General features: G+C 51.8%; 5 protein-coding genes across 9 annotated transcripts; 2 read left to right on the top strand and 3 right to left on the bottom strand.

The window, feature by feature from the left end:
- Nucleotides 1-6,613: 6,613 nt before the first annotated feature.
- RNF225 (ring finger protein 225) lies at nt 6,614-11,070 on the bottom strand. 3 transcript variants are annotated; one of them, XM_049703319.1, is made up of 3 exons: nt 10,341-11,070; nt 8,902-9,814; nt 6,614-7,656 (listed from the first exon to the last, which is right to left on the bottom strand). In XM_049703319.1, exons 2-3 carry the CDS (start codon nt 9,801-9,803, stop codon nt 7,554-7,556), a joined length of 1,005 nt encoding a protein of 334 aa, XP_049559276.1. In that variant the 5' UTR covers nt 9,804-9,814; nt 10,341-11,070; the 3' UTR covers nt 6,614-7,553. The 3 variants fall into 3 exon arrangements, with proteins under 3 accessions (XP_049559276.1, XP_033267700.1, XP_033267698.1); XM_033411809.2 differs by having other exon boundaries at nt 6,614-7,832; nt 8,902-11,070; XM_033411807.2 differs by having other exon boundaries at nt 6,614-11,070.
- Nucleotides 11,071-11,211: 141 nt separating this feature from the next.
- RPS5 (ribosomal protein S5) lies at nt 11,212-17,115 on the bottom strand. The gene is made up of 6 exons (XM_004283249.4): nt 16,960-17,115; nt 16,108-16,216; nt 12,576-12,785; nt 12,290-12,418; nt 11,419-11,517; nt 11,212-11,332 (listed from the first exon to the last, which is right to left on the bottom strand). The coding sequence occupies exons 2-6, from the start codon at nt 16,213-16,215 to the stop codon at nt 11,264-11,266; spliced, it is 615 nt and encodes a 204-aa protein (XP_004283297.1). The 5' UTR covers nt 16,216; nt 16,960-17,115; the 3' UTR covers nt 11,212-11,263.
- Nucleotides 17,116-38,612: 21,497 nt separating this feature from the next.
- On the top strand, nt 38,613-42,337 carry ZNF837 (zinc finger protein 837). Its single transcript, XM_049702779.1, is given in 5 exon segments — nt 38,613-38,731; nt 40,739-40,920; nt 41,107-41,638; nt 41,640-41,685; nt 41,687-42,337. Coding segments are annotated over 5 exon segments (1,530 nt in total).
- Nucleotides 42,338-42,633: 296 nt separating this feature from the next.
- A1BG (alpha-1-B glycoprotein) lies at nt 42,634-54,957 on the top strand. Of its 3 annotated transcripts, XM_049703276.1 has the most exons (9): nt 42,634-42,852; nt 48,267-48,347; nt 48,568-48,603; nt 48,689-48,967; nt 49,441-49,713; nt 49,991-50,287; nt 50,903-51,199; nt 51,998-52,285; nt 52,637-52,820. In XM_049703276.1, exons 1-9 carry the CDS (start codon nt 42,642-42,644, stop codon nt 52,642-52,644), a joined length of 1,770 nt encoding a protein of 589 aa, XP_049559233.1. In that variant the 5' UTR covers nt 42,634-42,641; the 3' UTR covers nt 52,645-52,820. The 3 variants fall into 3 exon arrangements, with proteins under 3 accessions (XP_049559233.1, XP_033267691.1, XP_012393424.2); XM_033411800.2 differs by lacking the exons at nt 42,634-42,852; nt 48,267-48,347 and adding an exon at nt 48,401-48,480 and having other exon boundaries at nt 51,998-52,278; nt 52,637-54,957; XM_012537970.3 differs by lacking the exons at nt 42,634-42,852; nt 48,267-48,347 and adding an exon at nt 48,401-48,480 and having other exon boundaries at nt 52,637-54,956.
- Nucleotides 54,958-56,678: 1,721 nt separating this feature from the next.
- On the bottom strand, nt 56,679-66,304 carry ZSCAN22 (zinc finger and SCAN domain containing 22). The gene is given in 6 exon segments (XM_033411820.2): nt 56,679-58,415; nt 58,418-58,476; nt 61,236-61,239; nt 62,548-62,767; nt 62,769-63,001; nt 66,132-66,304. Coding segments are annotated over 6 exon segments (1,626 nt in total). The 5' UTR covers nt 66,235-66,304; the 3' UTR covers nt 56,679-57,408.
- Nucleotides 66,305-69,012: the final 2,708 nt, after the last annotated feature.

Genomic DNA, 69,012 nt, shown 5'->3' with positions numbered 1-69,012 from the left:
ATTAATTTATATACTGATTCCTTATATATAGTTAAATTATTTCCAGCAATAGAAACAGCGGCCTTTCCTGAAAATAAGAGTACAATAATTAAATTGCTTAAGAGATTACAAAAAAGTATATGGGAAAGAACACAGCCTTATTATATAGGCCACATTAGAGCTCATTCTGGATTGCCAGGGCCTTTAGCAGAAGGCAATGCCTCTGCTGATGCCCTGACTAAAATTTTTATAGTAGATGAAAATAAAGTACAAGAAGCAATAAAATCTCATCAGCTGCATCATCAAAATGCTAATGCCTTAAGATATCAGTTTGGCCTAACCAGAAAAGCGGCAAGGGAAATAGTAAAAAATTGCTCTGTGTGTCCTACACAAACTAATGTACCTCAGCAAGGAGTAAATCCTCGAGGTTTACGAGCTAATGATCTATGGCAAATGGATGTGACTCATATACCTAGTTTTGGAAAGCTGTCCTATGTACATGTTTGTGTGGATACCTTTTCACATGTAATTGTAGCCTCAGCTAGGACCGGAGAGGCCTTTAAGGATGTGTGCCAACACTTGATGTTTTGTTTTAGTTATTTGGGAATTCCCCGAAAGTTAAAAACTGACAATGGCCCTGCTTATGTTTCTAAGTCTTTTCAGCAATTATGCCAACAGTTTGGCATAGCCCATAGTACAGGAATTCCTTATAATCCACAAGGACAAGCTATAATTGAAAGGACCAATCAGGTATTAAAAAATATGATTTATAAATTGCAAAGTGGAGATTTAAAATATTTTTCTCCTCATCATTTACTTAATCATTCCATGTTTGTATTAAATTATTTAAATATGAATGATAAAGAGAAAACTCCTATGATGAGACATTGGGAGATAAATGAAGAAAATATAAAACCAAAGGTATTATGGAAGGATGTTTTAACAGGAAAATGGAATGGGCCAGATACATTATTAACTAGTGGTAGAGGATACGCTTGTATTTTTCCCCAGAATTTTGATTCACCAATTTGGATTCCTGATCGATTAATCAGACACCCTGAGGTGGGGAACTTATCAAAGCGTCTTTCAGAAAAGAACTTTCACTGCCGAGATGGCGGAACTGCATGCACAGAAAGTGAAACCAGATAATCTTGTGGCTGCGAGGTTAGTTCCCCACATAAAACAGCTGTCACTTAAATCATCTTGTGATAAAGAGGTACAAGCCTCTCCAGAATTATCGGAGAGAAAGCCTTCATTGCCTTCTCGTTCACGAAAAAGAAGGTATGCTGTCTCCACCACTGAAGCGGCTCCGATTACCTGGGGAACAATTAAAAAGCTTTGCCTGAATGCTGAAAATGCTGTAAATGCTCAAGGATTGCCTTTGACGACTGCTAATTTTTTTGTGGCTATGCTTAGCTTGCTTTCAGTTCAGGTAAGTGCCAACGGTACGTATTGGGCTTATTTTCCAGATCCCCCTATTTTACATACCTGTACTTGGAAAGATTCTAATATTCCAGTAACCTCCTCATTCCCTGAATTGACCGATGGCATTCGAGGAATACAGGGCTATAAACAATTTGTAATCAATTTTAATTACTCATTTACAGGTCAGACTGACTTTCCTCCAATATGTTTTTTTTTGTTGGCTCAGGGTCAATAGGAAATAATCAAACAAAGAATGGATGTTTGTCAATAGTTGATGCAGGATTCTTGACAGACTCTCCTAAGAAGCCAATAGGAAGAGATAAAACCACAAGATATTTATGGTCATTGTTAGGGAAAGTTGTAAGACAAAATCAAGTTTATGTTAATAAATCTTTGCCTAAAGTTGTTCATCCTCCTAAATATGATGATTGTGATGAGGCTGCAGGGGAAGCTACAAATGAATGGATTTGGATAAATATTAAAACTGGATATCCTTCATGGATATATTGTATGTATAATAAAGAGAATAAAATAATCATTCCTGGAACCAGATATTATATTTCAGATTGGAGTATTAATCTTCCTGAGGGAGATTATAGAATATATTTAAAAAGCGGCTTGATATACCCATGGAATGATTCCTATATTCCCCGTCCATTGAAGGTAAACAGATGGAATAGTCATGGATGGGTGGCTCCTATTTATACCTTTGTTCATGAAAATAAAACCTATTATCAATCTCAGCTATGGAGATTACCCTTAACCACTCGTAAAATAACGCTAATTAGAGCTACTACCCATGTGGAAGAGTATTATGTTCAAACCTGTGTGTCATCTCCATATTCCTTATTGCTTTCTAATGATAGTGAAAAGTTGCAGATTATGCAGTATAATATGAGGTTTTATATTACTTGTCAGCAATGTATATTAACCACTTGCATTGTTCCTGAGATGAATGTGTCAACCATAATGGTGTTAAAAAGACCAGCTTATATTATGCTGCCAGTAGCGCTTAATGAATCTTGGTATACAGATATAGGGGCAGAAATTATAAGACAGGTTGGAGAGCTCATACGGCCAAAAAGATTTGTAGCTACTTTGATTTTGGGAATTTCCACCTTAATAGGAATATTAAGCTCTTTTACTGTCGCAACATATGCTTTAGTGAAGGAAGTACAAACAGCACAATATGCTAATGATTTATCAAAAAATATATCCTTGGCTTTAGCAACCCAGGAAGCAATAGATAGAAAGTTAGAAACTAAAGTTGATGCCCTTGAAGAAGCAGTTTTACATATTGGTCAAGAACTTACCGCTTTAAAAATTCGCTTATCTTTAACATGCCATAAAAAATATTCTTGGATATGTGTTACTCCCTTAAAAGTAAATCATTCTGAATATTCCTGGGAAAAAATTCAGATGCATATTTTAAATATATGGAATTCTAGTGATCTAGGAATTGATTTGGAACATTTACATAAACAAATTCATGATATTGCAGCCTCTCAATATGATATGAACCCCTCTAAGGCTGCTGCAGAATTTTTACAAAATTTACAAAGTTATTTTAAAAATGATTCCTTTATGCATATTTTAATAAATTATGGGGCTGCCGGAGTGGTTATAATTTTGCTTCTTATTTCTTTTCCAGTCATTATCCGATTAATTCAAACTGCCCTTCAAAGTGTATACAGAACCAAAGTGGAATTACATACTGCCTTTTTAAAAAATAAAAAAGGGGGAGATGTCGGGAGCCACATAGGAAGTGCCTTTGAGTTACAGCACAGACGAGACCCGTAGTGTCAAGCAAAGTTGATGCTATCGGGTACAAATATGGAGAGGCAAAGTTCTCCTCTGCAAAGCTGATGCTGTCAGACATAAATATGGAAAAGCAAAGCTTCCTGAACATAGGGTTTTTTACACTCCCCCTACCCTGTTGAGGCCTCCTGGTGGCTGGTGCCTTGCAATCGGTCTCTCTTGCCCAGTGTTGTAAGCTGGGCCCTCCCTGGAGGAGAAACCTGGGTTCCCGAAGTCATGTGACCAGAGCCGGGGCCCCGCCAGTTGGCGAGGGAATCCCAGGGCAGGTGCTGGGCGTGGAGGCCACGGGGGCATAGGCTACCAAGGTGACAGAGAACTGACCTTCTCTGGGGGCACTGCACCTCGCACACCTCACATCTCCCTGCTTGGCCCCGGATGGCTGGTTAGCCAGAGACGGGTAAGATTCCTCAGGGAAGGAACAACCTAAGACAGGCACAGTCGCAGAGGGGCCATCAGGAGAGAACTTGGGGGCCAACAGAGGTGGGGCATAGACCCTCACCCCCCAACTTTGCAGGAGCCTGAACCCTGTCCCCATGGCTGCTTCGCTTCCCACGCCCAGCTCAGATGGGAACCCAGGTAGCAGACAAGAGACCTGGCCAATGGCAACTGCTCTCCCGCCGCAGCAGGGCTTTGTTTCCCATTTCCTCCGTGGACCACAGCTTTCCTCTGTGTGGTAGCAAGGCTTTGCTCTGTGTGGTTCCCCTTGTCTTCCCCTGCCTTTGCCTAAAGTGATTTTGTAGGATTGCTATTGGGGTTGGGAAATATTCCCAGTTCCGATGGAGGGTTTGAGGAAAGATCCCAACTAGGGAAAAGCCAAGAAGGATTGTAATCACTCCGGCTCCCTTGATGACTACACCTGAGATCCCCACTCCCGGGCCAGGGCATTGGGCTCGGGGAAGTACGACAGGAATGTTTTTGTGGCAAGAACCTACTTTACAAAGTAAATTGGATGAGTTATGGCCTCCCTGGGGAGTTAAAGATATACTAGGAAATTCTTGGGTTTGGTGGCGGGGAAGGTTTTTATTACAATGGGTATATGCGAAATTAGATAGGGTAAGCTTTAAGGCAAATATATATAAGCTTTACTGCTCTTTTTATAAGAATAGATATAAGGGACAAATTATATTTTGTAAATATTTTGCAAAGGACCTTGGTGACAGATTTAAGGTACAATGCCCTCCACAAAGACCCCCTAGGGTTAGTACGTTTATAACACCTTGTTTTGATGTTAAAGGTAAAATGTTACGGCCTGAAGGCATTTATAGATTGTAAAAGAGTAATGTGTTTGAGTTTGTGTTTTGTGTAACCAGCTAACTAAACAGAACATACAGGTATAAGAACATTTACTTCTGGGAAGAATAATGGAACCGCAGATAAAGTTCCTGACCTAGATGTGACCAAGATGTACCTAACCACAGGGGATGAAAGAGACTATAGAGATCAGAAGACTACTTGACCATAAAAACCTGTTTAACCTGTTGATGTAATCTGCTGACGAAAATGACCTTTGTTTTATGGCTTTGTACCTTTGTTTTTGATCTTTGTTTTATGGCTTGTAAGGGGTTTTTGGCTAGGGAACTAGATTGTTAAGATTGAAAGTGAGATTGCCTCACAGTATAAAAGCTTCGGAATTATGAAAATAAATTTGGCAGATCCTTGCATCCTCTGAGGTGTCTTGTGTTCTGTCCACGCCGACTCCGTCTCCCCTTTCGGTGAAACCTGTTCAGCTGGGGCTGGTCCCCGGCAAATAGGCAAATCCATAGAGACAAAAAGTAGACTAACGGTTGCCAGGGGTTGAGGAAAAGGAGAAATGGGACATGACTCAAAAGGGTATGGGGCTTCTTTTGTAAATGTTCTGGAATTCGATAGTGGTGATGGCTGCATAAACTGTGTGATCATACTAACAACCCGATGAATTGTACACTCTAAATGGGCAAATTGTATGGTGTGTGAATTACATTTCAAGAAAGCTATTATTAAAAATAAAAACGAGTAGATTTCTGGAAGATTCCTGGGAGAAGTCCCATACCCAATGTGGCGTTTTCCACGGCCATTAGAGTGGAAACATACATGCCCCAGAAGGAGGGACGCAGGTCATAGGTCTCTCCTGGCCCCTCTGGCCCAAGCCTCTGCAGAGACTGACAGGGCAGAGGAAGTCGCAGCTCAGGAGGACAGGCCCAGCTCTGCCCCGCCAAGGTGTGTGCCCCTAGGGGAGACGCTCCCCATTCCAGCCTGTTTCCCCCTTGGGACGGAGGATCCCAGCACTTCCCAGGTCGGCCTTCGCTTCAGCTTCGGGCTCCTGTTTGGTCGGACACACACACACACACACACACACACACACACACACACACACACACACACACACACACACACGCCTCCCCCAGTTCCACACACACACACACGCCTCCCCAATTACACACACACGCCTCCCCCAATGCCACACACACACACGCCTCCCCCAATTCCACACACACACACGCACACGCACACGCACACGCACACGCACACACACACACACACAGACGATGCGCTCGACAGGCCGAAGGCGGGCAAAATCGCCATAGCAACGACAGTCTCAAGCTTTCGATTGGCTATAAGCACTGGCGCGCCTTCTCTGCTCCTCCCACCAGGCTCCGGGAGGGGCAAGATGCGCGCGCAGCCCAACAGAGTGGCGGGGCGAAGGCGGGCCAGGTTGCTATGGCAATTAACGTCACGCCCCCATCCCAGAATGCGGCCTCCGATTGGTCCGCGTTGCTGACAACCTCCTAGCTTTCCCCGCCTCGAACACCGCTTAGGTTTGTGAGCGGGAAAGACTCAGAGGATGGCAAACTCGGAGGACGGAGGAGAGCTGCGGTTTCGGGGCCCGGGGAGGAAGGAAAAGCGAGGCTGCCCTGTCAGGGTGTGGAGTTGAGGGGAGGTGTTTTGCAGAAAGCTCTCTGGTCCCTGTTCGAATCCACGCCCTGCCCCGCCCCCAGCCTCAGTTTCCCCATCTGTAAGCTGGACACTTCCGCTCTCAGGGTCCAGCGAGGGCCCCCCGTGGGCCTTATTCCCTCGGCCTGAACAGAAGAGGCCCCAATGACAGGAGACGAGTGTGGTGTGGGCAGAGGCCTCCCCGACCCTCGTGAGGAGAAAGGCTGGCTGGATCCCGGTAGAGTGGAGCACTCGGCGCCCCTCGGGGGCAAACGCAGGAGACCTGGCGGAGGGCCTGGAAAAGGTTTGGGGAGTTGAGGGCCCCACGAGCGTGGAGGGGGAGGCAGTGTCGCCAAGATGATGGCTCCTCTCCTCAGCCCTCTGGACACCATCTGCCATGCAAAGTCCCTCGTTCACAAGGTCCCCCGAGTCCCCCCTTGGTACACAACAGGCGCTCAATAAATACTTGTGGATGAACGAATTCTTCCTGCAAGTAGTTTATTGTCTCCCGTTTTACAGAAGCGAGAACCAAAGTCTGGCCGGTAAAGGCGTCCCTGGGCACCCATGCCAGGCACTGAGGCTAACCCCCACTCTCTGGGTGTTCACAGGCATTGGGACCAGTGGAAGGAGGAGTAAGCCTGGGGCAGATACGTTGGGGGGAGGGGTGCGTCCGGCAGGGATGGAATGGGCATTGGGAGGGCCGGGAGAGCACAGCTCCAGGTGGCCACAGTGGCTGGCAGGCAAGTGTCGGGAGGAGTCCCCTCTGATCCTAGCCCCGGGGTGGTTTCAGGCAGCCCCTTTGTTCGTGGGCAGTGGGCGGGCAGACATCGAAGTCAGCTTCATTTTACGGGAAGAGAGACTGAGGTCTCAGGCTCCCAGCTGGGAGGGTGGAGAAGCAACCCTTCCCCACAGTCCCGAGGAGGAAGCACGTTAGGACAGGGAGGAGCCAGCTCTGCCCACTGCCCTCAGCCACCAGCTCCCCGCTTAGGCCCCCCCCCCCCCCCCCCCCCCCGCCTCAATGCCAGCTGGCGTTACCCCTTAGCATCCTTAAAGATACAGCCCCGGGCTTCCCTGGTGGCGCAGTGGTTGAGAGTCCGCCTGCCGATGCGGGGGACACGGGTTCTTGCACCGGTCCGGGAAGATATCACGCGCCGCGGAGCGGCTGGGCCCATCAGCCATGGCCGCTGAGCCTGCGCGTCCAGAGCCTGTGCTCCGCAATGGGAGAGGCCACAACAGTGAGAGGCCCGCGTACCGCAAAAAAAAAAAAAAAAAAAAAAGATACAGCCCCGAGGCCTCTTCCTCCAGGCAGCCTTCCTTGAACACCCTCAGGCAGAAAGCATCATCTTTCTCTTCCGTGCACCACCAGCCAAGGGCCCCTTCTGACCCCCCTGGCTGGGCCCATCCCTGCCAGTTCTACTCCCTCACCGTAACTCTCCCAGCCTGGGGGTTAGGAGGGAAGGCATGAGGAGGGGCATATTGGATCCCAACCTGGGGTGAAGTGAGGCAGACTCGGGGCTCCAGGGCCTGGGGGGGAGACAGAAAGTCCATGTTTAGTTTGTGCAGAAGGTGGCTGCTATCTACACCACTGTGACTAACCCAGGAAGGCTTCTGAGAGGAGGACCACTCTCCCTGCTGAAGGAGGGCTGAGGCTTCATTCACCCTGGTGTACAGCAGGCTTGCCACAAAATGCTGATGGAGCCCTGGAGGAGGTGAAGTAACCGACACTGAGTATTTAATGAGTGGAGATGGGGGTGATGAGGGCTCTAGTGGCTAAGGAGAGGGGCCAGGGATGTCCAGGAGCGATCCCTCACCCCAAATCACATGACACTGTCTGACCCAGAGGGCAACCTTGGCCTCTTTGAGGCTCAGTGACCGCAGCTGCCCCTCAGCATATTAGGAGAATCTCAGAAGCCACTAGCCATAGGGGAAGTCGAGGTCCCATTGCAAGTTGATATTCAGGACCCAAGTGGAAGCCAGTTTTTGAGGCTCAGGCCCTGTCTGTCTCTCCCCAGTCCTGGCCAGGCCACACCTCCCCCTTCAAGCCCAAGCCCCAGCCAGATCTGTAAGGCAGCAAATGCAGGACCAACATGGAGATGGCTGGATCCCACCCAGGCTCAGCCTGCAGGCAGCAACTCCACAGCCTGGGGAGGAGTGGGGTGGTTGGTCCTGCAGTGGGCCACTCACAGGTGTGGCCAGGGAATAGTCTGCCATCCAAAGATGGGGGCCCCCAGCACCTGCAGAAAGCCCAAAGGATGAGTAAATCAGAGACTTAAGCTCTGGTGCCAGCCAAGGATGAGCGTTCTCCTGGAGTTCTGATGATTGGGGTGTATTCAGTAGGACACTTACGAGGATCAGGGATGGGGTACCCCTAGCAGGGCCACTGCACGATGTTGGTCAGAGGGACCCTGCAGCTGGACTCCCACAAGAGCTGAGGATCGAGTGTACCCCCAGCTGGTTTATGAGTGCCTCCCAGCAGGACCTTTACAGACATGGGGGTCCCACAGCTGGATGCCCACAGAGATTGGTGTCAGGGGTGCTCCTTGAGAGGGTCCCTGCTCCGTGCTAATGATGCCAGGCCTCTCTAGAGAAATGGGTGCTTGCCATGCGCCCTCTAAGGCCTCCACGGGGATCATGGCGAACATCAGGATGACACTGGGGTCCCCAGGCCTGAGGCAGAGCCTGCGGCGCGGATGCTTTTACTGCGCCCCCCACCGCCTCCACCCGCCGCGTGCCCGCGGGGCCCAGTCAGGCCAAGCCTCCGCCCCCCACCTGCGGTCCAAGGACCCGTCCGGCGTCTCTGTCTCTTCGGGAACCCCCTCGGGCTCCAGCGCGTCCTCTGCCGCCCCCGGTGGGGCGGCGTTCAGGTCATGGCCCACGGGGCGCGGCATCCAGCCGGGGATCCAGGGCGCCGCCGGCGTGGGCCGAGGCAGGAACCAGGAGAAGCCGGGCGCCGGGGCGAGCGCCACGAGCTGGGGCCGAGCGGGGCTGGAGGTGGTGGCGCGCGGGATGAGGAAGAAGATGTAGAGGCCCGTGACCACGAGGCCCGCGGCCACAAGCACTGCCAGGGCGACGGCCGCGTGGAAGACCCGGGCCGAGCTGGCCAGCGTCAGGCGGCGCGACAGCGGGCGGCCGAGGCGCAGCGGCGGCGGCGGCGGCGGCGGGGGGCGGGCCTTGCGCGGTTCGGGCGCGGGCGGCGGCTGCCGCACGTAGAGCAGGCCGCGCCGGCGGTCGAAGCGCACGGAGCCCTGGAGCGGCGGCGGGGCGCGTGCGGAGCCGGGCAGCAGGCCGAACTGCGTGGGCAGCGCGGGGAGCTCGCGGCGTGGGGCCAGGCGCGTGGGCGCGCGGCACACGGGACAGGCCACCGCGTCGCCGCCGCCCGCCGTGGCCAAAGACAGACGAGCCAGGCACTCGAGGCAGAAGACATGGCTGCAGTCCAGGCACTTGGGCAGCTTGAATACGCTGTCGAAGGGCGACACGCAGATGAGGCATTCCACGGGGGACGCGGGCGGCAGGATGGGTCCCTGGCTGCCGTCCCCTTCCTCCTCATCACCCTCGTCTTCGTCCTCTCCCCTGCTGGGGGGCCGGAGTGTGGACGGCGAGCCCGGGATGCTAGGCTCCGAGCCCAGGGGGACCCGGGGGCGGCGGATCCAGGGCGGCCGAGGGCAGGGCATCTGGACCCGGCCTGCAGGGACAGGCGGTCAGGCAGCGAAGGGGCCGGGGGGAGACGCCAGAGGGGATCTGGGGAGGGTCAGGGGCTGGGCTCTGGAAGGATCACCCCACACAGGGCAGGGGCGTCCAGAGAAGGGGAAGCAGAGCCCAGTAGGCAAGGAGACTGGGAGTTGGGACAGAGGAGTGTGCAGGTAGAGATCTGGACTGGAGGCACACAGGCAGGTGAGACCCAGAGGGGTTCCGAAGAGGATTAGGGACAGGGACAGACAAACGGAGCACCGCAGATTCTGAGCTACACTTGGGGGATGCCCCAGCCAAGAGCCAGGTGGACCTGGGTGACTCCAGGAAGGATCCCAGACAGGCGTGGAGAGGAGACAGGGACTCCCAGGAAAGCTGGGCAGAGACAGACCCTGGGAGACCACAGAAGACAAACGGGAAAAGCAGATGAAGGAGGATGGAAGCTTCAGGATAGGTGGCCAGCAGCCCAGGAGTCAGACTCCCCAGTGACAGACCCCAGCGGGCCAGCAGGCTCTTCCCACCTGCTGGTGCCTCCTCCCTCTGGCTGGCGCCTCCTTGCCTGTTCTGCCTGCAACCCTCGGCCTACCTGCCGCTGGATACTAATGCTCCTCCCCATGGGAGGGTGCCTGTGGTGGGGCCACTCCCTCCAGATGCCAGGTTCCCACCACACCTGTCACACTGCCCTCCCCGCCCCTAGGGAGGTGGCCACCAGGACAGGGAACACCAAGCCCGACATCGGCCAGATGTCGGGGGTGCAAGGAAGGAGGCACAGGCTGACAGGACGTTGACAGTCCAGGCTCATCAGGAGGGGGGGTCCCCACCACCACTCCCAGTCTTCAACACCTCATGAATCCTCCACCTAGAGCCACTGGTGGGGTGAGTGCAACCTGGGGTATCAGTGGCTCTGGGCAGGGGCAGCGTGTCCAGGAAGAGTGGGACTTCTAGAGTCCCGGGCAGGCTGACCCCACAGTAGACTGGACCGGACCAGCCCTCTCCAGCCAATGACAAGGGGCTAGAAACTGTCTTGGTCCAGAGCCCAGGCCTTGGCTTCCTCACCCTGGGGCTGCTTCCTGGCAACACACCTCTCAGGGCAGTGGGCTGCAGCCACCAAGCCCCTCCCCAGACCAGTGACATCTCTGCCAGGACAACCCCACCCCTCATTTTCCAACACCTGCTGGAACAGTCCAGGCAGCCAGGCCTGCAGCCCAGGGTGCCATGGTTCTGAGTCAGTGGTGCTTCCTGAGCCGAGCACTTCCCTGGTGGGTCCAGGTCCCAACAGACCAGAAGACATGCCAGGAACATGGGCAGCTCCTCAGAAACACCAGTCATCCTGCCCCTCACCCCCTGCTCCCAGATACCCTTCCCCATTGAGCACAGACAGTGGCACAGGTGGGTGGGGCCACCCCAAAGGGCAAACAGGTTTATTGCAGCTGTGGCCAGGCAATCAGCGGTTGGACTTGGCCACACGTTCCAGCTCATCCTTCTTCTTGATAGCGTAGGAGTTGGAGGAGCCCTGCAAGAAGGGATGGTTAGTTCCAATGTCGGAGGACCCTCCCCTTGAGACTCGCGCCCCCCCCCCCCCCCGGTGTCCTCACCCACCTTGGCAGCGTTGATGAGCTCGTCTGCCAGGCACTCGGCAATGGTCTTGATGTTCCGGAAGGCGGCCTCACGAGCACCTGTGCACAGCAGCCAGATGGCCTAGGGAGCACAGGGGTTCCTGTGCTAAGTAGGGGTTGCCCCTACACCACGCAGGGACACGGCTCTCCAGTACCCTGGGACCCAACAAATGCTGCCTACCACGTTGCCATCCGCAGGCCAACTGAGGCAAGACACAGTGGGAGCCCACAGCGCTGCCCAGGTGCCATGCTGCTAGATCTGGGATCAGACTGAGGGGCACAAAAAAGTGTGCGGACACAAAGGCTGAAGCTGGGTCCCTGATGACAGGTGACTTAAAACTAGCCATGACAGGGAAATGCAATGTGTTCCTGGCCTGGAACCCTTGACTGAAAACGAACAGCTAGAAAGGGTATGCTTGGGGACAGCTCCATAAACTGGAACAGTGATGTAATGTCAAATGTTAGATTGCTGTTACATTTCTTGGGGGTGATGGTGGGGACAGAACATCTTTATTCTAGGGGGACACCCACTGAAATGTTAACAGGGAAATGGTCAAAACACCTGCAACTGATTCTCAAATGGTCCAAGAAAATAAAAAAAAAAACAGTGTAAAAACATATACCCAAATGAAACAGGCCCTTCAATCTAATGCTGCCCAGGAGAGGGCCCAGAGCTAGGACGTGCTCTGCGTGGGGTGGGAATCCAGGAAGCCTTTATTACCTGACACTCAGGTAAACATGCAGACAGAGATGAACATTCCCACTTGCCAGCCTCTGCTGCCCCAGGCAGGATTCTGCCAGAGCCTGGTGGCTGTTCCTGGCCACCCACGTGTGCCCCAAAGCCCCAAGCCCACCTGATTCACACGGCGCAGCGGGGACACGTCCACGGCCTGCCGCCTCACTGTTCCAGCACGCCCAATGCGGGTCGAGTCCTCCCGGGGGCCGCTGTTGATGATGGCATTCACCAGGACCTGCAGGGGGTTCTAAAAGAAGGGGGCCATGAGCCAGATACCGGGCAAGCATCCCTCCCCGACCCTTCACCCCTAAAACCTGGAGCACGCTGGCATGCATATCGTGGGGCGGCCATTGGCTTTAGGGTGTACTAAGGGCACTCTGCCCCACCTGGCCTCAGGGCCCTACCTCGCCTGTGAGCAGATGGATGATCTCAAAGGCATGCTTGACGATGCGCACAGTCATGAGCTTCTTGCCATTGTTGCGGCCATGCATCATCATGGAGTTGGTGAGGCGCTCCACGATGGGGCACTGCGCCTTGCGGAAGCGCTTGGCCGCGTAGCGCCCTGCACTGTGGGGCAGGTATTTGGCATACTTCTCCTTCACTGCGATGTAATCCTGGGGCAGCAGGAAGAGGGGGTGAAGGGACCACGGTCAGGAGCAGGACGGATCTTGGCAGGGGACCAGAGAGACTGAACACCCACTCAGGGTAGCCCCCACCCACCTGCCTGCCACAGAAAAGTAAAACCGAAGCAAGTGACTTTACCAGGACACTAAAAAGAGTACTTCCTTTCTAATGGGAGGAAGGGTATGGAAAACTAAGTAGACAACCACCCACGATACCAGTCTTGTTTTAAAAGTGTTCTTCACTCTGCACTGACGTTTTATGTCAAATAACTCTTTGTTCTGGAGGGGCTGTCCCGTGCACTGTAGTATGCCAGTAGCACTCCTCATTACTGACCCCCAAAAATGTACCCCTAAAGGGGTAGGGGTGGGGGGAACTAACCCAGAGAACCAGTGTTTCAAAACAATCATTCAACAATCTTGCCTATATATACATACATATTCCAAGGTAGTGTCTAGAAACACTAAACCATTCGAGGGGGTTGAGTCAGAGAACTGTCTATGTGAGGACCACTTTTGATATTTCCAGTACGAAACCTACACAAAGTCATTCTACCACACACACATGAGAACATGTACAAACAATGAGTTTCTACAAATACAAGGATTAACAGGAAAAGAACACAGAGGATTCTGATGTAGGCACAACAGTCTGGTGTCTAGCCTGGAGAGGACCACTTGCACAAACAGGCAAGTAGACAGACAGGTGTCCATGCAGGGACTCACACTGTGCCAAAAAAAAAACTGCGAATACCAAATGCCCCAGCAAGTGTTTGGTCAAGCTGTTGGGCCCCATGGTAGAGCCCAGCACAGCTTTCAAGAGAGTGAGAACTCTGATACCAGCTGACTTCTGCTTTCCCAGCCCCTAGGAGAGGACCAGGGGAAAGTGAAAAATCGTTTCTACATTATTAAAGGGTTGTACAAAAAAAAGCAAGAAAAAGAAAACAAAGAAGTAAACACGCATGTGACAGACCACATGTGACCTACAAAGACTTTATAAAACATTTACTAACTGGCCCTTTTAAGTTTGCAGACCTCTCCCCCAACAAACCCATGAAGGAAAACAGTTCTACAAGACATTGAGTGAAAAACAGGTTTGAATTCTGTTAGGCTCAGTACCTAGGTACCATGATATATTTAGAGGCAACAAAAAGTTTTAATTTCTTTTAAAAGAAGAAAGGGAAAAATATGATCAAACCTGAATTTTATTCGTCATTATACCAATGCAGTCACAAAACAAATTTCTTTTTATGAAGGCCCCACAAAAGTCCTAATGAGGCCAAGTGTAAAACAGTATGGGGGCAACATACAGTGGGAGAACTCCCATTTCCCAATTTCAAAACCTATTACAGGGCTTCCCTGGTGGCGCAGTGGTTGAGAGTCCGCCTGCCGATGCAGGGGACGCGGGTTCGTGCCCTGGTCCGGGAGGATCCCGCGTGCCGCGGAGTGGCTGGGCCCGTGAGCCGTGGCCACTGGGCCTGCGCGTCCGGACCCTGTGCTCTGCAATGGGAGAGGCCACAACAGTGAGAGGCCCGCGTACCGCCAAGAAAAACCAAAAAAAACCCCTATTACAAGACAGTGTGGTACTGGCAAAAGGATAGGCATAGAGACCAATGAAACAAACCCTTACATCCTTGCTCAACTGATTTTCAACAAGGGTGCCAAGACCATTCAATGGGATAAATACTCTCTTCAACAAATGGTGCTGCGCATGGGGGATCTTAGTTCCCCAACCAGGGATCGAACCTATGCCCCCTGCATTGAGAACACAAAGTCTTAACCACTGTACCGCCAGGGAAGTCCCTTTACCTTTCTGTTCTTAATTTCACTGATTTCTGTTCTGATCTTTATGATATCCTATCTTCTACTTTGCTTTAGTTGTATTTTGCTCTTTTTATTTTTTGAGGGGTGCTGAGATTATTGATTTGAAACTTTTTTTTCTTTTCTAACAAATCATTATTATAGAAAGTTCCTTCAGTACTGTTCCAGCTTTATCCCACAAGTTTTCATTACAATTTATTCAGTTCTAACTACCCCTTGAGTCCCTTAGAGACTTCCTCTATCACCCCTGTATTATTTAGAAGTATATTGTTTCATTTCCTACTGTTTGGAGCATTTTCTGGTATCTTTTTGTTACTGATTTCTTATTTGTTTCACGTTTGGTTTGATTGTTTAAATTTGTTCAAGTTTGTTTTATGACCCACGGTGTGGTATATCTTGCTGAATGTTCTGTAAGGCTTCTTGAGATGAATGTGTATTTTGCTGTCACTGGGTGAAGTTTCTATAAATGTCTTCACAATCCTCTTGGTTGGGGTTATTACTCAGACTTTTTACATCCTTGCTGACTTTCTGTCTAGTATTTCTGTCAGTTGCAGGGAGAGGGATGATGAAGTCCTGAAGTATAATTGAGAAACTGTCTATTCCTCTTACAAGTTCTGTAAGTTTCTGCTTCATGTATTTCAAAGTTCTGTTGTTTGGTGCATACACATATAGGATTGCTATGTCATCTTGGTGTACTGACCCTTTAATCATAATAAAAGGGTTCATTTTCTTGCAAAAACAAACAAACAAAAAATGGTGCTAGGACATATACATATAATGTATAAATGAGATTGAAGTTACATTTTATTGCCTAAATTTAAGTACGATACAGAAAACTCCAAGAGACAAAAACAAAAGCTGCTGGGACAACTGGATTTCCCCACACAAAATGATAACGTTGGGCCCTTACACTTTATGGGACTTGAGCATCTGCAGATTTTGGTAAACTTGGGGGCTCTTGGAAAGAACACTCCTCAGATACTGAGGGATGACGGTAAGGCATTTAGATTTTTAGGCATTTGAATCTTTATAATTTGACTCTTCCCTCCAAGGCACAACTTCTGAACTTGAAAAATATTGTCCATTTTTATTTAATTCTAAAACATATAATTTAAATAAAATTTTATAGCCTGAACGAAGTATTGTCCTTGTCATCTTCAATACTTGAGGAAAATAAGAACACTCAAAACTTATAGATGACCTTTAAAAAATAAAATATATGAAACTAAAAAGATAAATAAATTGTGTATTTCACTACAAAACAATTAACTAAACAACTTGTGGGATGTGATACTCCCTCTGAGGAAGGAACCATCTCCTGACAAAAACTGTAGCAACCTCTAACAGGATACAAGGAAAAACAGACACGATGGGTGTGGTGATCCAGGGATCCCTTCTTTACCTGTCCCATCTTCAACTCTACTTAGTGGGACAGCTACAAGTTTCAAGCGACCCCACCCCCAGCTGGGAAGCACAATCATTACACCCTCCTCACCTGCAGGGAAATGTCATTGATCTGCACATCATCGGTGCTCCACTTCCCAAAGAGCTTGATGTCGGGGGTCTCTGCTACTGCAGGTGCAGCTGTCTCCCACTCCGTCATCCTAGGGACAGAAACTGTCAAAGCCCAGGCACACTCACCACAGACTCTGAGGTTAGCGCACAACCTGAGAACTGGGAAGTTAGCAGGAACTGAGAAAGGCTGTGAACATCTGAGTCCACCTTGTGGAACCTTAAAAAATCCACTCATCTGTCAGCAAGAAACACCTGTCTCTCACCCAGAAACCCTGAGGCTAACAGCTGGCACGCACCCCCTCAACGGTTGCAAGGCGGCCCAGACACGGGCAGGGGATGCCAAATGCCCTGATGCTGCATCCGCTCGAAGTCAAACCCCAACCTTGTTCTTCAAGAGCTCTGCGACCCTAGGAGAATCTACAAGCCGCTGTGGACTCAGCTTCCTCATCAGTAAAACAGAAGGAGCAATGGTATGAATTCTGCGCTTTACCAGTGCAAAGGTCGAATTTGGTGTCCGACCCCGACGGGGGGATTAGAGGCTGCTACTTAGGAGAAAGCGTGCCCAGACCAAACTGTGCATCGTGCATGTAAAGATAACGGGAACTTCTTATAATAAATAAAGTACAACTGCACAGACCAGGCCAACATTCCCCAGTCCGCTGGGGGCAAGGCTACGGCGGCGGCGGGGCATCAGCAAAGGGGCGAGAGTAACCTTCCCCCCGCCTCCATCCTTGTCCCCTGCTCGAGGGAAGCCCCCAGTCTCGGGTCCAACCCACGGCTCCCGGAAGACCCTGAATCGGCCTTCAGACCTCCGACTCCGCGGCAGCCTCACCTTAAGCAGCACCTGAGACGTCTCGGTCGCTTAGCATAGACCACGCGCCGCCCTGGCACAGACGAGAAAAGGCCGCACGCCCCGGGCGGACGCTTTTAAGGGAGGCGAGAACTTCCGGGTCACCGAAGGCCGCGCGTGCGCAGAAGAACAAGGCGTATTTACGGACCAATTCGGAGCGAGCATGTAAAGGCGCCCTCTGGGACAAACGGAAACCGTAAACCCCCGGCGCATGCGTACTTGCAGAAGCGGGCCCAAAGGTTGTGCCTGGCGGATGTCCAACTTCCAGCACTTGCCAGTTCGTAGGGGTCCCCTGCACAGGCGCAGAGGTCTGTATGAGGTCAACGCCGCCATGTTTGATGAGGGCAGAAGTCTGGCCCGCGCTCGTCGCTGCCCATACAGGACCCGGCGACTCAGTGAGGCCAGGGCGTCGCGACTGCTGTCCGCTGTGGTCCGGGCCCCGCGCGCGTGGGCGGGCACCACTCGCGGGCCCCCCTCCCCCACACTCGCGCGCTCTGGGCTGCTTGGGGCCTGAGCCTCCGAAAGGGGACCCTTCCCTTCACCCCATGCCGGGGTCCCCCCGCGACCGACCATTGTCTCTCTTTGGCCCCCGCCTCTCCTGCCCCATTACCGCGTGCGGGAGGTGGTCGGGGAGGTGCCCTGGAGGAGGAGCCTGAGGGACAGCCCCCGCCCTTTTTGATCCAGCTGGGGCCTGTGCTGCCGAGGTCACTGATCGAGTGCAGGGCAGGCACGGTGGTGCGTGCCCTGCGCACTCTGCAGCCGCACCCAGTGACACCGGCGGTCTGCGTGGAGAGCACGTGCCAAGACTTCACATCCCCCGCCTAGACTCTGGAGCCGAACTGGGTTGTGGACGCCTCCTCGGCGGGCTTCGCAGAGGCAGCGACCACTGTAGCTGCACACCCATGCTGGCTGCAGATGGCAGGGAGCGGCATCTGGCAGAGCTTGGTCTCCAAGGCGCCTGAGGCTCCTCACCTCCAGGTGCCCACCTCATCGTCTAAGGGTGGGAGTTGCCCTTCTCAGAGCCGAAGGGCCCCAGCCACGTGACCCAGGCGGTCCTTCATTTGTCCGCACCAACCCCAATTGCCCACCTTCGGGGCATGCGCATTACAGGTGCTCAGCAGCCGCGACGTTTGCTGACTGATTGTAAAGGATACTGACTGACTATAAAGGCTCGCCCCTATCCCTATCCCAATTCCAGGAGCGTTTCAGACCAGAAACTCTGGGCCCCCTTGGACTGTCGTCGTCAGTCACAGCTCATGCCACTGCTCAGGGGGACACAAGCCTTGAAGCTGGTCTGGGCAGCGGGTTAGACCTCAGGCTCGGGTGGATTGAAGTCTGGGAGCCGCACCCAGAGAGGCCAAGGCCCCCAGCCACTGCAGCCTGTGGCCTTATCCCTGGCCTCTGCCTTGGTATGTACAGAGCAGCAGCCTCGGACCTTTTACTGGGGTTGGGGAGGAGCTAAGTAGGTTCCTTCCTGGTCCTGGAGAGACCCTCTCTGATCATTGGGGGGCCCTCCCCGGTCCTGGGGGAAACAGCTGGGGAGGTGCTGACTGGGGGAAAACAGGGAGGCTGGGAGTAGGCACCAGGCACCCTCACACTCAGCAGGATCCAGGGGGCCCCCCAACCCTGCCTCTTTCTCCTCCAAAGTGGACAGGGGCCCGCCCCCTCTGAACCTCAGTTTCCCCTGTCAGTGTGGAAGTGAGAACTAAATCAGACAAGGTGAGTTTGGAGCCTGTGGCCTGACTGTCAGTGGTCACTCGATAATGGGCATCTTTATAGACCTGACAGGAATGACCCACCATGCATGGGAGGGCAGGAGAGAGGTCCTGCAGTAAAGCCCTATGTGGTGCGGGGTAGGGGGTCACCTTGCATAGCTGATGATCACACACTACTTGCCAGGCCTAAGACAGTCCAGCCTCCTCAGGTCCCCAGGACACAGGCACAAAATCTGGAGTCTGATCCCATAAGTCTAGGGATGTTGGTGCTGTGTTCTTCAGGCTGGAGGGGGAAAGTCTCTGCAGAAGCCCCTTTGCATTCCTGGTGCATCATGTTCACTCTGGGCTGACCAGCTCTGGCCATCTCCTCTGCCCTGATTTTCTAACTGCTCCATGAGGGTAGAGGCTGTTTGGTTTCTTCTCCACTGTGTCCCCAGCTGGAAGTACTGAGTCTGGCACACAGTATCTGCTCACAAGTAACTGCTGAAAAAACGATGGATGGAAGGATGGATGGGGCAGTTCTCCCTAGTCTTGCTGCTCCCTCTCTGGGCTTCAGGCAGACACCAAGCGGCTAGGCCTCGCTTCTCCACCAGACACCAATTCCAGACCCAGAGTCCTGCTGTCTCCTGTTCAGAACACCTCCTTACCTGAGTCTGCCCCTCTTCCTGGCCACAGTCTGGGGAAACCCCTTCCTAATGCCACGTAGGCATTAGGAGTCTGGGAATCAGACCATTTCAGACCTAATCTTCAGAACAACTTGATTAGGCAGTCAGGGAGGCCCAGAGAGGTGCAGTAACTTGCCCAGGGTCACATAGCAAAATGGGGCAGAGCTGGGATTGTAAGGTGGTTGGCCCCGGAGCCTGACCTCTCCCTCCTCCGCTGGCCTCTCCACCATCTCTGCATCATGTCTCCCCCAGTGCCGCCGATCTCTGAACATACAAAGTGCCCAGTAAACAAATGAGTTCAGTCAACTCTGGGCCTTTCCACTGGATCTAGCATGATCCAGAGAGGGGCTCTCCCTGCGCCTTAGGCTTCTCCCTTTTTATTTAATTTATTTAATTAATTAATTTATTTGCGGTACGTGGGCCTCTCACTGTTGTGGCCTCTCCCGTTGCGGAGCACAGGCTCTGGACGCGCAGGCTCAGCGGCCATGGCTCACGGGCCCAGCCGCTCCGCGGCATGTGGTATCTTTCCGGACCGGGGCACGAACCCGTGTCCCCTGCATCGGCAGGCGGACTCTCAACCACTGCGCCACCAGGGAAGCCCGGCTTCTCCCTTTTTAAAGAAAAGACTGCTGAGCCAGTAACCATGTAATTACTGAGGAAAGATGGTCTCTTTGGTTCCAAACCTGCTCAAACAAAGTAACAAGTGAATGTGAACAAGCAAGCATATTTATTGTTCCTCTAACTCCTGCAGGACTGTGTCTCCCCCCCCACCCCCACAGCTGCTTGGAAGAGAACAAGTTGATCTTTCCCACTATCCTGGGCCTCTCACTGCCTTGGCCACTGACCATGAGTCTAAACCTGGGCTCACAGGGGTGGTTGGCTTGGTCTGGGTGCGTGCTACAGGAGCGGAAGGTCTAGACCTCAAAGCAAGGGAGGTGCCTGGGCCAGTTCACCTGCTAGGTGGGCCAGCCTAAGCCCCTTCCCCATTCTCAATTTGCTTAGCTGTAAATTAGGACCACGTGTTCACGGTGGCTCTTTGGAATTGGGGTCAGGAGTGAGGCAACAGGGCAGAATGTGCAGGACGGGGGTGCCAACGCTGGATCAAATCCGGACCTGTCTTCTCACTTGCAGCACTTGGGGTAAAGAATAGTGGGGAGGAGGAACTGGGCTGGATTTGGAAACCTTAGGACAGGGTATTAATAGGGGTCTCAGAGGCTTGGGTTAAGGATAAATCCAGAAACACATTTTGAACATCCAAATATCCAGAATTAGTGGGTACAGGATCTCAAATCTTGGAGACCAGATATATGAATTCAGATGTCTCACAGATACAGATTATGGTGGCTGCGATTTGGAGGTGCGAGGCACAAACTGGGAGAGAAACGGGGACCTGGACTTGAAGGGGAATCCAAGGCCTTACCTGCAGGAGAAACAGAGACCTGGATTTGGGGGGGACTCAGAGGCAGGAATTGGGGGGAGAACCAGGCATCCGGATTGGGCGGAAGTAGAGGCGGGAACTTAAGAAGTTACTGGTCACGGAGCGGGAGGACCCGGCCATGGGGATCTTGCGGGGGTCTAAGGACACGGCCTAAACCTTTGGGGGGACGCTCCGGCCTACCTCAGTCCTGCACTTGGAACCGACTGACAGCTTGGACCTAGACCGGAAGCCCCGCCCTTCCCTGGGAACGACCAATCACCAGAATCCAAGTGATTGCCCGCTGGATGACGTAATGCGCCTCCAAGGCGATGGCGAATCGCAGGAAGGCTCCAGCTTCACCCGGAAGCTGGAGTTCCCACCGCCCCCTGCGGAGGCGGGGGAAATGGGGGGTCGCCATGGTAACCCCAAGGCCCAGTCAAGCCTGGACAAGATCGCCGGTTCCCCTGCCGCCAGGTTCTCCGCCGCTGAACTACCCGGCAGAGCCTGGGGCGGACCCCGGGCAGAACCTCATTTTCTCAAGCCTCTCCGTCCCGGCCTCCTCTGGTCACTCCTGACGCCGCGCCGGTCCGGAGAACCACGGAGATGGCAGTCTTCCGGGCGCCAAGAGCCGACAGCTCAGGGCACCCCGAAGGACGAACGCCAGGACTCCTGCACTTCCGGTCCGGGCGGGGCCCCGGCGGGGTCGGCTAGTTGGTTCCGGAGCTGAGGCGGTTCGGGGTCTAACTCGGGCTTGTGCGGGAGTCCGCGGCCTAGAGGGGCGACCGGCCCGAGCCTCCTGCTCTGTCGGAGCCTCAGGTCCGAGTAGAGGGCCGGCTAGGGCTCCCGAGGAGCCACCCATTTTCCGTGAGGGTGGGAGCGCCTGGATACCGCTCCCGGGGCCCTCCCTTCCGCCCTTCGAGGGTGGAGGCGGGCACGATGCTCCCGCGGCTCGCGGGGCTGAGGTGAAGCGTTGGTGCAGGTCGAGCCCTGGACTGTATCGTGGACGGTGGCTGCGAGTCCGGCTGCATGGGTTCTGCCCGGGATGCGCGGCTTGCCTATCTGGGCCTCAGTTTCCCCGTCTGTAAAGTGGGGATGACACATGCAACCATCTCATGGAGAGGTGTGTGAGCGCCAGTCTTTCCAGGTGGCCCCAGAGCTGCATTTAACGCCCTGCACTGGGCGCTAAAGTTTGGAGATTCCTGGAAATCTGAAGGCTAAGAATTTGGCCCAGGCCTGGCTTCCTCTGTCTGAGCCCCTATTTCCCCATCTGTAAAATGGGTGGGGTACTGCCACCGCCTTTCTAGACTTGACATGAGGACTAAAGAATCAGTGTGTATAACACTCTTAGCACAGGGCCAGGTGGTGCCTAGCGGGCACTCAGAATTGTGGCCGCTTTTAGCTTAGTAATAAAATGGATGATCCAGGGACTTCTCTGGCGGTCTAGTGGTTAGGACTGCGTGCGTTCACTGCTGAGGGCCTGGGTTCGATCCCTGGCCAGGGAACTAAGATCCTGCAAGCCTCGCTGCACGGCCAAAAAGTAAATAGAAATGGGTTATCCATTCAGCAGACATTTATGAAACTCTGCTGTGCTACAGGCTCCTGATGCTCCAGCCTTTGGAGCTACATCCCCTGAGGATCTGGTTAGAATGGAGTTTTGCCGGAATCTCCATCTCCACACACAGCCTAATAAAGCACAGGTTTTCCCTGCTGGCCGAAGTGGAGCGTTTCTATGAAACCTTTCCTAAGTCAAAATGGTGTACAGCGAAGAGTCAATTACCTTAGGACACATCTTGCTAATAGATGCGCAAAATAAATAGAAATAAAGCACAGATGCTCACAGACACAGTTCGAAACTATGGCAGCTTGATGCTGAGGTGGTGAGAGTAGTTCTGGGGAAGGAGCTCCTTCGGCGATGCCTTGCCCCGATTGGGGTGTGTGCTTCCTCTATCACTCAGCTCACTGCAAAACAAATGCTGAACGCTGTTTTCGCTTTTTAACTTTTTTCTTAAAAGTGAAAATTTCTTTCACTTAGATAAAATAGGTATTAATGTAGGTCTTTCATAACAGCAAAGGGGCATAAAGCAAACTTTTGAAAAGCGGGGGATGCATATATTGGGATGGTTTGTTACTCAACAGTAGATAACTCAGCCCAGGTGTCAGGACAAGTGGGCCGCTGAAATGTTGTAACAGCAAAAACGTGATGCCTTCCGATTACATAATACCTACTTACTGGACAAAATACAGGAAAGGTATGATCACAGAGGTATAAAGAGATGGCTCACAGTCCCAGATCCACCCAGAGGCAGCCACCGTGAGTTGAATGCCAGAAATACTTTCCCTGTGAGGTCGCTTTTGCATCCTTTGTTTCCACTTAGCAACTTCAGTGTGGAGTCTTAGGTCCCTCAGGTGTCTGCAAGGAGGCTGAATGGTGAGGGAAAGACCAGAGGCTCCACCACCAGGTTATTAGTATGAAGACATGGGGCAGACATATAGCAGACCCTGCCAAGTGAGTGGCCCCCTGATTCAGGTTGGGTGGCGCCAGGGGCAAGGCCATCTCCTGGGTTTCCAGGGAAGCGGGGGAATGGGGCTCTGACATGGGTTGGGACATGTGAGGCTCCTTGTGTCTGGGAGTCAGGCATAGCCATGGGGCCTCAGATACTCCTCAACCCTGCAGAAAGTTAGAGGTTTGGGCTAGGCCCCAAAGAGGAAAACATCCATTCTCACATGGCAACCAGAGGGAGCCTCTGAAAACCCAAGTCAGATTTCATCCCTCCCCTGCTCAAAATCCTCCCTGTGTCACTCACGGGAAAAAACAATCCGCACAGTGGACTGCTAGGCCCAGAGGATATGGCCCCTGTCACCCTCCACTCTCTTCTCCCTCTCAGCTCTGTTCCAGCCACACGGGCCTCCTCAGGGCCTTTGCACTTGCTGTCCCCTCACTGAACATGCTCTTCCCCAGGGAGCCTCATGGCTCACTCTGCCCCTGCCCCCAGGTCTTGTTTTTTTTTTCTTTTTTTAAAAAAAATTTTTTAAAATGACTTTCACGTGTCTTTTACTTATTTATTTTTATATTTTGGCCACACCACATGACATGTGGGATCTTAGTTCCCCGGCCAGGGATTGAACCCATGCCCCCTGCAGTGGAAGCACGGAGTCTTAACCGCTGGACCGCCAGGGAAGTCCCCCCAGGTATTGTTTTGAATCCCACCTTCTCCATGAGGCCTTCACTGACTACTCTACTTATTGTAATTTTTTTGAGATATTAGTCATGTACCATAAAACTATTTCAAAGTGTACAATTGAGTGTTTTTAGTATCTTCACAAAGTCATGCAACCATCACCACTTTTGTAATTCCAGAACATTTTCATAACCCCCAGAAGAAACCCCATATCCATTAGCAGTCACTCCCATTCCCCCCACCCTCCAGCCCCTGGCAGCCACTAGCCTATTCTAGACATCGTATAAAAGTGGAATCATGGAATACATGCCCTTTCATGTGTGGCTTTTTTCACTTAGCTCCAAGCCCAGTTCCACTTTGTCCAAGCGACCCTTTCCTCCTGCACGTGCCTCCTGTGCTTCACGGTTTTCTTTACACCAGGGTTTCTTCACCTCAGCACTACTGACACATTGTCCTGGGGTTGGGGGTGGGGCTGTGCCGAGCGTTACAGAGTCTCTGGCCTCCGCCCAGTGGATGTCACAGCACCCTCAACCCCAGTTGTGACAACCAAAATTGTCTTCAGACATTGCCAAGGGTCCTCCTGGGGGGCAAAACTCTCCCTGGTGGAGAACTGCTGACTTACATCAACTCACTTGTTTTTGCTTAGAAGGAAACCTGACGGCATCCACCAAAACACAGAAACAGCCAGAAAAAGAAGGGAACTCGAAGTGTAAATTCCTGGACAGACTCCTTTGGTTAAACTGTGCTTGATAATGCTGAAAGCAGAGGCCCCGGGCTTGAGGCCTGCCTTTGCTCTGACGAGAGAGAGAGGGGCCAGAGTGGAAATGTCAGAGACCTCCCAGTGCCTCCCAGTGCCTCATGCAGGTTTCCTGCTTGCTGCTGCTGCAGCAAGTTACCACAAACTTAACACGTTTATTATCTTAAAGTTCTGGAGGTCAGAAGTCCAAAGTGAGCCGTAGGGGCTAAGATCAAGGTGTGGGCAGGGCCGCGCTCCTCCTGAAGCCTCCTTGCCTTTTCCAGCTTCCAGAGGCGGCTCGAGTTCCTCATTTCTGTGGCTGCACCACTCTCACCTCTGTTTCTGTCGTCACAAACTCCTCCTCGCCTGACTCTGGCTCTCCCTCTTATAAGGAGCATCGTGACCACATTTAGGGCCCACCTGGATGATCCAGGACACTCTCCCTATCTCCTGGGCTCTCATCACATCCACAAAGTCCCTTTTGCCATACGAGGTGGCACGTCCGCAGGCTCTGGGGATTGGGATGTGGACCTCTTCGGAGTCTGTTATTCCATCGAGCACACATATACATTGCACTCTAATCCCTGGTCGGCAGCACTTTCCATCGTGGGGCTCCGGCGCAGCCACCAGATGGCCAGCACTGGGTGAGTCCGGAAGTACGTGCAGGGCAGCTGGTGAAGGGGATGGGTCGGAGGGAAGCAGAGGCCAGCCGGGGGCCAGTGGTCAGACAGGTGAGAGAGGACAGTGGAGGGGCGGGGCAGAAGCAAGCCTGGAGACACACAGAGTTACCCCTGACCACCTCAGCCACTGAGCTGGCTGCTTAAGCTCCTGCTGAAACGCCTTTCTTTATGTTCTCCCCTTTTTACAGCTTTCAAGACTCTTGAGGAAATTTGGCCAAGCCATCCAGGATGCCTCAGCCATGGGGGTTTGCTTTCATGGCTCCTGGCACCTTTTCCCCTCTTGGAAACTTCCAGCCTCTCCATTTCTCGGCTCTTCGGGCCAGTACACTGAGCAGGCTGATTCCCAGTGAGCTGCCCTGGGACGTCAGGAGCGGCTGAGGTGGAGCCTAGGACCCTGGCAGAGGACAGTGCGGAGAGGCCCCCCTCTTAGGAGGGGAGCCTGCATGGAGGGGTGGTGGGCAGCAGGACAGCTACCCCAGGGCGCAGGCTCGCAGGGCTGTGGCCTTGCTATGAGCCCCAGTCCAGGACCTGACATTTCAAGGAGCCTCGTGTGGGAACCCCACTTCCTCTCCAGCGTCCTGTGTGACCAGGGGTCTTGCTCCTAACCCCCCCGCACCCCGTGAATGTACTGAGGTGCTTTTCTCGTGCTGCTCCCAGCATAAGCCCTAGGGGGCAGGGGGCTGGGGGAGGGGGAGAGCATCTTAGGCAACAAGCTTCTGTAAAAGCAGACGCTGCAGGCGGCCCCCGTCCAGACAAGCCCCGCTCACTGGTGCCCGCCTTCAGTCGGAGTTCCAACCTCCAGGCCTGCCTGACAGCAATAAGGCCTTTGGTAGGCGTGCCTGTGGCAGCGCCAGATAATTCACTCGAGAGGGAGTGGCCCTTTCTGTGCGCCCAGAGTGCGAGGTCCTTTCACAAGAGCTCCACGCTCTTCCAGCAGTGCACCCACAGACATGAGAGGTCCCAATTTTGTAAGCCCCTTGAGCCCTGGGAGAGCCAGCAGTGAGAAGCCCCAGGGAGTGCACAAGGGCCTTCTGCCAGAGGTGGAAGCTGCCCACACGCCGGCACACCCGCGCACCCACACTTTTTCCTCTGCAGCAACCTGGCCAAGCCTCCGTGTTCCATTAGGGTAGGCATGCAGGCGAGCGGCCCTCCGAGTGCCCTTCAGCCACCGCTCCAACCTCATTGAGCGTGGTAAGCCCCACCAACAGCTTCAACCAAGCCCTAACACTGCCCCTGGGCAGGAAGACAGACCTCACCGAGCCAGGGCGTTTGATGTGCAAACACCCATAGGATGGAGAAAGGGACACACAGTGGGAGCAGACCGTTGGGGCCGTCACAGCCGGCTGCTGAGGGCCGTACGGGGGCCGCATCGGCTAACAACATCAGATGTGTCTGTATGGTTGTGGTGCAGGGGCCACGGGATAGGTGGGCACAAGATGAGGACTGACATAGGGGGCGGGGGGGGCGGGGCCTGACCAGCGCTTCCCTCCCAGGAGAGCAAGCAGGCTCAGCGTCACCTTTGGGGCCCCGGGGGCCGCGGAATCTGCCCTGAAGCTTTCAAACCCAGATGCTCGAGCCCCACTCGCAGAGATTCTGATTTCAGCTCTGGCGAACGACCCGCTCACCGGGACGTTTCAGAGCCGCCCAGGTGTTTCCCACCCGCGACCCTCCCACGCCTTTCCCTGTCCAGATCTCCCAGAAGTCTGACTTGGGGCAAGGGCTATCAACCACCGTCCTGGCCACTCACCCGCTTTTCCCCAGCCGGGTGGGCTGGACTGCCCCGTCCGGGACGCCATCTCCTTGGCGACGACGCAGGCTCACGCTTCGCTGGCCTCGGTTACCACGACAACCGGAGTCCTGGGGCGGACGGAAAGCAGGCGACCCGTGCCGGCAGCCCTCAGCGAGTAAGTGGCATCCTGCGCGTACCCACGACCCCAGCCAGCAAGGCGGGGCCTCGGGGCGCTCGGCGCGGCCGCCACCCCCGCACGCGGGGTCCCCGGCGGAGGCCTGACGTGAGCACTTCCGGTCCGCCTGCTCCGGGCCCTGGCTGGCCGCCGCAAGTCCGTCCTTCAGGTCCGGGCGGGTCTGTCTTCTGTAGATGTGGCTCCCACGTCCCGCATCCCGATCGTGGAGGCTGAGGCCCACGAGCGGAGGCACCACCGGGAGGACAGGCATAGAAGGGAGTTTAGCCCGCACTCAGAGGGTTACTCCTTTCGCCCTACTGTGTGTCACGCTCTGCCTTCCCATTGGGTGTACGGTGTAGAATAGGACAGGCGCGTTAGGATTTGCGTCCTCTGGGGCTGTCAGTGGGGGTGAGCTTGGCTTGTGATTCAGGGTGGTGGAGCCGACCTGGCCTCGGCACGGAATCTGTGCCCTCCTCACCTCAAAGCTGCCTCTCTTGATTTCCCTGAAAACCCTCTTATTAGCCTCAGTGGGCCATGTCCAGGTTCTGAGAACGTTCAACCTCACTAACCTCCTTTCCATGGGCTGTTGCCATGCGGTTCTGCAGGACTCAGCCTGGGTCATATTAACCTCTCAGCACCCCACCTCCCTGCCCAAAGGTGGCTGCCTCGTGTCCTATTCCCATACACCAGCAGCCCCGGGGACAGTTAGAAAAGCTGAGCGAGCACTCAGAGTGGAGGTCATGGTTACCCAGGGCAGACGGGAGGTTACTGGTAGAACACCTGAAGCAGCTGCAGTTCAGGGCCAGGGACAGGCTCCTGGCAGCCCTTGCCGAGCTCAGTCACAGATCCTGGGTCCATGGCTGGAAAGTCATCCAGCTACAGGTAAGGGAGTTCGATGGTGCAGGCTAGGAGCAGGGCAGGAGAGGCAGAGATACGCAACCATGGTCTGCAGCTTCCCTCTGCTGAGTCCAGTGCTGGGAAGCAGTTGGGCAGAGGGGCCACGGTGGGAGCAGGGTGTCTGGGGACAGTTCTGGAGGTGCCCTGTGCACATGGCTAATGGGTGCCCTCAGCCCCTGCCTCCTGTGAGTTCAGGGTCCCTTCCTGTAAGACGGGGGCTGCTGCTTCCTGGGACCACCCAGTCTTCCTGACCGTCTGTCTAGGCACTGAGCAGTCATCTGACTCTGCATCACCAGGGATCAGGAGAGCCCCCTGTGCAACCCACCCATCCTGTACAGGGTGCTGGGCCGGTCTCTGAATTGGTTTCCTGTAGCTACTACAAGTTAAAACCTACTGGGCATCTTAAAACAACAGAACTTTATTCTCTCAGTTCTGTAGGCCAGAAGTCTGAAATCAAGGTGTTGGCAGGGCCATGCCCTCGGCAGGCTCTGAGGCAGAAATCATCCTGTACATCTGTCGTGGCTTCTGGTGGTTCCATGTGTTCCTTGGCTTGTGGCTGCCTCACTCTAGTCTTGGTCTTCTCTGTCTGCCTCCCTCTTATAAAGATTCTGTCATTGGATTTAGGGACCACCCAGGAATTCAAGATGATCTCATCTCAAGATCCTTTTTTTTTTTTTTTTTCTGGCTGCACCCAGCGGCATGTGGAACTTGCCCAACTAAGGATCAAACCCGCACTCCCTGCAGTGGAAGCACAGAGTCTTTTTTAAAATTTTTATTTATTTAATTTTAAAATTTAATTTTATTTATTTTTTATACAGCAGGTTCTTATTAGTTATCTATTTTATACATATTAGTGTATGTATGTCAATCCCAATCTCCCAATTAATCCCGTCACCACCACCACCCTGCCACTTTCCCCCCTTGGTGTCCATACATTTGTTCTCTACATCTGTGTCTCTATTTTTGCCCTGCAAACTGGTTCATCTGTACCATTTTTCTAGGTACCACATATATGCGTTAATATACGATATTTGTTTTTCTCTTTCTTACTTACTTCACTCTGTATGACAGTCTCTGGATCCATCCACGTCTCTACAAATGACCCAATTTTGTTCCTTTTTATGGCTGAGTAACATTCCATTGTATATATGTACCACATCTTCTTTATCCATTCGTCTGTTGATGGGCATTTAGGTTGCTTCCATGACCTGGCTATTGTAAATAGGGAAGCACAGAGTCTTAACCACTGGACCACCAGGGAAGTCCTCAAGATTCTTAAGTACACCTACAAATACCCTTTCCCCAAATAAGGTCACATTCATAGGTTCCAGGGATTAGGGTGTGGACATATCTTTTGGGAGTGGCGGTGCCATTCAATCCACTACAGCCTCCTTCAGTGGAACCTGCTCAGTCCTAGGTGACCTCATGCCCACTGATTCCACGGTGATTGGTTGTCCTGGGTTGGCCAGGCTGCCCTGGCGTCTTCTCTCATCCTGTGGGTCCTTGGCCTCTGGTTCCCTGGGGGTCCAGGCCCTGCTCTGGCTGCCAGCTGTTGTGCAAACCGGGATGTGAGGCCAGCAGTCATGACCCCACGGGGGCAGCATTCACTGGAAGCCTTGGGGCAGGTCCCAGTGTCCTTCACACAGGTGACCTGGTGTTGTGTCAGAGGGACCTGGAACCCGGCTCTGGGGCTTCCAGGATACACATTGTAGAAGTCTGGTCCCTCTCCTGAGCTTATGCACAGAAACCTGGGCGCCTGCCCTCCTGCTGCTCCGCACTCATGTGGCGTCCCCTCCTCTGTGTGAGGGGCTGGAGTTCACCCTGGGGTTATAGTTGTACAAGGAGAAGGGGTGGCAGGGTCCCCACATAAGCACTCGTGGCTGGGGAGCCCCCCTCCCTTGTGTGTGGGGACCTCAGATCCTAGCCTGGTGGTGTCCCTGGACTGATCCCCATTAGTAGAGGGTCCTGGTGGCAGTGCCAGCAGCTCTGCAGTTGGTCCTCCTGCAGGGTCAGCCTGGCTTCTCGGAGGCAGACCAAGGAAATCCGCAAAACCTGCAGCGCCCAGAGGCAGAGACTCAGGAGTACAGGGAAAGCTGGGGTGATGGCGGCATGGGCCTGCCCTGCACAGCTCTCTGACTGGCAGACACCTGCCAGGGGGTGAAGCCCACACCTGTGAAAAGCAGATGCTGAAAGCCGTGGGTGGTGGTAGGAGCCAGTGGGCCCCCCGGGTGCGGAGACAGGGCTCCAGGGTCAGACAGGCTCGGCATGAGCACACGTGCTCCACGTCCTGCCCAAGTCTCGCTCTCGCTGAATCACAGCTTGCCATCTGTGAGTTGGTGACAGCAGTGCCCTGGGGCTGGGGACACCATAAGGCATCGCCCTGTGCCCAGCATGCTACCCATTATTCCCAGCAGGTATGTCCAGCTTCCCACAAAGTGTTTTCTTCTCGAAATGAGTGGATTAAGAGACACCCAATTGAAGAAAAGTCTGTGCCCTGTGGGAGAATGCTGTCAACCTGGCATTAAGCTTCTGATGTGAAAACTGCTTGGTGTGCAGTTAGCTTGGCCATGGGCAAGAAGTTGATGTTTTATTTTTACCTAACAATTTTGAAGACCTTGTTTTTCTTGCTACAAGAGTATTGTTTAAACACACACACACACACACACACACACACACACACACACACACACACACACACACACACACACACACTTCCTTTCCATGCAGTATTGTCCCTGTAGCCGGGGCTCAGATGACATCCTGGATGTGGCAGGGTGGTCTGGCCCAGGCGGCCTTGGGCAGACACACCGGCACGCCAAAGGCAGGAACACCTTGTGGCATGAGTACATTCCATTTTTTTTGGGGGGGGGATACAATTCCCATGACATAAATGAACCATTTTAAAGTGTACAATTCAGGTTGGTTTCTGGTATATTTTTTAGTTTATGTATTTTCTGTGTTGTGCAGTCATCATCACTAATTCCAGCACCCCGAAATGAGACTCCATATTCATGAAGCAATTACTCCCCATTCTTCCTCCCCTCAGCCCCTGGCAACCACGAATCTATCCTTTGTCTCTGAATTTGCTTTTTCTGGATTTTTCGTATAAACGGAGTTATACACTATGTGGTCTTCTGGTGTCTGGCTTCTTTCACTGACTATGATATGTTCCGAGGTCCAACCGACTATCAGTACTTCATCCCTTTTTATTGCTGAGTAATATTCCATTGTATGGATAGACAACAATTTGTTTAGCCACTCATCAGTTGATGGACATTTGGGTTATGAAGCTGTTATGAAGCTGTTATGAAGAATGTTACAGCTGTTACGGCTGTTATGAAGAATGCTGCAGTGAACATTAGCATACAAGTTTTTGCTTGAACACCTGTCTTCATTTCTCTTGGGTAGATACATAGGAGTGGAGTTGCGGTGTCATGCTTAACCATTTGGGGCAACTTCCAGGCTGTTGTCCACAGTGGCTGGCCGCGTCCTTTTCCATTCCCACCAGCCGTGTGGGAGTGCGTTCTGCACTTGCCTTTTTCTGCCGGCTCTTCCTGTGCATCTGTCCTTGTCAGGGCAGACTCTGCCTGTGGACAGTGCTGGATGAGTCTGAGCAGTTTACCTGCAGTGGGTGACGCACAACAGGGCTTGCTGCCAGCAGCTCTGCCAGTCCTGGTGTACAAGGACGCTTTTTGGAACCTGGACCTTTCAACTTGTCTATTTGCACAGCAGGCTCCACATTCTAGAGAAAGCACCTCCCTTGACCTCCCCCAGGAAGGGCCCCTCAGGAGCCATGGCTACTGAGCCCAGCTCCATCATCCCTGAGCTGGTGTCCGCTGTAGGTTAGATTTGTCCCCACCTGCTGATGATCACGCTGGTGGGCAGGTGGGGCCCACAGCTGCCTGTTCCCCAGTGTGCCCATGTCACCCCCACCCATGTTCTCAGGAAGCTGCACAGTCAGTATCTCAGGTGGACAGGCAGGATTGCGTCAGGTCCACTTCCCACCTGGGAAGAATATCCTTGGACTCAAACCCACAAGTGTTTGGGAAAGAGATGTTTCTCTTTCACATCCTCCCATTTTTTCACGTGGTGATGGGTGGTGAGTCTGTCAGGGTCGCATGGACAGTTTGGCAGGGGGTGAGATGTGCCAGTGTTCATTGTCACCCAGGTGTCCTCACACTTGCTTGGAGAAGGGGCTCCGAGTACCCACCCTTTGGTCTCGAGATCCAGCTGGCTAACTTGTCAGGTGGTGAAACCAAGGTACAAAGTGGCAGTTGCCACAGTGCGGGGGAAGTGTTGGATTTCCAAGGAATTAGCCCTGATCAATGCCACCGGTGGGGGAAGGAGAACCAGCAAGGGGAGGGGGTGGTGTCGGCTTCACCTGCCCTGGGTCAAAGGCCAGTCCTGCACAGGGCCAGAGGGGATGGAAGCGTTGTGCAATTATCACATGTGTGATGGGTCCTGCAGGGTCCTGTCCTTCTTGTCATCCTTTTTTTTTTTTAATTGAATTTTATTTATTTATTTATTTTATTTTTTTGCGGTACGCGGGCCTCTCACTGTTGTGGCCTCTCCCATTGCGGAGCACAGGCTCCGGACACTCAGGCTCAGCGGCCATGGCTCACGGGCCCAGCTGCTCCACGGCATGTGGGAACTTCCCGGACCGGGGCACAAACCCATGTCCCCTGCATCGTCAGGCGGACTCTCAACCACTGTGCCACCAGGGAAGCCCTATTTTATTTATTTTTTATAACTTAGTTATATAGATAACTAAGTAATTAGTTATCTATTTTATACATATTAGTGTATGTATGTCAATCCCAATCTCCCAATTCATCCCCCCCACCCCCCCTGCCACTTTCCCCCCTTGGTGTCCATACGTTTGCTCTCTACATCTGTGTCTCTGTTTCTGCCCTGCAAACCAGTTCATCGGTACCATTTTTCTAGGTTCCACATATATGCATTAATATACAATATTTGTTTTTCTCTTTCTGACTTACTTCACTGTGTATGACAGTCTCTAGATCCATCCACGTCTCTACAAATGACCCAATTTTGTTCCCTTTTATGGCTGAGTAATATTCCATTGTATATATATACCACATCTTCTTTATCCATTCGTCTGTTGATGGACACTTGGGTTCCTTCCATGACCTGGCTATTGTAAATAGTGCTGCAATGAACATTGGGGGGTGCATGTGTCTTTTTGAATTATGGTTTTCTCTGGGTATATGTCCAGTAGTGGGATTGCTGGCTCATATGGTAATTCTATTTTTAGTTTTTTAAGGAACCTCCATACTATTCTCCATAGTGGCTGTATCAATTTACATTCCCACCAACAGTGCAAGAGGGTTCCCTTTTCTCCATACCCTCTCCAGCATTTGTTGTTTGTAGATTTTCTGATGATGCCCATTCTAACTGGTGTGAGGTGATACCTCATTGTAGTTTTGATTTTCATTTCTCTAATAATTAGTGATGTTGAGCAGCTTTTCATGTGCTTCTTGGCCATCTGTAGGTCTTCCTTGGAGAAATGTCTATTTAGGTCTTCTGCCCATTTTTTTGATTGGGTTGTTTGTTTTTTTAATATTGAGCTGCATGAGCTGTTTATATCTTTTGGAGATTAATCCTTTGTCCATTGATTCATTTGCAAATATTTTCTCCCATTCTGAGGGTTGTCTTTTTGTCTTGTATGTAGTTTCCTTTGGTCTGCAAAAGCTTTTAAGTTTCATTAGATCCCATTTGTTTATTTTTGTTTTTATTTCCATTACTCTAGGAGGTGGATCAAAAAAGATCTTGCTGTGATTTATGTCAAAGAGTGTTCTTCCTATGTTTTCGTCTAAGAGTTTTATAGTGTCCGGTCTTACATTTAGGTCTTTAATCCATTTTGAGTTTATTTTTGTGTATGGTGTTAGGGAGTGTTCTAATTTCATTCTTTTACATGTACCTATCCAGTTTTCCCAGCACCACTTATTGAAGAGACTATCTTTTCTCCATTGTATATCCTTGGCTCCTTTGTCATAGATTAGTTGATCATTAGTGCGTGGGTTTATCTCTGGGCTTTCTATCCTGTTCCATTAATCTATATTTCTGTTTTTGTGCCAGTAGCATATTGTCTTGATTACTGTAGCTTTGTAGTATAGTCTGAAGTCAGGGAGTCTGATTCCTCCAGCTCCATTTTTTTCCCTCAAGACTGCTTTGGCTATTCGGGGTCTTCTGTGTGTCTCCATACAAATTTTAAGATTTTTTGTTCTAGTTCTGTAAAAAAAAATGCCACTGGTAATTTGATAGGGATTGCATTAAATCTGTAGATTGCTTTGGGTAGTATAGTCATCTTCACAACATTGATTCTTCCAATCCAAGAACATGGTATATCTCTCCATCTGTTAGTGTCATCTTTGATTTCTTTCATCAGTGTCTTATAGTTTTCTGAGTACAGGTCTTTTACCTCCTTAGGTAGGTTTATTCCTAGGTATTTTATTCTTTTTGTTGAAATGGTGAATGGGATTGTTTCCTTAATTTCTCTTTCTGATCTTTCATTGTTAGTGTATAGGAATGCAAGAGATTTCTGTGCATTAATTTTGTATGCTGCAGCTTTACCAAATTCATTGATTAGCTCTAGTAGTTTTCTGGTGGCATCTTTAGGATTCTCTATGTACAGTATCATGTCATCTGCAAACAGTGACAGTTTTACTTCTTCTTTTCCAATTTGTATTCCTTTTATTTCTTTTTCTTTTCTGATTGCCATGGCTAGGACTTCCAAAACTATGTTGAGTAATAGTGGTGAGAGTGGACATCCTTATCTCGTTCCTGATCTTAGAGGAAATGCTTTCAGTTTTTCACCGTTGAGAATGATGTTTGCTGTGGGTTTGTTGTATATGGCCTTTATTATGTTGAGGTAGGTCCCCTCTATGCCCACTTTCTGGAGAGCTTTTTTTTTTATATCATACATGGGTGTTGAATTTTGTCAAAAGCTTTTTCTGCATCTATTGAGATGATCATATGGTTTTTATTCCTTAGTTTGTTAATATGGTGTATCACATTGATTGATTTGTGTATATTGAAGAATCCTTGCATCCCTGGGATAAATCCCATTTGATCATGGTGTATGACCCTTTTAATGTGTTGTTGGATTCTGTTTGCTAGTATTTTGTTGAGGATTTTTGCATCTATATTCATCAGTGATATTGGTCTGTAATTTTCTTTCTTTGCAGTATCTTTGTCTGGTTTTGGTATCAGGGTGATCGTGGCCTCATAGAACGAGTTTGGGAGTGTTCCTTCCCCTGCAACTTTTTGGGAGAGTTTGAGAAGGATGGGTGTTAGTTATTCTCTAAATGTTTGATAGAATTCACCTGTGAAGGCATCTGGTCCTGGACTTTGGTTTGTTGGAAGATTTTTAATCACAGTTTCAATTTCATTACTTGTGATTGGTCTGTTCATATTTTCTATTTCTTCCTGGTTCAGTCTTGGAAGGTTATACCTGTCAAAGAATTTGTCCACTTCTTCCAGGTTGTCCATTTTACTGGCATAGAGTTGCTTGTAGTAGCTCTTATGATGCTTTGTATTTCTGTGGTGTCCGTTGTAAGTTCTCCATTTTCATTTCTAATTTTATTGATTTGAGTGCTCTCCCTCTTTTTCCTGATGAGTCTGGCAAAAGGTTTATCAATTTTGTTTATCTTCTCAAAGTACCAGCTTTTAGTTTTATTGATCTTTGCTATTGATTTCTTTGTTTCTATTTCATTTATTTCTGCTCTGATCTTTATGATTTCTTTCCTTCTACTAACTCTGGGTTTTGCTTGTTCTTCTTTCTCTAGTTCCTTTAGGTGTAAGGTTAGATTGTTTATTTGAGATTTTTCTTGTTTCTTGAGGTAGGCTGCTATAAACTTCCCTCTTAGAAATGCTTTTGCTGCATCCCATAGGTTTTGGATCGTTGTGTTTTCATTGTAATTTGTCTCTAGGTATTCTTTGATTTCCTCTTTGATTTCTTCAGTGATCTCTTGGTTTTTTAGTAATGTAGTTTAGCCTCCATGTGTTTGTGTTTTTTACGTTTTTTTCCCTGTAATTGATTTCTAATCTCATAGTGCTGTGGTTGGAAAAGACGTTTGATATGATTTCAGTTTTCTTAAATTTAACGAGGCTTGATTTGTGACCCAAGATGTGATCTATCCTGGAGAATGTTCCGTGTGCACTTGAGAAGAAAGTGTAATCTGATGTTTTTGGATGGAGTGTTCTATAAATATCAATTAAATCTATCTGGTCTTGTGTCATTTAAAGCTTGTGTTTCCTTTTTAATTTTCTGTCTGGATGATCTGTCCATTGGTGTAAGTGGGGTGTTAAAATCGCCCACTATTATTGTGTTACTGTCAATTTCCTCTTTTATAGCTGTTAGCAGTTGCCTTATGTATTGAGGTGCTCCTATGTTGGGTGCATATATATTTATAATTGTTATATCTTCTTCTTGGATTGATCCCTTGATCATTATGTAGTGTCCTTCCTTGTCTCTTGTAACATTCTTTATTTTAAAGTCTATTTTATCTGATATGAGTATTGCTACTCCAGCTTTCTTTTGATTTCCATTTGCATGGAATATCTTTTTCCATCCCCTCACTTTCATTCTGTATGTATCCCTAGGTCTGAAGTGGGTCTCTTATAGACAGCATATATATGGGTCTTGTTTTTGTATCCATTCAGCGATCCTGTGTCTTTTAGTTGGAGCATTTAATCCATTCACGTTTAAGGTAATTATCGATATGTATGTTCCTATTACCATTTTCTTAATTGTTATGGGTTTGTTTTTGTAGGTCCTTTTCTTCTCATGTGTTTCCCACTTAGAGAAGTTCCTTTAGCATTTGCTATAGAGCTGGTTTGGTGGTGCTGAATTCACTTAGCTTTTGCTTGTCTGTAAAGCTTTTGATTTCACCGTCGAATCTGAATGAGATCCTTGCCTGGTAGAGTAATCTTGGTTGTAATTTCCTCCCTTTCATCACTTTAAATATATCATGCAGCTCCCTTCTGACTTGTAGAGTTTCTGCTGAGAAATCAGCTGTTAACCTTATGGGAGTTCCCTTGTATGTTATTTGTCGTTTTTCCCTTGTTGCTATCAATAATTTTTTTGTCTTTAATTTTTGTCAGTTTGATTACTATGTGTCTCGGTGTGTTTCTCCTTGGGTTTATCCTGCCTGGGACTCTCTGCACTTCCTGGACTTGGGTGGCTATTTCCTTTCCCATGTTAGGGAATTTTTCGACTATAATCTCTTCAAATATTTTCTCGGGTCCTTTCTCTCTCTCTTCTCCTTCTGGGACCCCTATATTGTGAATGTTGTTGCGTTTAATGTTGTCCCAGAGGTCTTTTAGGCTGTCTTCATTTCTTTTCATTCCTTTTTCTTTATTCTGTTCCATGACAGTGAATTCCACCATTCTGTCTTCCAGGTCACTTATCCGTTCTTCTGCCTCAGTTATTCTGCTATTGATTCCTTCTAGTGTATTTTTCATTTCAGTTATTGTATTGTTCATCTCTGTTTGTTTGTTCTTTAATTCTTCTAGGTGTTTGCACTTTAATTCTTCTAGGTCTTTGTTAAACATTTCTTGCATCTTCTTGATCTTTGCCTCCATTCTTTTTCCAAGGTTCTGGATCATCTTCACTATCATTATTCTGAATTCTTTTTCTGGAAGGTTGCCTATCTCCAATTCATTTACTTGTTTTTCTGGGGTTTTATCTTGTTCCTTCATCTGGTACAAAGTCTTCTGCCTTTTCATTTTGTCTATCTTTCTGTGAATGTCCTTCCTGTCATCCTTGTTTCTTTTTTTTCTTTTTTCTTTTTTTTTTTTTTTTGCGGTACACGGGCCTCTCACTGTTGTGGCCTCTCCCGTTGCGGAGCACAGGCTCCAGACGCACAGGCTCAGTGGCCATGGCTCACGGGCCTAGCCACTCCGTGGCATGTGGGATCTTCCCAGACCGGGGCACGAACCCATGTCCCCTGCATTGGCAGGTGGACTCTCAACCACTGCACCACCAGGGAAGCCCTCTTTTTTAATTTACTTTTTATTTTATTTTTTTGGCTGCCTTGGGTCTTTGTTGCTGTGTATGGGCTTTCTCTAGTTGCAGCTAGTGGGGGCTAGTCTTCATTGCGGTGTGCGGGCTTCTCATTGTGGTGGCTTCTCTTTCTTGTGGAATGCGGGCTCCAAGCACGCAGGCTTCAGTAGTTGTGGCTCGCGGGTTCTAGAGCACAGGCTCAGTAGTTGTAGTGCACGGGCCCTACAGTGCAGGCTCAGTAGTTGTGGTGCACGGGCCCTAGAGTGCAGGCTCTGTAGTTGTGGCACACAGCCTTTGTTGCTCCACGGCATGTGGGATCTTCCTGGACCAGGGATCGAACCCGTGTCCCCTGCATTGGCAGGCAGATTCTTAACCACTGCGCCACCAGGGAAGTCCATCCTTGTTTCTTTGGAGAATGCCCCAGAGCAGTTACTTGCTGAACACAGGACCAGACAAGACACCCCTACCTTGGGCCTTCAGCTTCCCGCGCTCCAGCAAGCAGCCCCCTGACGAGCAGAGCAGTGGCACCGGCCGGTGAGATGGCCCCTCGCCATCTGCGGGACATGCCTTCCTCTGCATTTTCACCTTTAACCAATTCAGTGTGTCCAATTTCCACTCAAAAACATTTCCCCCCAGAGCGCAGACCATTGATGCATCTCTGCTGTTGTGGTTGAGATATCCAAGGCAAAACAACCCACCAGTGATGGCTGGCAGCAGAATCCTGAAAGGAACCCACATCCAGCCATTCTGATGTGTCCTTGGCTGAAAATGTGTAGCGTCCTGTTTAAATGCGTCCTGATTGCTTTTAGTTCCTGGGCAACTGCTTGTTATAAATTTGCAAAACTGATGGGAAAGCAACAGTGGGTTGAAGGAGAAGGTTGGAACAAGCAATTTCCCTAAATAAACTCGGAGTTCTGGAATGTTTGATAGAGGAATATCTGCCTTCCACACAGCAAAAGGAGGCGAGCCTGAGCCCTGGTGCTCAGTGAGATGGTGATTTACTGTGGTCACACATTCATAATGCAGAGGCTGCACTGGACAGATCTGTCTTTGTTCTGGCAGGAACAAGAACCTAGAGAAAATTCTCATCCTTACCCATGGGCTCTTTAATAGGTCAGTTTTCTGGTCATCAGTGACTGTCACTGGCCAGGAACCTGATTGACATGCATGTCCTCTTCTTCCCCTTCTTTCCATCTTCCTCCCCACCAGGTGAGCCTTTTCCTCCGTCCTGCCCCTCCTCACGGAGTGCAGCTGCATGTTGCAGCCACGCCCCACCTAGCAAGCCCCTCCGCAGATGGGATGGTTCTGAGTATCTGTCAAGATTCCAGGATAAGTATTTATAGTTTTGTTTCACCGAAATGGCATCTTGATGCATTTACTGTTTTTCCCCAGTAAATCATATAAAAAGCTCAGAAAAGGCCACTGTGGTAGGCAGAATAATGCTCCCTGCTTCTCCAAAAGATATGCACGTCCTAGTACCCAGAACCTGGGAATTTACTTCACGTGGCAAAAAGGACTATGAAGTGTGATTAAGGATCTTGATATGTGAGATTCGTGGTGGGCCCAAGGTGTCTTTGTACAAGAAAAGGCAGGAGGGTCAGAGTGTATATGCAGGATATATGATGACATACACAGAAAGTGATGTTTCACTGCTGGCTTTGAAGATGGAAGACAGGGTCACAAGACAGGGAAGGAGGTGGTGTCTAGAAGCTGGATAAGGCAAGCAAACAGAGCCTTAGAGCCTCCAGAAGGAAGCAATGCTGCCGAAACCTTGATTGAGGAGTTCTGACCTCCAGAACTGAGATAACAAATTTGCATGGCTTTAAGCCACTAAACTTGTGGTAATTTGTTACAGCAGCAGCAGCAGTAGGAAACCAACAATGGCCACAGATGAATTTGGAAATAGTAATTGCAGACATCAGCCCCTTTCTGGTGTTGGCTGTCACTGGAATGAGCAGGGCCCCCTTGCTCAGCTGTTTATATTTACAGTTATCATACCCATTTTGTAGATGAGGCTGGCAGTCCTGAGAACCAAGCTTGCCTGGTAGAAGTGGAGAGGGGCACACTGGGCCTCCAGCCCTGCTGCCAGGTGAGTCGCATCTCACACCTTACAGAAGAGCTGGCTAATGGCAGGTGGACAGAGCTGGGCCAGGCCGAGGCAGGGAGCCATCAGGGCATGGCTCTGGGGGCCTGGTAGTCAGAGTGGAGGAGGGAAACTGGGGAGTGGGCAGCTGAGCAACTGGGGTGTCCCTGTGGCTTGAGGGAGGGGCCACTGAGGTCCCAAGCCAGGGGTGAAAGTACTCCAGCAGTGGCAAGGAGGAGGGAGGGTGCCGGGGAGCAGAGAGAGGCAGGGAAGCAGGTCTCTGGAGTGTCATGGGTCCTGAGAGTAGGGACAGGAGGCTCCAGTGTTCTCATGGCCGGGTGTCATTCCTCCTGCCCCTTTCCCTGGATTGCCAAGAGTGGGGGCCACTCAGTAGGCATCCATCCTGGGGTCAGCATTCTTAGGGACCTGCAAACCTTCATTCTCTTCTGCTCTTCCAGATCCCACAGCCTGGACACCGTGTTGTGGGCTGGCCTTGGGATGCAGCCTTGGGCCCAGAGCTCTCGGCAGGAAGGCAGCCCCAAGGTAGATCCCCAGGGAGCCCACAGGGGCCAGGCAGAGAGGCACAAGACAGAGCTGAGGCCCCTGGAGGAGGACCCAGCCAAAGGACACCCCTCTCGGGGTAGACCTGCGTGGAGGGAACGTGGTCAGCAGGACAACTCCCCTGGGTGTGAGCCCCACTGCAGGGACTGTCAGTGCAGGAGCTGGACGCCTGGTGCAAGAGTCACGTGGCCCCACCTCCTCTCCAGACCCTGACCTGGTCATCCCCAGGGGCCGCATGCCGGGCAGGGCCTCTGTCCGTGCCCAGCGGGTGCCAGGGCCTCCAGCCAGAACTCCTTCCTGGTGCAGCATCCCAGGACACCCCCTGGGAAGAAGACCCCTGCGTGTGACCACCGTGGGGTCCAGGTGCTGCACTGGAGCTGCCCCCGCGCTGCGCTGTGCAAGGTCCACTCGGACTGCCGCCTGCGCGCACATCCCTGTCCCAGGACCCTGCCGCCGGCCTTTCTCCAGCCGAGTCCCTTCGTGGAGCTTCCTGCCGCGGGCCGGCACAGCGAGGCTTGTACCCGGATGTCCCCGCTGGCCCTGCAGGAGCTGATGCAGGCGGCAGAGGAGCCCCTTCCGTGCGCCCGGTGCGGAAAGCGCTTGAGCCCCAGCGAGCAGCAGCGGATGGACGAGGGCCCCCGGATGTGTCCTAGGTGCGACCAGGCCTTGGGTCCTCTCCCCCGTGAGCCCGGCCGCCCGGTTCAGCAGCTATACGCCAGCGTCGAATGCGGCAAGGCCTTCACGTGCACCTCAAGACTGCTGCAGCCTGAGGGAATCCACACGGGTGAGCGGCCCTATGTGCACCGACTGCGGCCAGGCCTTCGTGCGCTGCTCCGGCCTCCAGGGGCCACCAGAAGACGCACTCGGCCGAGCACCGCAACTGCGCCACGGCCCTGGCTCCGCGGGCCTTCCGGCCGAGGTGCTCGCCGCGCGGGGAGAAGCCCCATGAGTGCGCCGAGCGTACCAAGGCATTCGGCCTGCTCTCGCACCTGGCGGAGCACCGGTGGCGTGTGCACACCGGCGAGAAGCCCTACGCCTGCTCAGAGTGCAGCCAAGCCTTCAACCAGCGCTCGAACCTGAGCCGGCACTGGCGCATGCACAGCAGCGCCAGGCCCTACGCGTGCCGGCTGTGCGACAAGGCCTTCAAGGGCCGCTACGGCCTGGTGCAGCACCGGCTTGCACACACCGGTGAGCAGACCTACGGCTGTCCCAAGTGCGGGAAGACCTTCCGGGGCTGCTCCGAGCTGCACCAGCACGAGCGCCTGCACTCGGGGGAGAAGCCCTGCATCTGTGCGGACTGCGGCCAGGCCTTCGTGCGCAACTGCAGCCTCCCGCGCCCAGCGCGCGCACACACCGGCGAGTAGCCCTACGCGTGCGGCCGCTGTGGCCGCGCCTTCAGCCAGCGATCCAACCTCCACGAGCACCAGCAGCGGCCCGCGGGCGGCGCGTTAAACCTCGCCTCGCGCACACGGCGTCCACAGGCGTCCCCCACCTGAAGCTTCCTAGGGGACTTCAGTAGCCCTCGGTCGCCTTGGGGGTGTCTGCACACCCTCTGGCGTAGCTGGGCCCCCCCTCCTCTCTTAGATCTGGCGAGGCCTCCGCCTCTGACCTCCCTGGCCTCGGGAGTGGGCCCCTGCACATCTCGTGCACCTACCCGAGGCCGCTGGCCGGGGGCTTCTGGGGCTGGGACTCTGCCTGCCCACCGCCCGGCGGTTCAGTGGTCGCTGTGGAGAGGGCTCTGTTGGGGGAGGGGCGGGATTCCCTGGCAACTTTGGGCTGGTCTGTGATTGGCAGGTGGGGATGTCACGTTACATCAAAGCCAGGTGGTCCTTCCCACCCCGAGCGCTCGTCCCCTCCTGTCCGGACGCCAGGACGGACTACGTCTCCCAGAAGCCCCTGCGGCGTGGGCGCAATCAAGGAGGGAGACTTGAAGGTGTGGCTACACCTGCCCGAGGCCACCACTTAGGTGGAGTCCAGCCGAGACCTGGAGCAGCATGTTTCTTTCCTAGCTGTATATATGGTTATGTTTGTATATGATTCTAATTTATTCCCCACCCCATCCTCCACACTCTTTCCAAAGTGAAACTCCAAGGACTCTCCACTCCAGAAGCCAACATTTGCACACACTCATTACAGGCCGGGCACCGTGCTGGGCACTCTGCCCTTAATCACCCCTTTTGATCCTCACCTTAACTGAGGGTGGGGGGCAGGGAAGACTCTCAACCATATCAGGGTGCCCAGAGAGGCCACGGGCGGGGGGCCCAGCCAGAGCCTCCTGGAGGGAGGGCAGAGGTGGGCTCAGCACCGAGTCCCTCACCGTCTGGGCCTCCATGCTTCCAAAGGGGTTCCCTGAATGTGGCGTGGACCCTGCAGCAAAGCCCTGGTGAATCACCCTTCACTTTCTGTCTCCTGTCCCGAAATCCTGTCGCCTGGGAAGAGGAGGATGTGTGGGTCCCCTGGGGTAAGGAAGCTGTTGGCTCTCCATTCCCAGGCCTGGCTTGCAGGACACCATACAGCCCTTTATTGTGTCTTGCTTAATTCAGGACTCACCTCCCGAGGGCTTGAGTTCCCCTGCTCTGCGGCAAGCCAGTCACCCAGTACTCTTTCCAGAGGTTTCTCCCAAGTTGCAGCTATCCTGGCCACATCACATTCCACCCTGGAGTAGAGGCTAAAATTCGCAAAGCTGGTCTCTTTGCAAGTCCAGCAGAAATGAAAACACATGCCCCTGCCGTTCTATTCTCAGCATTTTAGGGGCATGTTTACACTTCCTTGTATACTTACTAAACACCAGCAAAGTCGTGCTGGACAGATACCCTGGGTAGTGCAAGAATGTGAGGAAGGCTGCAGTTGCCACCCACATGGCACACCTGAGAGCTCATTCCAGAGAGCAGTGCGGTGGGGCAAGCGGAAGAGGCCATTCAGGAGACTTGGAAGTCTCCCCACCCCTGCAGCTAGTGGAGCACCTCAGGCAAAAGTGGAACTTGGGTTTTTTCTTTTTACCATCCACACAATTCATCCTGAGGAGAAACCCAGCTAAAGTGGTATCGCCAAGGACAGCTCAACCTTTTACAGACAACCAGGACATTTATTCTGAAGAGTTCTGTTGTTGAGAACTCAATCCTTGGTGGACACGAGGGGGCTGATGAGGGAGGCAAACTCCCAGTGTGGTCAGTGTGTCATGTATGATGCACACCCATCAGTCGTCTTGATAGACCTAAAAACATTCAAACCAAAGAGAAACCCGGTTGATATGCAAGTGTAATAACAGTTTCCATCAAGCCTGAACACAAGGGGAGTCTTTCTGGAGAGAGCCTAGGAATGTGACCAGGTGGGCTCAGCTCCACTGCAGTGACAATGCTAATGCCCTACCGACTGAAAACACTAAAACTAACCCCCCACTTCCACCATACATTGTGGGTTGGCAAGGGCAACACTCACCCCCACTCACTCACCAGGGCCCCTGACAACAGAGCAGCCACTATGTCAAACATGGCTGGCTGCTAGTGTGGTTGGCAGGTGGTCCCTCTCTATGCGGACCGCTGTGCAAGTCTGCTTGAGTGTCCCAATGACACAGCAGTTGACTTTCCCCAGAGCGAGTGAGTTGAGTCCAGGTCGCTCACTGTCACTCATGCCATATAATATTCGTGCCACAGACCATCCCTGATTCAATGCAGAGAAGAATATGCAAGCAAGGGTGTGGAAGCTAGGAGATGAGGGTCATTAGCAGCTGTCTTGAAGGCTGGTTACGACACAGTGAGAAGCATGTGGAAAAGCTTCTGCTGGTGGTCCAACTTCATCAAGCACCAGACAGTCCATATGGGCAAGGAGGGCTGTGAGCCCAGTCAAAACCCCTCTCTCTCTAGCTTCCTGCTGGGGAGAACCCTTGTGGATGTAGGGGGCATGAGGAGGCTCAGTGAACCCAAAACAGCATAATCATAAAGAAGTCCATGCCCAGACACATCATAAGCAAAGCTGAAAACTAAAATTTAAATTTTTTGAAAGCAGCTTGAGAAAAACTATGCCTCACATAAAGATTGATACAAAAGACCATAGATTTCTTATCAGATATCATGAAGGCCAGAAGGCAGGGAAACAACATTTTTAAAGTGTTGAAGAGGGCTTCCCTGGTGGCGCAGTGGTTGAGAGTCCGCCTGCCGATGCAGGGGACATGGGTTCGTGCCCCGGTCCGGGAAGATCCCACATGCCGCGGAGCGGCTGGGCGCGTGAGCCATGGCCGCTGGGCCTGCGCGTCCGGAGCCTGTTGCTCCGCAACGGGAGAGGCCACAACAGTGAGAGGTCCGCGTACCGAAGGGGGGGAAAAAAGTGCTGAAGAAAAGAACTGTCAGTCCAAATTTAATATACAATGAAAATACACTTCAAGAAAGAAAGCAAAATAGGGACTACCCTGGTGGCGCAGTGGTTAAGACTCTGCGCTCCCAATGCAGGGCACCGGTTTAGATCCCTGGTCAGGGAACTAGATCCCACATGCATGCTGCAACTAAGAGTTGGCATGCCACCACTAAGGAGCCCACGTGTTGCAACTAAGGAGGCTGCGTGCTGCAACTAAGACCCAGTGCAACCAAATAAGTAAATAAAAAATATATTTCAAAAAAAAGAATGAAAACAAAATAAAGACATCCTCAAATGAAGCAAAACTAAGACAATTTGTTGCAAGCACACCTGTTCTAAAAGCAATGCTAAATAGGGAGTTTAGCATTTGTCAGAAGGGAAATGATAGCAGAAGGAAAATTTGAACCTTGGGAATGAAGGAAGAGTAACAGATTGCATATGTTCGATCTTTAATATATGTATGATTGTTGAAAGAAAAATTTATAACATTGTCTGGCAGAGTTTCCTTGACAATGAAATGTCATTTATACCACAGGGTTTTAATGTGGTATAAATGACAACTACAGCATAAAGAGAGGAGGGTATCAAAATTCATTCAGTGATATATTTGACATTTGAACATTTTACTGTATATAAATATCTCAAAGAAAACCATTAGAGTACCAAATTAAAAAAAAATTTGAAGAGCAGAGGGTAAAGAGGCTTATATAGTGCTAAAGTTTCTACATCCACTTTAAGTGGTAAAATATTAAGTACACTGTGAAGAGTTATGAATACTGTAATCCCTGGATAAACCCCTAAAAAAAGACTATAAAAAGAGATGATCAAAAGCTCAGTAGCTGAACTGAAATGGAACCCGAGAAAGAAATAACCCAAAAGAAGGTAGGAAAGGGGAAACAGACGGACAAGAGAAAGAACAAACAGAAAAGAAAAAGGTGGACCAAAACCCAAGCATATCCATTGTTACATGTAAATGGTCTAAATATACCAATTAAAAGAATTTGCCAGAATGAATATTTTAAAAAGAAAATAAGAAACCGCCCTTAAATATAATATAGGTAAGCTTAAATAAAAGAGTGGGAAAAGGTATATAATATGAAAACTCCGTCAAAGAATGCTGCAGTGACTATATTAATATCAAACCAAGTAGACTTCAGAACAAGGAAAATTATCGGGAATAAAGAGAGAAATTACACAGTGATAGAGGGCCAATTCACCAAGAAGACATAATTCCAAATATGTATGCATCTAACAACAAAGCCTTAAAATACAGGAAACAAAAACTGATAGAGCTGAAAGAAAATAATAGACAAATTCACAATAATACTTGGAGACTTCAACACCCCTCTCTCTAGAATCAACAAAACAAGAAGACAGAAAATCAGTAAGGTTACAAAAGAACTGAACAACATCATCAACCAACTGGATGTAATGGATGAACTTGCCAATAGTCGATTTTTTTATCCACAAAGAAGTAATTTCCCATGATTTAAAGTAACACAGGGCTTCCCTGGTGGCGCAGTGGTTAGGAATCCGCCTGCCAATGCAGGTGACACAGGTTTGAGCCCTGGTCTGAGAGGATCCCACATGCCGTGGAGCAACTAAGCCCTTGGGCCACAACTACTGAGTCTGCGCTCTAAAGCCCGTGAGCCACAACTACTGAGCCCAGGTGCCACAAATACTGAAGCCCACGCACTTAAGAGCCTGTGCTCTGCAACAAGCGAAGCCACTGCAATGAGAAGCCCGTGAACTGCAACAGAGAGTAGCTCCCACTCACCGCAACTAGAGAGGGCCCACACGTAGCAATGAAGACCCAACACAGCCAAAAATTAAAAAATAAGCAAAGGGCTTCCCTGGTGGCGCTGTGGTTGGGAGTCCGCCTGCCGATTAAAAATGGATAATGCAATAAATGACAAAGGCAGCTCTGAAAACTGTCCACAACCTGAGCACAGGGACAGGACCAGGGTGGAAGCACAGGTCTGAACTGAATGGCCTGGGTGCAAATGTGTCTCCAAATTCATGGTGGGTCACACATTGCGGAATTAACCAGCGAGGGAGAAGGAACCACAGCTCCAGGCAAGAGCCAGGATGCGCCTGCAGGAGGCCTGCATGATGCAAAGTGTAGAAAATCCAGACACAGGCGAATCCCACCTTGGCCGGCACACCTCCAATACTGCATGTCGGGTGGGCCCACGTGGGGCTTGGGGTTGCCCTGGGCCCTGCCCACTGCCTTCACCTGCCCCAGGGTGAGTGGGGATCCCAGTACTGCTCAGCTGTTGGGGGGAGGAGATGAGAGGCCTTGCAGAGGGGAATGTGCCAGAAGGACAGGCCCCCACCTGCCTCATTTCCTTCACGCCTAACATGGAACTGATAGTAACACCACCTACTGCCCAAGTCCATGCGCAGAATGCTGTGAACCACAACAGTAGGTGCCTCATAATTTTATTACTTATTTTTATTTTATTATCAATTATTTTACTTATAAACAAACCATCAATTTAAATATTCGTTTATTACTTTAATGTATTTCTTATTTATTATACTATTTCTAACATTATTTTATTACTTTTATTAATTCGTTGTCATTTATTGCATTATCTGTTTTTAATACTTAGTGTTTTATCCTTTCTCTCATCATTAATTAATTATTTTCACTTTAATCATTTTATTACTTATTGGTAATTTTGTTTGCTAACTATGATTCCGTACTATTATTTAAATGTATTTGTTATTATTTATTACATTACTTGGTTTAGTATTTATTTTATTTTAATGTATTCCTTTTCTCTCTCTCTTTTTTTTCTTTTGCCACACTGCCTGGCATGTAGGGTCTTAGTTCCCTGACCAGGGATCGAACCCTTGCCCCCTGCAGTGGAGTCCTAACCACTGGACCAGCAGGAAATTCACAATTTTATTTTTATTTAAAAAATGTTCTTATTATTTTTCCATTTACTATTTATTATTAATTTTCTTCATTTGTTATTCTTTGCTGTTATTATATCATTTATTTTGTTATCTTTACTCTTTATTATTAATTTAGTTTATTCATTCTGCAGTTATTGATTGTTGCTATAGCTGAGACTCCTGAGGCCACATCTGCCCTTTGTCCCGACCCCCTGGAGCCCCGCTTTCCTGGAAATACGAATGAGCTGCGAGGTCAGTGCCCCGCACCCTCCCCCCCACCCCACCCTCCCGGCCGCCCTGGCTGGGCCTTATCACCCGGCAGACACTCCTGTGGCTGCAGTGAGGCTGACCATGTCCGCACGGGTGGCCCTCCTGCTGCTCTGGGGTGAGGCATCCTGCCTGGGGTCCCTGGGGCCAGATAAGGGGCGGGAATGAACAGCCATGGGGCCTCACAGGTGGTGCGTCTCTGCAGGTCTCGCCCTGAACCCAGTGACCGAGGAGGCCCAATGTGAGTGGGCCGGGCCTGGGCATGGTGGGCACTGTGGGGTGAACCCCTGCCTGGGCCCCCAGATCTGACACCCATCCCCACACAGACTTCGACCCAAGGCCAACCCTGTGGGCAGAGGCCGAATCGCTGCTGGAACCCTGGGCCAACGTGACGCTGACATGCCAGAGCCCCTTGTGGACCCTGGAGTTCCAGCTCTTCAAGGATGGAGTGGCCCAGGGACTGGTGCACCTGGATTCACCTGCCACCGAGTACAGATTCCCGCTGGGAGCAGTGACCGGTGACACCCGGGGCCTCTACCGCTGCCACTACAGCATGGACAGTAGGAGGAGCAGCCTGAGCAACCTCGTGGAGGTGACTGGAGCAGGTGAGTGGAGGGCTCACGGGCCTCGAGGCAGGAAGAGAGGCTGCTGGAGAGGCCTCCCTTCCTCCACTCCTCACTCTCCCTGTTCTCTTCCGGCCCCCTCTCCGACTGGCTGGTGGCCTTGGGTAAGTCAGATAACATCTCTGAGCCTCAGTTTCCCCATTGGTAAAATGAGGGTGATGTTTGTACCAACCCTGGAAGGCTGTGAGGAATAAATGACTGAATCCTCAGGAAGCGGTTAGGGCAGGCCTGGCCACAGTTGGGCCCTGAACGCGTCTTCCTCTTGTAGTCCCCTGTCCCTGTCTCGGCCTGTCCCGCCACCCCTCCACCCCTCCACCCCCGCCAATGCCTTCCATCTCCTGGCTCCCTCACATTTCCATGAGTGTGGAGGTCCAGGTCCGGCTGGGGCCCTGTATCTTCCAAGTCAGGCAGAACCACCCATGACCCCTGCACCCCACCCCCCGCCCCCGCCGCAGAGCCCCTGCCCCCACCCTTGCTCTCAACCAAACCCGTGCCCTGGATCACACCGGGCCTGAACACGAGACTGCTGTGCCTCGGGGGACTTCGCGGTGTGACCTTCCTGCTGAGGCGGGAAGGTGATGACAAGTTTCTGGAGGTGGCTGAGGCCCCAAAGGACAGGCAGGCCACCTTCCCAGTCCACCGGGCTGGCATCTACAGCTGCAGCTACCGGACCCACGCATCAGGCGCCCCCTCGGAGCCCAGTGCCACTGTGACCATAGAGGAGCTGGGTGAGTGGGTGGACCATCCCAGAGGGCTTCCTGGGGGAGAAGGCTCCTGGAGACAGAGTAGCTTTTACCCTGACCCCCGGCCCTGAATACCCCTGTCCAGAACTGGGTCTGGGAAACAGTGGCCACGCAGTTGCCCCGCCTTGATAGTGGCGTGGGAATTTGCCACAAGGAAGGCTGTTCCCGGGGCAAGAGGTCTGGAGGCTGGGCTCCAAGGAACGCTCCCACAGCGGGGGTGGTTGGGACTCTGGCCGCCCCAGTGACTGTCCCTGCCTTGCAGCCACGCCGCCGCCACCCACGCTGACTCTGAATGGCGGGTTTGCCGGGCTCCTACGCCCCGGCTCGAGCGCGACTCTCACCTGCGTGGCGCCCCTGAGCGGGGTGCACTTCCAGCTGCGGCGGGGCGAGGACGTGCTGCAGGTACCCATGGCCAGTACCAGCCCAGACCGCCTCTTCTTCCAGCTGAACACGCTGGCCCCAGGAGACGGCGGTGTCTACACGTGCCGCTACCGGCTGCCAGAGGAGCTAGCGCTCTGGTCCTTGGACAGCGCGCCCGCCGAGCTGGTGCTGAGCGATGGTGAGCCTGGGGGATGTGGCAGCGGGGAGGGAGGACGGGGGCGCTCTGCCCTCGGGGCAGCGGGAGGAGAGACCCAGGGAAGGGTCCCGGTAACTGCCAGGGCTCAATCCCGACTCATCTGCCCGGCCTCAGTTTCCCCAGCTGAGGACAGAAAAATGAGCCCAGCCTCGTGGCCCCGCGAAGAATAATTGGGTCCACGCGCAAGTCTGGCCATGCAGGCGCTACATGCACGGGGGCCCCCAGCCTCCGGGGTCCGGGTGGGCGCCGAGGCCTCTCTGTTGAGGGTGGCCAGTTTGGGGCTGCAGGACCCGCCAAGGACCAGGGGCGTAAACCCCAGGAGTGGACGCCGGCGGGGGAGGCGGGCGCGGATGCTCCTCCAAGAAAACACGACCCCACACCCGTCTATTTTTGTGGGCACACAAATTAGTTAGGAACAGTGTAGGAGCGTGCGTGAGCGTCCAAGGAGGACGAGGGCCGGGACGTCGGGCGGATGGTGCGGTTTTACGCAGGGCGGTGCAGGCGGGCCTCCCGGGAGGGAGCAGAGGGAGCGGGGCGAACTCTTTCCGGCGGAAAGATGCGGCGTTGGGCGTCAGCCTTGCCGCGTCCTCCCCGCAGGGACGCTCCCGGCGCCGGAGCTGTCGGCCGAGCCCGCGACTCTGAGTCCCGAGCCGGGGACGCTGGTGCAGCTGCGGTGCCGGGCCCCCCGCGCCGGCGTGCGCTTCTCCCTGGTGCGCGAGGGCGCGGGCCAGCGCCGGGTGCACGGTCTCTTGAGCCCCGCGGGGACGGAGGCCCACTTTGAGCTGCGCGACGTCTCGGCGGTCGACTCGGCCAACTACAGCTGCGTCTACACAGACACGGCGCCGCCCTTCGCGGGCTCCGCGCCCAGCGCGCCCGTGGAGCTGCGCGTGGACGGTGAGCGGCGGGCACATTGGTCCGGAGCCTCCTTCTGCCCGTGCGCAAAACGAGGGTGCCCGCCTGTCCCAGGACGCCGAAGGGAAGCGCTCTGGGCCTCGGTCCTGCCCGCAGAGTCGGCGGCTCCTTAGGGGAGCGCGAGGTCGGCCGCCAGGGCCCTGGGACGCCCAGCCTTTTGGCCTGTTTCCAACCGACGTGAGCACCGGGGCTACGTGTAGCGCTTTGGTGGAGGTCGTGGAGAGAGGACCCGGAACTTAGGGTTCAGAGTGCTAACGGCTTTGCACTGGCTCACGCCTTAGGTTCCCTGTGCGACAGGCCTGTCTGCTGTGGTCAGATTATGACCCCACCTCTGCCTGCTCCCAGGCGCCCACGGCGGAGGGCTGAGCTGTAATTCTCCCCGAGCCCCCGTCGGCCCTGGGGTCTGTGTGTTCCTCTGATTTCCTCATCCGGATCTCCTGGGGTCGGAGGTCAGGCAGAGCTCCCTGCACAGGGTCCACCACCAGACCACTGACTGCGCTGTGCCCTCTGCGGGAACCCGTTCCCCTGGCTCCTGTCTTCCTTCTCCTCACCTGTCTTGAAGCCCTGAGTGCCGTTCGCTGGGGACCCCAGGGAGTCTCAGAGAAGGCCCGGGTCTGGGGGGTGCGGGGACGTGTACAGGGAGACACTACGGTTACAGCGCAGTGACCACGGTGTGAGGCCAGCAACCTTGGCTGGAGAAGGGGGCTGGCAGCGGAGCGGGGCTGGGCCGCTGCTGCCTGGGGCAAGGGGCTTCACTTGACCGACCCGCTGCTCTCCCAGGACCCCTGCCCAAGCCGCAGCTCCGGCCCCTGTGGACGGGGGCCATGACTCCGGGCCGCGATGCTGTCCTACGCTGCGAGGGCCACGTGCCCGACGTCTCCTTCCTGCTGCTACGGGCCGGCGAAGAGGAGCCCTCGGCGGTGGCCTGGACCACCCACCCCTCCGCGGACCTCGTGCTGACCTACGTGGGGCCCCAACACGCCGGCAACTACAGCTGCGGCTACCGCTCCCACTGGGCCCACTCCCTGCTGTCCCAGCTCAGCGACCCGGTGGAGCTCCAGGTGGCAGGTGGAGCTCGGTTCCGTGGGCGCATCGGGGCTCCCGGCCTTTGCCCGGATTCTACCCTCCTACACGGGTGCCCTTTCCCGCACCTCCTCCCAGCACTAACACTGGCCTAGTCTGCTGGGTGCGTTGGGGGGAATTGCAGGCAGGGAACCACATAGGCAAAGGCCCTAAAGCAGAGAGTGGCCTGGCCAGCTGGAGCACCTGTAGGGAGGCCCAGGTGTGTGTGTGTGGTGGTGGGGTCTTAGCTGGCAGCTGACCAAGCCACTTCCTTCCTGGGGGGTCTCAGTGAGGTCTGCTCTGACTCACCAGGGAGCCTCCTTTCCCTAGCATTTCTCTTCTGTCAAATTTGTCTAGGAAGCTGATTCGGCTGCAGACCCAGGCTGCTGATGGTATCCTTGGGAAGTCCTCTCTCCAGTCTGGCTCTGATCCCTCTTCCTGCAGCTGGAAGCTGGACTTCCCCTGGGGGGAGAGGGCAGGGATGGCTCTTCCTCAACCATGCCAGGAAACAATAAACGTGAAGACAGACTTTAAAAATGTGTCTTTGGCCAATGGCAGCCCTGATGCAGGGGGACTGGAGTCCCAGAGCTGAGGGAAGTGGGCTGGGATCCTGGGTCTTGAAGGTGGATGGTCTCCGCGTTGGATCCTGAGGGTAGGGGTGCCGAGGGTAGGGGTGCTTCTGGGCCCCCACTTTCAAGACTGCCTTCTTCTGCCTTCTTCTGTTAAGCTACTCCCCAGTCACCTCTGCCCAGTCGCCAGCAGGTGTGGGTGGGCAGCTTGAGGCTCCAAACAGAACTTGACTGAACTGGGAGGCAGTTCAGAGGCTGCATTGTGTAGTTCTGTCTTCCCAGTCTGAGTGGCCACCATGTGGTGGTGCCAGACTGTGTCTCCAACCAGAGGCCAGGTCTCCCACATCAGAACTTGGAGCTGTGGGAGGAGTGGGAGTCCTGTCCTTCCCCACTGTCCCTCGATTCTGAGGCCCCTTTGCCCCACCCGACGCCCTCCTGGACTATTGCCCAGCTCCTGCCTGGAGCTTGGCCCTCGAGATGTTGGCATACAGCAGTTGTGTATTAGGCTGGCATTATCAACTAATACTTGATAAACTGGGTTTTTTCAAGGAATTTGCCTATTTCTTCTGAGAGGTCTGATTTACTGGCATGGAGTTGCTCATAACACTCCTTCATTCTTTTAGTGCCTGCAGGGTCTGTAGTGATGTCACCTCTTTCATGACTGATGTGGTGTCCCTTCTCCCTCTCTCTCTGTCAGTTTAGCTAGGAGCTCATCAACTGCATTAATCTTTTCAAAGAACTTACTACATTTTGGCTTTGCTCATTTTTGTATTGTCTCTTTTCTACTTTGTGAATCTCTTCTTGTATCATTACTAGTCCCTTCCTTCTACTTACTTCTGAATTAATTTCTTCTTTTTCCTTTTCTTCAGGTGGAAACTTAGGTCATTGACTTTTGGGGTTAAACATTAGTAACAGCCTAATGTTAGGCTTAAAAATAGGTTTGTGTTACTTTAAATCATGGGAAATTACTTCTTTGTGGATAAAAAAAAGATCGACTATTGGCAGTTCATCCATTACATCCAGTTGGTTGATATGTTGTTCAGTTCTTTTGTATCCTTATTGATTTTCTGTCTTCTTGTTCTGCTGATTCTAGAGAGAGGGGTGTTGAAGTCTCCAAGTATAATTGTGAATTTGCCTGTTATTTTCTTTCAGCTCTACCAGTTTTTGTTTCCTGTATTTTAAGGCTTTGTTGTTAGATGCATACATATTTGGAATTGTTTTGTGTTCTTGGTGAATTGGCCCTTTATTACTATGTAATTTCTCTCTTTATTCCTGGTAATTTTCCTTGTTCTGAAGTCTACTTGGTTTTATATTAACATAGTCACTGCAGCATTCTTTGATGGAGTTTTCACATTATATACCTTTCCCCACTCATTTACCTTAAGCTTACCTATATCATTATATTTAAAGTAGGTTTTTTATTTTATTTTTTTAAAAATTCCTTTTAATTGGTATGTTTAGACTATTTACATGTAACAATGGATATGCTTGGGTTTTGGTCCACCTTTTTCTTTTCTGTTTGTTCCTTCTGTTATCCATCTGTTTCCCCTTTCCTGCCCTCTTTTGGGTTATTTTTTCTTAGGTTCCATTTTAATTCATCTACTGAGTTTTTGATCATCTCTTTGTATAGTCTTTTTTAGGGATTTCACTAAGGATTACAGTATGCATACTTAACTCTTCACAGTCAACTTAGAATTAATATTTTACCACTTAAAGTAGGATTTAGAAACTTTATCACTATATAGGTCTCTTTATCCTCCCCTCTTTAAACTTTTATTTTTATTTATTTATTTATTTATTTTTATTTTTTTTCCTCTTTAAATTTTTAAAAAAATCTTGTACACTAATGGTTTTCTTTGAGATATAATTTATATACAGTAAAATGTACAAATCTAAAATATGTCACTGAATGAATTTTGATACCCCCCTCTCTTTATGCTGCAGTTGTCATATATACCACGTTAACATACACTGAAAACCCTACCAGAAAATGTCATAAATTTTACTTTCCACCATCATACATATCTTAAAGATCAAATGTAAGCAATCTAAAGTCCCTGTAGCATTTCTTTTAGTACAGGCCTGCTTGCAACAGATTGTCTTAGTTTTGCTTCACTTGAGGATGTCTTTACTTTGCTTTCTTTTTTTTTTAATTCATTTTTTAAATTCATTTTATTTATTTATTTATTTTTGGCTGCACTGGGCCCCTGCTCTTGGAAGCTCACAGTGTCCTTGGGAAACACAGTTTCCAAGCTCTGTAAGGAGTACATATAATATGGTAGGAGGCTTAAGAGGAGTAAGGGGGAGGCACTCTGGAAGCAGAGGGGGCAAGCTGAAGTCTGTCTGAGGTGGCTGGGGAGGGATACCGGAAACATCTTGGAGGGGAGAAGAGAGGTGGGTTCCAGGCACAGGCACAAAGGCACATTCGCGGGAAAAAGGGTGGCTTCTTCAGGAACCGCACGTTGTTCCGTGTGGCTGGTGTGTGGGAGGTGTGGCCACGGGAGACAAAGGCTGGGGGCCAGTCATGGATGACCGTGAACAGCAGATGACGGATCTGAGGTTTATCCCACAGGGCAGGACTTTGAAACCATCTTCACTGCACACACAGAAAAATGACAGTATTCCTACACACATAGGAAGGTAACTGGAGAGACAGCTTGGCACCCAAAGCAGCTTATATCTTGGCAAACTTGTAACCCATTCAGGAAGCTTTGCTGTAGAAGGTGATGCAGTGGAGAGCTTCCCACATGGAGAGATACAATCAGATCCGGGCTGTGGAAAGAGCCTGCTGGAAGCTGGTGTGGAAAAGAAAACAATGGTGTGTGTGTGTGTGTGTGTGTGTGTGGTGTGTGTGATGTGTGTGTGGTGTGTGTATGTGTGTGGTCTGGGATGTGTGTGGTGTGTGTATGTGTGTGGTCTTGGATGTGTGTGGTGTGTGTTATGTGTGTGGTGTATGTATGTGTGTGGTGTGTGTATGTACGTTATGTGTGTGGTGTGTGTATGTGTGTGGTGTGTGTATGTGTGTGGTGTATGTGTGTGGTCTGTGATGTGTGTGGTATGTGTTATGTGTGTGGTGTGTGTATGTGTGTGGTGTGTGTATGTACGTGGTGTGTGTAGATGTGTGGTCTGTGATGTGTGTGGTGTGTGTATGTGTGTGGCCTGTGATGTGTGTGGTGTGTGTAGATGTGTGGTCTGTGATGTGTGTGGTGTGTGTACGTGTGTGGCCTGTGATGTGTGTGGTGTGTGTATGTGTGTGGTCTGGGATGTGTGTGGTATGTGTATGTGTGTGGTCTGGGATGTGTGTGGTGTGTGTATGTGTGTGGTCTGGGATGTGTGTGGTATGTGTGTGCTGTATGTGTGTGGTGTGTGGTATGTGTGTGTATTATGTGTGTGGTGTGTGTATGTACATGGTGTGTGTAGATGTGTGGTCTGTGATGTGTGTGGTGTGTGTATGTGTGTGGCCTGTGATGTGTGTGGTGTGTGTATGTGTGTGGTCTGGGATGTGTGTGATATGTGTATGTGTGTGGTCTGGGATGTGTGTGGTGTGTGTATGTGTGTGGTCTGGGATGTGTGTGCTGTGTGTATGTGTGGTATGTGTATGCTGTGTGTATTATGTGTGTGCTGTGTGTATGTACGTGGTGTGTGTAGATGTGTGGCCTTCGATGTGTGTGGTGTGTGTATGTGTGTGGTCTGGGATGTGTGTGGTGTGTGTATGTGTGTGGTCTGGGATGTGTGTGGATGTGTGTGGTCTGGGATGTGTGTGGTATGTGGTATGTGTGTGGTGTGTGTATGTGTGTGGTGTGTGTATGTGTGTGGTGTGTGTATGTACGCGGTCTGTGTAGATGTGTGGTCTGGGATGTGTGTGGTGTGTGTATGTGTGTGTAATGAAAGCAGGAAGGGGTCAGGAAGGAGACCCCTGCTGGAATCCAGGTGACAGGTGATGTGGGCTCGCATAAGGTAACAAAGGTGGAGAAGATGGAGCAGAGGTGGTTGTAAGTAAAACCAACAGGGCTGACGACTGGTGGGATGTGGAAGGAGAAGGGAGGGAGAAACGGATGCCGGGCAAGCGGGCAGCCGTACGCTCAGGACACAGAAAATGCGATAGAGGCTGAGGGTCTGGAAAAGGCAGCCTCACAAGCTGGCCTTGGAGTCAGACGTGAACAGTTGGAGGGAAACAGCATGTGTGAAGGCACAGAGGTGGGCACGGGCAGGTGTCCCTCCTGGGCTGCGTGGGAGAGGAACAGGCAAGAAGAGATGCCATGTGGGAATGTGAAGCTGGAGCCTCCCCGCCCCAAGCATCCAGGGACCACTGAGTCCTGAGAGCAACTTGACCCTGACTGCTTTGGCTCTGAGGAGCAATCCACATCCTCAGCTCAGCTGTCCTCTCTCTGAGATGGGCTTGAGTGGGGTATGGAGGGCAGCAGGAGCCTTTTGGAAGCTTCGCCAGATGACCTGAATAGCTTTATGTTCATCAGGGGCCTCCATCTGGGTCCCAGAATGAAGAGCTGTTCCCGGACAGCCCCAGAGTTTGCCCTTTAGCATCTGGTCATTTGGGGGGATTCAGCAGTCACCCACCCCGTCCCTCCCAGCTCTTTCAGAACTCAGGTTTCTCTCCGATGCTGAGCCACTGTGGGGAGGCTTCCTCGGGCACTGCAGGATGGTGATGTGGATCCGCAAGTGAACCATGAGGGCTGAGGTGCGGCTGAAGGCCTTCCCACAGTCGCTGCACTTGTAGGGCTCCTCCCCCGTGGGGACCCTCTGGTGCTCGATGAGGGACGAGCTCTGTGCAAAGGCATTTGGACAAACCTGACACTGATAGGGCTTCTCTCCGGAGTGGATCCTCAGGTGCTGGATCAGAGCCAAGCAGTCGCTGAAGGCTCGGCCACAGGCGTAGCACCTGTAGGGCTTCTATCCTGTGCGGATGCGCAGGTGCTGGGTCAGGTGGGTGCTCTGGCTGAAGGCCTTGCCGCACTCCTCGCACACACAGGGCTTCTCCCCGGTGTGGATCCTCTGGTGCTGGGTCAGGTGGGTGAGCCAGCTTAAGGCCGTCCCGCACTCCTTGCATTCATGGGGCTTGGCCCCTGTGTGGACCACCTGGTGCTGGGCCAGGTGTGCACTCCGGCTGAAGGCTTTCCCACACTCACTGCAGGTGTGGGGCATCTTCCGAGCATGGCTCTTCCGGTGGGCCTCCAGGGCCAAGGGGCTCCGGAACGTCTTCCAATACTCACCACCCTTGGAGGGCTTCCTCCCCAAGTACGTGCCTGGAGGCTCTGTGCCATAACCATCCAGTGGATCCACTTTCTCTCTGGAAGGAGTCTCCTCTTGGGAGGTGAAGTCTGGCCACATGTTGGGACTGTCCCCCAAAGCACCAGCTTCACAGCCGGGCTGGTCTGTGAGGGCGCCCTTGTGAGGCCCTGAAGTTTTCCTGAAATCCATCTCTTGGGTGACAGACTTTGTCCACATCTTCGCTGAGAGTCCGGCCTGCCTCTCTGAGCTGCCCTCAGGTTCGCAGGCATCACCAAAGGTGGGTCCTGGGGAAAGCTCTCCTACCAGGGTTTCAGTGGCCCTGACTCGTCCGAATTGCTCTGCTTACAGCTCGCCTCTGAGAGCTCAGATCCCAGCACCAGCCTGCAACAATCTGAACCACAGTGTCACCACTTTTTCCATACCAGGCCTCCCCTCTCTGGTGGGCCCTGGCCTCACTCTGAAAGGGGAGATGTGGGCCACTCCTGATATTTGGCCCCATTTCCAAAGGAGAGTTTCTCATTTGGTGTCTTGGATGACAAAAGGGCACAGTGCTGTCCTCCCACACCATCAAAACCGGCGTCACACACACAGACGGCCAATAGGCACATGAAAAGATGCTTGTCATTGCTAATTATTAGAGAAATGTAAATCCAAATTACAATGAGATATCACCTCACACCAGTCAGAATGGCCATCATCAAAAACTCTACAAATAAGAAATGCTGGAGAGGGTGTGGAGAAAAGGGAACCCTCCTATACTGTTGGTGGGAATGTAAATTGGTGCAGCCGCTATGGAAAACAGTGTGGAGGTTCTTCAAAAAACTAAAAATAGTGTTGCCATATGATCCTGTAATCCCACTCCTGGGCATATATCCAGACAAAACTATAATTCAAAAAGATACCCCTATGTTCATAGCAGCTGTATTCATAATAGACAAGACATGGAAGCAACCTAAATGTCCATCAACAGATGAATGGATAAAGAAGATGTGGTACATATATACCACATCTGGTATTATATATACTGAATATACTGGTATTCCATACCAATAATAATGGAATATTACTCAGCCATAAAAAAGAACGAAATAATGCCATTTGCAGCAACATGGATGCACCTAGAGATTATCATACTAAGTGAAGTAAGTCAGAAAGAGAATGACAAATACCATATGATATCACTGGGAGTTTGGCATTAGCAGATGCAAACTATTATATATAGAATGGATAAACAACAAGGTCCTACTGCATTAACACAGGGAACTATATTCAATATTCTGGGATAAACCATAATGCAAAAGAGTTTTAAAAAGATTGTATGTGACTTCCCTGGTGGCGCAGTGGTTAAGAATCCACCTGCCAATGCAGGGGACATGGGTTTGTTCCCTGGTCCAGGAAGATCCCACATACTGAGGAGCAACTAAGCCCGTGTGCCACAACTACTGAGCCTGCGCTTTAGAGCCCGCGAGCCACAACTACTGAGCCCACGTGCCACAACTACTGAAGCCCGTGCGCCTAGAGCCTGTGCTCCGCAACAAGAGAAGCCACCGCAATGGAAGCCCACGCACCACAACGAAGAGTAGCTCCTGCTCTCCACAACTAGAGAAAGCCTGCGCGTAGCAATGAAGACCCAATGCAGCCAAAAATAAATAAATAAACAAATAAATTTATATATATAAAAATGCATGTATACACGTGTATAATTGAATCGCTTTGCTGTACAGCAGAAATTAACACAACATTGTAAATTAACTATACTTCAATTAAGAAAAAACAAAAACCTGCATCACATGTTTCCATCCACTCCTCAAACCACCCACTGCAAACTCTCCATTCTTTAAGGCTCCTGATTTTGTCACAAGTGTCAGGAGGAAAACCCTGAGGTTGAATGGATCTGAAAGAGAGTGAGGGAGAGAGTGAGAGAGCGAGCACGCCAGGCGCCTATGTGCCTGCTCCCTTGGGCAGGCCTGAGCTCTGTCCCTGCCACCTGGACCTGGATGCATCTGCAGATGCTCAGTAAATACCGGCTGAATGAGGGAATCAATCCAGGATGCAGTAGACTCTACCTTGAACCCCAAGTAGACACCTGCTGCTGTGGGTGGGTGGGTGATGCCTCCACCGGGCCTCCCTGAGCCCCCGGGAAGCCTGAGGCCTGCTCTTTATAATGTGCTGTGAAGGCAGAGCATGGCTGAGCGGCAGCTGGAGATTGGCTTGTGTACGAGGTAGAAGCATTCCTGAACGGACCTGCCCTTGACGGGTATACAGTGCACCTTAGGACGCCTGACTGCACATCGTTTACTGGACAGATTCCAGGAAGTGGGGGGGTGGCCGGAATAACGGCTGGTTAAGTCCACAACGGGGCCCCAGCTCTGCCGCTCGCCAGCTCCAAGGGTTGGGTAGTCTTGCCCTTGTTTGGGCCGCAGTTTTCTCATCTGCAAGAGGGGGATGCTATTCTGCTTGCCTCCCAGGGCTGCTGGCCACTGTTAGGCTCTTGTTCTGTGCTCGGCTCCAAGTGCAATGGGTAACTCCCATTGCCTCGTTTCAGCTTCATTCTGCTCTCAGAAAGGGGCACTTTGGGCTTCCCTGGTGGTGCAGTGGTTGAGAATCTACCTGCCAATGTAGGGGACACGGGTTTGAGCCCTGGTCTGAGAAGATCCCACATGCCGCGGAGCAACTAGGCCCGTGAGCCACAATTACTGAGCCTGCGCGTCTGGAGCCTGTGCTCTGCAACAAGAGAGGCCGCGATAGTCAGAGGCTCGCGCACCACGATGAAGAGTGGCCCCCCACTTGCCGCAATTAGAGAAAGCCCTCACACAGAAACGAAGACCCAACACAGCCATAAATAAATAAATTAATTAAATTAAAAAAAAAAAGAATGATCCATGCTTTAAAAAAAAAAAGAAAGGGGCACTTTGACAACTGGGTTTCAGGCAAGGAAACTTGAGGCCCAGCTGAGGGGAGGTCTTAAGTAATTGGTACAAGACCACATGACTAATTCAGAGAGGTTGAGTAACTTGTACAAGGTCACACAGTTAGCTAGTGGTCAAGTCAGGATTTTAGCTCTAGAATCTCCTCCTCCTCTAGACCCACAGGTGTTCCCTAAGTTCCTCCACCTCCCTAGCCACATGCTGGGTCCCGACCACCCTTTTTTCCTCTATTCCAGAAACACTGCACCACCTGCTCTTCCCAGAATGCACCAGTGCATACCATACCCAAGGGGCCTCTGCCTCTCACCAGTCCCTCTGCCTGGAGTGTGGTTCTTTCTTGCTGTTTCAGTGCCATTTTGCATTTTCCCTGAAGACTCTCTTGACCCTACAGAAGGGTGGGGCTGCGCCCTCCCTCCTACCCAGTCCGTGTCTCGGCATAGCTGATGGGGCCAAGGGAGCGCATCTGACAAGCTCTTTCAGAAAGGTTCGTTTCTTAGGGAGCAGAACAAATTTTCCTAACAGCTCCAGTTACCACGTGTCTGATTCGTGCAGGCACCGTTTCACAGGCCGCATAGACTGCCTTGTTCACACCTCTCGATGACACTGAGGTAAGTATTAGGACTACAATCCCCGTTTTACTGACAGGGAAACTGAGGCACAAAAGAAACACACGGCCAGGAGGCGACAGAGCAGTGGTTGGATGTACCAAGTCTCGATGATTCTTCTGAGCCCAAACCCCATGGTCTCCCTGCCCACGACCTCCGCCCTGGTTGCTGGTACACCCACCCCACCAAACGCTCCCATCAGGTGGGGCTGGGTCCTCCTGGTGTCCCATCGGGTCTCCCTGAGCTGCGACACCTGAGTGGGTCTCTAAGCAATGGTGCCCACTCTGGCCTGGGGCAGGTCTGTCTCACCCAGATGCTGGAGGTCAGCATAGGGAGGGCTCCAAGGGGGTGCATCGGGACACACGGCGTTTCTGCCCCCTCCCCAGCCCCAAGCATCCAGCTCCCTTATCTGAGAGCAGCATCCTGGTTTTCCTTTGGGGAACTTCCCTTGCTCACATCAGTCCCTGGGGCTTTGGTCAGTCAAAGACAAGCACAAGACCCCGACCAGCTCAGTGAAGCTCAGCTCAGTGAAGCTCAGCTCAGGGATCTTTCGCTGTTCTCCCCATGAGCTTTCTACATTGATAAGGCACAAGCATGAGATTGCTGGGCCAACTGTGTCTCCCTTGGGGACAGAAGCTACTTAAAGATGAACCTAACGTAGGGAAACTCAACTGAGAAAGAAAGCAGAACGAGAGAATCCTGATGCCGTCACCTGAACTCCTGATACACAGCCATGAAACCTCCCTCCTTGGCTTCCGTCAGTTTGAGCTGGGCTTTTGGTCACTGGCAGTCAAAACAGACCTGCTTAACGCAGTGTGTGAGGGTTTGGGTGAGTGCCCCCAAGTGCAAACCTGCACCCCCAACATTCCAGTCCAGGCTTTGCCCCGTGTGCCGTGGGCACCTGCCTGTCACCCCCTCACCTCTCTTGTCCAGTGCCTGAGTCAGGTCTTCCACGAGCACCACAGCCTCCTCGCCACTCTCGGGGCACTGAGCCCGCAACCAGGTCTGGATCTCGGGGGGCAGCGCGCCCAGGAACTGCTCCAGCACCAGCAGCTCCAGCATCTGCTCCTTGGAGCGCACCTCGGGCCGCAGCCACTGGCGGCAGAGTTCACAGAGCCGGGCCAGCGCCTCACGTGGGTTGGGATGCCTTCTCATAGCAGAAGTGTCGGAAGCGCAGACAGGCAGCCTCAGGGTGGGAGGTGTGGCCGAAGTTAGACTCCTGGACCTGAGAGAAGCTGGCCTCCTCATGCTCGACCTTCACTCGGAGAAAGTCATCCTGTTCCCAGGGCACCGGGCTCACAAGGCTCTTGGGGATGGCCAGTGGGCAGCAGACCTCCAGTGAGATATGGGATGGCTGGAGCCTTGGAAATGGGTCTGCAGGAAGATCAGAACTTGGTTATCCTGTGAACTTGGCGCCCTGCCTTGTGGCTGCCGAGTAGGGCAGATGTGGGCTTGGGGCCTGTGAGATGTGACTCACTCTCACAGAGTCACAGATGATCAAAATAATCAGGGCAGCGCCCATTTGGTGCTGAGCACCTTTCTAAATGCTTGCATATAGTAACTCGTTTAAAACTCACAACAAACTCAGGTGGGAGCTTTCTCTCATTATATGGTATAAAGACAGACAGACAGGAGAAAAAGATTTGCTCAAAGTTTCCCAGATACTGAAAGGAAGGGCGGTTGCTGAGCTACAAACCCCAGTAGCCTGACCCCATGGCCAGTCTGCTTCAGACCTATGCTCCTCCTACACAGAGTGGGTCTGTCTTCTAACTCACACACACACCCCACTCCCCTGGGAGCCACAGGGGCATTCCCTTACTTTATTTGCTAATTATTTTGTAGATTCTGAGGTGAATATTTAGACAACTGACATTCAGCCTTTCTTCTCTTCTAATACATGTATTTCAGGCTATAAATTTCCCTATAAACATAGCTTTAGCTGTATACCCACAAGTTTGATTTTGCATCTTCATTATCATTTAGTTAAAAATATATTCTAATTTCTCTTTTGGTTTCTTCCTGAACCGTGGGTTACTTAGACTCTGCTGCTTCATTTCCAAACAATTCAGAGTTTTCTGATAGTCTTTTTTTTTTTTTTTTTTTTTTGCGGTAACTGGGCCTCTCACTGTTGTGGCCTCTCCCGTTGCGGAGCACAGGCTCCGGGCGCACAGGCTCAGCGGCCATGGCTCGCGGGCCTAGCCGCTCCGCGGCATGTGGGATCTTCCCGGACCGGGGCACGAACCCGTGTCCCCTGCATCGGCAGGCAGACTCTTAACCACTGCGCCACCAGGGAAGCCCTCTGATAGTCTTTTTATTACTGATTTCCAGATTAACCCTGTTGTGCTCAGAAAATGTGCTTTGGTCAATTTTAATCCTTTGATATTTGCTGGTTTGAGACTTGGTTTGTGACCCAGTGTGTGGTTTTGTGGTCAGTATTCCACACACACTCAAAAATAATGCAAAGCCATCTTAGGTAAATGACAAAAGAGGAAATAGATAAACTAGACTTCATCAAAATTAAAAACCTTTGTGATTTGCAGGACACCATCAAGAAGGTGAAAAGAGGAAATCCCTGTCAGTCCAGTGGTTAGGAGTTGGAACTAAGATCGTGCAAGCTGTGTGACAAGGCAAAAAAAAAAAAAAAAAGAAAGAAAAAGAAAAAGTGAAAAGGCAGCCCACAGAATGGGAGAAAATATTTGCAAATCATATATCCGATAAGGGACCTGTATCTAGAACAACTCCATAATAAAAAGACAAATAATCCCAAATTAAAGAATGGGCAAAGGATTTGACTAGATATTTCTCCAAAGAAGATATACAAACGGTCAACAAGCACATGAAAAGATGATCGACATCATCAGCTACCAGAGAATTACAAATCAAAAGCACAATGAGAGGGCTTCCCTGGTGGCGCAGTGGTTGAGAGTCCGCCTGCCGATGCAGGGGACGCAGGTTCGTGCCCTGGTCTGGGAAGATCCGCGGAGCGGCTGGGCCCGTGAGCCATGGCCGCTAAGCCTGCGCGTCCGGAGCCTGTGCTCCGCAACGGGAGAGGCCACAACAGTGAGAGGCCCGCGTACCGCAAAAAAAAAAAAAGCACAATGAGATATCACTTTACACCTGCTAGGATCTAATACGCAAAATAACAGATAACAACTGTTGGCACTGAAGCCATGACCTTGAGCACAAGGAGAAGTGAGCACGAATAAAACAAGACCTCAATCCTGAAACCTTTCAGTGGCAGCTGGTGATTTCTGGCAAAGCTGTGCTCTAGCCCCTAACTCCACTGTAAAGCTTACTTGGGCCTCTTGCAACCTTGCCTTTGCCATTATCCCAATTCTTGAATTCCTTTGTCCCTGTTACTCTCTTGTCCTAAAATCCCCCTCTGCACCTGAGCAATTTCTCCTAGTTCTCCAGGCCCCACTTTAGCTGTCATCTTCTCCAAGAGCCGTCCCAGCACCTGAAAGCAGGCTAAGTATCCTTCTGAGTGCCCCGGGTCATTCTCCCCCAGCTCTGTGTTCTAACCTTGTTTCCCCAGAGACACTGGGCATGCTGGAGCCGCAGTGCCTATAGCAAGTGAACAGGTGCTGAGAAAACGGAGGGACCAGGAAAGGCGGAGTTTGAGGCAGGGAATCATTGTTCAGAGGAGTGGGTACAGGGGTGGCAGGATTGACAATAAATACAGCGACAGTTTCCAAGCTCCCTTTTGTACCCCTGAAACTGCTGTTTTGGAAAATCCCTGAGGACAGTCTCTGAGACACAGGGACGTGAACCATGATCAGCTCACCCCCAACGTGCTGACCTCACATCAGGTCGAGGTCCGCTGTACACAGCTGCTCAACCAACTTAGGAGAGCAGTTCTTTCATTTCTTGCTCCTTCCTGTACCCGACCTGACAACAGGCCTGGCACACAGCAGACATGCAGTAGATGCCCAATCTGATGACTCCACAGTCCCTGCCAGGCTTAAGGCCACAGAAGGTGCTAGTGGACATCAACCCAGCTGGGTGACTGCAGGTCACATAATTTCAGCTGCAGACAAATTCTCTGTCACATACTTGGTAAACTCCCTGCAAATCATCCAAATATAGTCCCCCTGACAATTCCCAGTCAATCACATAGTTCCATGCATACACCCTACCTCAGGCATAGTCTGTCAGTCATATCCCAAAATATACCCCTGCACCCAAACTTTCTCAGTGTCACTCATAGTCAGTCCAATAAACACAGGAGCTCACAGCATCGCCAGTCATTCATAATCATCAGTCACTGTCTCAGCCAGTCACATACACAGACTCTCGGTTACGCCTGAAATCACAGTCAGTCACAGACACACCCTCTCACGCACAACAACACACAACCCTCCGACAAAATCTCACACAACTTCTTTGTCAGTCGCACACTTGATCAGGTCAGTCAGACATCCTATCAGCCGACCACACGCTCCCAGCTTGTCAGTCAGAAACACAGCAAAACGAGTCAGACACAGAAACACAACCAGACACTCACACAACTGGTCAGTCAGCAGGCCCCGCACTGGAACAGAGTTCCACACTCGGTCTGTCCGTCTGTCGGTCCACGCGCGGCTCGGGGTCAGCCCCTCGCTCTCCATCTGCGCGTGTCGGTCCCACACATCTCGCTTAGACCACCGCAGGCGTTCGCCGCTTCAGGGTTTCCCGTGGTTTCTCGTGGACCCCCCGCCCAGACCCACCTCACCCGCTGGTGCGCGGGCGGACGCTCCCGGCAGGCGACGCGGCGGCGCTGGAATGAGGAGTCCGTGCGCCAGCTGGGACCACAGCTCCCAGAACGCGCCGCGTCTCAGGCGCCCCGGCTCGTGCGACTGCCCGCCCACCTGGACTACAATTCCCAGAAGGCGCCGCGTCGCCCACACCCAGCAGTCGGGGGGCACGCCGGGAGTTGTAGTCCGGCCAGGTGCGTGAGCCGTGGGGACAGCGGCCGTGACTTTGTGGGGCAGTGGTGGCGGTGTGTGGATGATCCGGCTGGAGGGTGTGCGGGAGGCGGAACCATGCATGGTGCGTGGGGGGTGAGAGGTGTGAGGGGTGTGTGAGGAGGTGAGAGGTGTGAGGAGGTGAGAGGTGTGAGTTGAGAGGTGTGAGGGGTGTGTGAGGAGGTGAGGGGGGTGTGAGGAGGTGAGGGGGGTGTGAGGAGGTGTGAGGGGTGTGTGAGGAGGTGAGAGGTGTGAGGGGTGTGTGAGGAGGTGAGAGGTGTGAGGGTGTGTGAGGTGAGAGGTGTGAGGGGTGTGTGACGAGGTGAAGGGGGGTGTGAGGAGGTGAGGAGGTGAGAGGTGTGTGACGAGGTGAGGGGGGGTGTGAGGAGGTGAGGAGGTGAGAGGTGTGAGGGGGTGAGAGGTGTGAGGGGTGTGTGAGGAGGTGAGAGGTGTGAGGGGTGTGTGAGGAGGTGAGAGGTGTGAGGGGTGTGTGAGGAGGTGAGAGGTGTGTGAGGAGGTGAGAGGTGTGAGGGGTGTGTGAGGAGGTGAGAGGTGTGAGGGGTGTGTGAGGAGGTGAGAGGTGTGTGAGGAGGTGAGAGGTGTGAGGGGTGTGTGAGGAGGTGAGAGGTGTGAGAGGTGTGTGAGGAGGTGAGAGGTGTGTGAGGAGGTGAGGCGGGTGTGAGGAGGTGAGGTGTTGAGGAGGGTGAGGGGTGTGGATGCTGTGGGAAGGTGTGCATCATGTATGTCATGTGTGTGGCCCACTGCAACCATGTGGTCACAGTGCCTCTTTATCTGGCCCTCTTTCCATTTTCTTTTTCCCCTTTAAAAATTTTTACCATTTTTTTGGAGCTGTAATTCACATACCTTCAGTTCACCCTCCTAAAGTGTACAATTCAGTGGTTTTTAGTATCTTTACAAGGCTGTGCAACCATCACTATCTATGTCCAGAACACTTTTATCACCCCCAAAAGAAACCCCATGCCCATTAGCAGCCTGCCCCCAGCCACCGATCTGCCTCCTGACACCCCCCGATCTGCCTCCTGCCTCTGGGGATTTGTCTATTCCGGATATTTTATGTAAATGGTCCCTTTGCAGTTCCTGACCACTGGTAGGCACACCATGGGCACCCTAATCCAAGGAATCCTTCACTTTGCCCAACAAAGACCCACCTCACCCATCAAGTGCTGGGCTCTGGCCTGCGGGTGGCACTGGTGGCCTTCATTTCTTTGGGTCTTCTTGGCCTTCTCTGTGGTCTTCTGCCTTCTGCTGTCCCACTTCTGTTGTCAAAAGCACAGCCCCATGATGCCCACCCCAATAATCGTAACAATAAACCACATCTGCACTGAGCCCCGTTTGCACACCAGGCGATTACTGAGCCTAGTCGGTTCATCCAGATTGTCAACTCTGCCCATGACTTTCTCCCTTTCTGCACCGCCAAAGGCTTTCTCTCTGGCAGCTCTTGCTTCCCACCCTCCAGCCCTGCCCTCTCCACCAAGCCCAGCTTCACGTCACCGACGTCTTGCAGCACTTGCCTTGATACCTCCCTGCCTCCAAGCCTAACTTGCCTCCCCCCAGTGAAGGGAACCCCAGATTTTCCTGGTTCCTATTTTATCACTTCGATGAACCATCATGTCCTTCTTCCTATTATACACACGGGTGCAGTTGGCTCTGCTAACTGGTCTGGTTTGTGTCTAAAGAGGCTGTGTTAGTTTCATATCACTACTAGAACAAATTACCACAAATGCAATGGCTCATAACAACAAAAATGTCTTATCTTAGGTTTCTGGAGGTCAGAAGCCTAAAATGGATCTCACTGGGCTAAAGTCACCATGTTGGCATTTGTGTTCCTTCTAGAGGCTCTAAGGGAGAAATCCATTTCCTTGCCTCTTCCACCTTCTAGAGGCTGCCCTCGTGCCTTGTTCTGTGCACCTGCCTCGCCATCATTCCATCCCCTTCTCTGACTGACCCTCCTGCATCTCTTTTTCACTTATGAGGACCCTTGTGATTACGCTGGACTCACCTGGTAATCCAGGATACCTTCCCCATCTGCAAATTCCCTTTTGCCATGTAAGGTAACATACTCACAGGTTCTGAGGATTAGGATTTGGACAACTTGGGGGGGCGGGGGAGGCATTATTTTGCCTATTACAGATTCTAATTTCATTGGTCTGGGTTTGGCCTTGGCATCCAGACTTTTTTTTTTTTTTTTTTGCCACACCATGCGGCATGCAGGATCTTAGTTCCGCGATCAGGGATCGAACCCGTGCCCCCTGCAGTGGCAGCGTGGAGTCTTAACCACTGGACTGCCAGGGAAGTCCCCATCCAGACTGTTAAAAGTTTCCAGATGATTCTAATGTGCAGACAAGGCTGAGAGCCACTGGATAAGAAACAGCATAGTGCAGTTGGAAGCAAAGGCTATGGAGAGGGACCCAGCTGATTTCA

This window comes from Orcinus orca, chromosome 20, assembly GCF_937001465.1.
Source record: "Orcinus orca chromosome 20, mOrcOrc1.1, whole genome shotgun sequence".
Taxonomy (NCBI): domain Eukaryota; kingdom Metazoa; phylum Chordata; class Mammalia; order Artiodactyla; family Delphinidae; genus Orcinus; species Orcinus orca.
The sequence above is the reverse complement of the archived record's forward strand: the minus strand, read 5'-3'. Positions and strand labels throughout refer to the sequence as shown.

Coding starts and splice junctions, on each gene's coding strand:
- RNF225 (XM_049703319.1), bottom strand. CDS start 9,803: ATGCCCTGCCCTCGGCCGCCCTGGATCCGCCGCCCCCGGGTCCCCCTG. Junction 7,657..8,901: donor GACGGGTCCTTGGACCGCAG/GTGGGGGGCGGA, acceptor TCTCCCCCCCAG/GCCCTGGAGCCCCGAGTCTG.
- RPS5 (XM_004283249.4), bottom strand. CDS start 16,215: ATGACGGAGTGGGAGACAGCTGCACCTGCAGTAGCAGAGACCCCCGAC. Junction 12,786..16,107: donor TCAATGACATTTCCCTGCAG/GTGAGGAGGGTG, acceptor CTGCTGCCCCAG/GATTACATCGCAGTGAAGGA. Junction 12,419..12,575: donor TCCATCTGCTCACAGGCGAG/GTAGGGCCCTGA, acceptor CCCTTCTTTTAG/AACCCCCTGCAGGTCCTGGT.
- A1BG (XM_049703276.1), top strand. CDS start 42,642: ATGTCACGTTACATCAAAGCCAGGTGGTCCTTCCCACCCCGAGCGCTC. Junction 48,604..48,688: donor AGTGACCGAGGAGGCCCAAT/GTGAGTGGGCCG, acceptor ATCCCCACACAG/ACTTCGACCCAAGGCCAACC. Junction 49,714..49,990: donor TGTGACCATAGAGGAGCTGG/GTGAGTGGGTGG, acceptor CCTGCCTTGCAG/CCACGCCGCCGCCACCCACG.